At 38.5% G+C, this 72,089-nt stretch overlaps 3 protein-coding genes across 4 annotated transcripts in view; all 3 read left to right on the top strand.

Annotated features, from left to right (window-relative positions):
* Nucleotides 839-15,900, top strand: SRGN (serglycin). Of its 2 annotated transcripts, none has more exons than XM_005699128.3 (3): nt 839-1,006; nt 10,315-10,462; nt 15,011-15,900. In XM_005699128.3, exons 1-3 carry the CDS (start codon nt 934-936, stop codon nt 15,237-15,239), a joined length of 450 nt encoding a protein of 149 aa, XP_005699185.1. In that variant the 5' UTR covers nt 839-933; the 3' UTR covers nt 15,240-15,900. The 2 variants fall into 2 exon arrangements, with proteins under 2 accessions (XP_005699185.1, XP_005699186.1); XM_005699129.3 differs by having other exon boundaries at nt 845-1,006; nt 10,315-10,447.
* Nucleotides 35,202-62,653, top strand: VPS26A (VPS26, retromer complex component A). Its single transcript, XM_005699130.3, is given in 11 exon segments — nt 35,202-35,255; nt 35,257-35,295; nt 35,297-35,317; nt 40,625-40,774; nt 49,442-49,517; nt 50,621-50,777; nt 51,622-51,786; nt 53,538-53,644; nt 55,977-56,045; nt 58,360-58,502; nt 60,896-62,653. Coding segments are annotated over 11 exon segments (1,080 nt in total). The 5' UTR covers nt 35,202-35,216; the 3' UTR covers nt 61,010-62,653.
* SUPV3L1 (Suv3 like RNA helicase) overlaps nt 66,473-72,089 on the top strand; it is a 25,343-nt gene continuing 19,726 nt past the window's right edge. Inside the window, exons 1-4 of the mRNA XM_005699131.3 lie at nt 66,473-66,825; nt 69,371-69,448; nt 69,828-69,935; nt 71,043-71,157. Coding sequence (XP_005699188.1) covers nt 66,552-66,825; nt 69,371-69,448; nt 69,828-69,935; nt 71,043-71,157 — 575 coding nt within the window. The 5' untranslated portion in view covers nt 66,473-66,551. The remainder of the gene's footprint in view (nt 66,826-69,370; nt 69,449-69,827; nt 69,936-71,042; nt 71,158-72,089) is intronic.

Raw genomic sequence — 72,089 nt, 5'->3', positions numbered from 1 at the left:
CAGTCAGCATATGATCCCCAGGATACGGGGGAGATGCTATTCTTTTACTTTGTTTTGTGTTTTCTGAGGTCCAGCAGCCCACTGACAGGACAACCTCCCCTTGTTTCTGATTTCTGGCTTATTCAAAGCCAGAGCACCTGAAAGTCAAGTTGAAAATTTTTACCAGGAGGAAAAAAAAAACCACACCAGACTATAAATGGAATCAAATCATAGGAAATGCTCGGTGTGAAAGAGGAGAGGACAGCAAGATCATTTTCGTGTTTTACCCAGTTCTTCATAACCAAAAATCCTCACTAGATTCTTGAGGCAGAGCGAAAGGCTGGTGGTCCAGTGAGAGAAACTGAATCTGATAAAAAGAAACCAGTTATCTGAAATCCAACAACCCTTTCTTGTGGATTAGAACTCAGCTTTGAAGTTTCACTTGTTATGCTTGGCTCTGTGAGTTATGCTACTCCTGATGAAAAATAAAATCAAGAATATTTTACATTGAAGGGCCTCAGTGATGAAAAGGCAGCATCCAACTCCCTTATCTCATCAGCTGTGTGGTTGGCTAGCAAACTTGTGTTTAGATTGTTACCTGAAGAAAGAAAAAACAAAGTGTCCTGAATGCTGATTCTACTGTGTCAGTGGGAAACAATTTCTAACAGGCAAGTGGCAAACAACAAAACTTTTGAGAAAGCAGACCTGGGGAGAGTTCACTGCAGTTTCATAATGGTATGAATAGTTCTTTTGCTGCCTTTTTTCTTTTTTTTTTTCGAAATCTTTCTGGGGTTGATGTGGATCTCTTTCTATTTGTTCAGGAAACTGTGACGTGTGTTCTGGGCAGGGTTTGAGGTTTTGGAACCTTTTCTAAAAGGGACAGAGAGCACCCGGCTACACTTCCCTGTTGTGAGGTTGGTGCACGGCTGGTGGAGCTGAAGCAAATTGGTCACCATGCAGGTGCTCCTCCAGTGCACTAGGCTTGCTCTGGCTCTTGCCTTCATCCTGATTTCATCTTCAGTTCAAGGTAAGACCCACTAATCTTGTCACCTTATAATCTTCTTGTATGCCCCAGGGTCCACACAAATGATTATATTCAATCTAAGGTATAGAATATAGTATATTATGGGAAAGTAGGCCAAGAAAAAAAAAAAAAGAGAGAGAATTTGGGGTAGCTGAACTCTTTAGAGTGAAGTTGGTTAAGTTTGGTACCAAAAAAAAAAAAAAAAGTTAAACTCTGAGGCAGCTATGGCCTTGTAAGTTCTTAAAATGATTGAAATGTATTATTTTATTGTCAGGTGAAAATGGCTTACAAATTTCTAAAGCCTCAAGAAAGGAATAGAGAAAATGGTTTACCTCTAAGTGCCCACATCTATCCCAAGTTTTAATAATTAGTGATGTTATAATTATTTTGACACTGGGAAATGCTATTTTTAAAATCAGAGTAAATTTGCTTGTATTTTCTCTCCTTTTAAAAACCTGCTTCTTAGTGAAAATTCAATTATGTTTAGACACAGCTAATGAATACCCGCTCAGATTTTAAAGAAAGGCCAAAGAATTTTAGTAATTGTGTCATTGCTCAGAGAAACAGCATATTTGGAAAATTCTTGTTAGGTCTATCATTTAGGATTGTTTTAGTCAGAATGAAACAACTTAAAACCTTTAATGACTAAGAAAATGAAAATGATCAGTTTGTAAGAAAAACACAGTTTCTTCTCCTTTGGTAAATAAGGGATTATAGTCATGGCCTGATAAGTAGAAGGGAGAATTTATAGTAGAAAAACACTAAGTTCCTCCAAATCGTAAAGGAAATATTGAGTCATAGCGATGCACACATCTAGATACGTTTCTTCGAAGTGACTTCTAGTTGTCTTGTTTTTACTTCTGGTGGAAATGAAATTGTATACATAACCTCAGATACATTCATTATATATTGGAAATTTATAAAAATCACTTTCTTCTTGTTATTAAAGAAAAACCAGCGAATGATGTTGATGAAACCTTTCCATTAATCTATTTATTTTTTTAAAGGATAAAACATTGTTGATTGTAAGGAACAGGCTTTACTCCAATCTTTCAAGGAAAACCTTCAGCCAATGAAATAATTCCCTAATGTGTTCTGATAAGATCCAGGCAGTCAAGTCCATGTTTGTAGAACAGACCTGAGGGACCTGTTGGTGTTGGGTCTACTCTGACCAGAGCTCAGTGAATCTTTACATCTTCAAAATCTCCCAGAAATGTCACATTTCCCACTAAGATTCAATAGGGAAAACTAAAATTAAAACAAAAGTGTTCTTTATATAATAGGTATTTTCCAGAAAGTAGTGAAGAAACCGTTATAAAATTGTGTAAAGCACTAGTATTTATGTCATCACTGGGTACATTTTGCTCCGTGTTGGGAAGGGAACCAAAAATAAGAGAATGAATAGACTGAAACACTAGGGAGTTTCCAAAGGAGAAGTGCAGTTGGTATTGGAATTAAGGGTTTGTGCCCACATTTGAATAAGAAGGGAAATAGACGCCCACCCGCTGGCTCTGTGTGTGTGTGTGCACGCGCGTGTGTGACATCAACTCAAGGCTGCAAAGAGGTCTCTATTTCATAATATTCTATGTGATGCCAGATATGATTCTGTGGCACTCTTTCCCCACTTAAAAATAATTTTTTTCCTTAATCCATTGATTTAACTGAATGATCAATTCCACTAGGCTTTTGGCTTGCTTTTACTGAAACGAAACATCTCAGATTACTGTATAAATTTGCTAGGGCTGCCATAACAAAGTACCACAGGCTGGGTGGCTTAAACAACAGGAATTTATTTCCTTACAGTTCTGGAGACTAGAAGTCCAAGATCAAGGTGTTGGCTGGGTTAGTTTCATCCTGCAGCTTTTCTCCTCAGCTTGTAGATAGCCATCTTATCTCTGTCTCCACATGGTCCTTTGTGTGTTCCTGGTTTCCTCTTCTTATAAGGACAACAGCCATACTGGATTAGGGTTCATCCATGTAAACTCGTTATATCTCAACTATCTCTTTTAAGTCCCTATCTCCAAATACAGTCCTATTCTGAGGTACTAGGGGTCAGCACTTCAATACATTGAGTTGGAGTGACACAATTCAGCCCACATCAGTGACTATAAGTGAAGCTGAAATAAAAACATGCTATAAAAGCCTATCTACCAGTTGCAAAAGAGACGGAAGTTTGGCAAGATGTGGGAGACCCTGGAGAGGACAGATAGCTAATCAATTTAATGTAGAGCTTCAGGAGATTACTGATGAGGGCTGTGAATCTCAAATTCTTTTATTAACTCTCTTTTTCAAAGATGCCCATAAAGAAGGAAAATGGAAAATCCATCAGCAGGTGTAGCCGGGGGGTCATTGCCAGACCCTATGTCCACTCTACTCTGCCTCTGAGATCACAATAATAATATTGATTCCTCCAGTGTTCACTGCTGTTCAATTGTAAAGTGATTTAGCATCCACTCTCAGGTAAATGGTCATCACATTCCCTGTGAGGAGGAATTAATACCAATTTATAGAGAAGAAAACTGGATCTTACATTCATTATCTCATTTCCTCTTTACATCAACCTCTTTCAGAAAATGCATGAGACTTGCCCTAGGCCCATTACAACTAATTAATGGCAGAGCTGGTCACCTGATTTCAAGGTCAAATTAACTTTCTACTGTAATTTAGCTGTTTTCTAGGTGGAGTAGAGATTGTCTTTATTTAAAACAACCTTGCTTTGTCTACAGCTCTTATTACTAAAGCCTCTGAGTTGAGGGACAGAGAGGGAGAAATTGAAAGTAAACTTGGAACTTTTTATAGCTCGTCAAACCACACAAGGGTGAGGAATCTTGTGCAATTGATTGGCCAGTAGGAAGCAGCTCCAACTTAGATAGTGATGTCTATTTGGATGCCACTAAACAATGAATGAAAATGGTCTTTTTTCTCCCCTAACATGGCAATTTTAAAGTTTTTCTAAGAAACCCACAGCAAATCTCCATTAAGAATAGGAAATTAGTAAACTGTGATGACGTTGGGGAAATATTGATACTACAATTTAAAAAGATACAGAGAGAATTACTGGGGTAAGTTATTTGCCCAGTGTCAGAGGTTTGTTTTTATAAATGGTAATATTTATTCATAGAAAGGGTTTTGCTGAAGTAGAACTAGTAGACTGTGTATGTATGAAAGAGAGACAAAGACAGAGACACAGAGAGAAAGGACAGGAAGTGATTCTAAAAAAAAACATTCTTCTTCCTTGAATCCACTACAGAATTAACCAGGAGACCTGTAAGTGGGATCTCTTAGGAAGATCATTTTTCTGTCCATGGGCATGTTTCCTCTTATTTTTTTAATTATGGTAATCACAAGACACTTCTCTCAAGCAAAAGAGAATCAAGATACTCCCACACATTGCAGGGCTGGAACTGTTGAATTTTCACATCCTGCCAACACTCTTGAATAAGTATATCAGGAACTTTGTATCTGTAACCACATTCTTTATTTTAAAGCAGATTTAAGATCCCCAGTCTATGTTAATCATTTTGTAATGTATAATAATGGAAGATCACTATGTTATGCATCTGAAACAAATATAGTGTTATAGGTCAGTTATACTTAAGAAAGAAACCCACCTCATATTATTTTATTTATATAAAATGTCCAATTTGGTAAAAAAAACAGAGACATAAAGTAGATTGATTACTGGTTACTTTGGGATAAGAGTTGAATAGCTAAAGGACAGAGGATTTCTCTGTGATGATAAAATTGTTTTAAATTTGTGCACATACCTATAAACATGCTAAAAAACAAAAAACACTGAAATTTACACATTAGAAGAGTGAATTGTGTGCCGGGTTAAATATGTTAAATACCAATAAAACTTTTTTAAATTAAAATAAATGAAGTAAAATCATCAGTCTCAAGTTGTTGTTGTTTAGTCGCTAAGCTGTGTCTGATCCTTTGCGACCCCATGGACTGTAGTCTGCCAGGCTCCTCTGTCCATAGGATTTCCCAGGCAAGAATACTGGAGTGGGTAGTCATTTCCTTCTCCAGAGGATCTTTCTGACCCAGGGATCAAACCCATGTCTCCTGCATTGTAGAATTCTTTACTGCTGAACCACCAGGGAAGCCCCAATCTCAAATTAGATAAACATTTTTTTGGGGAAGATGGACTTCTACTTTTGATTTCTTATAAATTTTGGAACATCTTTATTGAGATAGAGTTCATATACCATACAATTCACCCATTTAAAGTGTACATCAATGGTTTTTTAGTGTATTCACAGATATGTGCAACCATCACCATAGTCAATTTTAGAACATTTTCATTACCCAAAAAAGGAAATCCCTCTTGGGGACTTCCCTGGCAGTCCAGCGGTTAAGACTCCACACTTCCAGCGCAGGGGACATGGGTTTGATCAAGGAACTAAGATCCCATGTGCTGATGTTGGAAAGAAATGTCTTGCCTTAAAGAGAATTTTCACATGCTCTCTCTCTCTCAAAAAGAGAAACTCGTTATAAATTTTGAAAGCTGAGATGCCAAACTCTAGAAAGAATTTGTATTTTAGTTTTCTAATTTATGAAAGTTGTGTTTTTTTATGCTAGTGAAAAGATACAATCTTTCACTTGGATTCTTCTTCATAAACTATTAGTTTTACTTTTCTGTTTAACTTCCTGTCTATGTAAGCACTTTCTCGGTTTGATACTCAGTCATCAATGGCAGTAGAGGAGAATGTCTAGACCTGCTCTATCCAAAACGGTGGCCAGCAGCCTCTTGTGGCTACTAAGCACTTGAAATGTGTGAAATGTGGCAAGTCCAAACAGACCTGGTGTAAGTGCAAAACGCACACCAGATTTAAAATCCTAGTGTGAAAAAAAGTGTAAAATATCCATTAATAACTTACATTGTTTATTGGATATATTGGTTTAAGTAAAATGTTTTAAAACTAAGGTCACATTTCTTTTTTTACTTTTTAAAATATGACTGTCCTAATATTGAAAATTTCATGCATGTTCGGATGGTTCCTCTTGTTTCTATTGGACTGCGCTCGTCAAGATGGCATAGGGTGTGAAGACATTGCCCTCTGCTGGAGGACATGTTGAATTTTCACCCGATTGCACATGATGAAGCTTCTAAGCAGCAATTCATTAGATGGCCAAGTTCTTCAAGAAAGAATCAGAGAGGGAGAAAGAGCTAAAATGTATTCAATACCTACTGCACACAAAGGCTTGTGATAGACGTGTCACATACTTCTATCTTGTTTAAACTGGAACTCTTTGAAAGTGAAAGCTGCTCATTCCTGTCCAACTTTTTGCGACCCCATAAACTATAGTCAGTCCATGGAATTCTCCAGGCCAGAATACTGGAGTGGGTAGCCTTTCCCTTCTCCAGGGGATCTTCCGAACCAGGAATCAAACTTGAGTCTCCTGCACTGCAGGTGGATTATTTACCAGCTGAGCTACCAGGGACTCTTTGGGAGACTATTATTCCTATTTTAAAGATGAGAAATTGAGAATTAGAAAGGTGCTCAGTGGTGGGACAGGAATTTAAATTTGGTTTATCTCTATCAGAGATAGGTCAATAGGTCATTGTCATCCTCTTCATCACAGAAACTAGCATTTAAAGAGCTCTGACAATGGCGCTAGGTACTATTCTAAGAACCTAATATTTGTATCTTATTATGAGATCTATTACTGTCCCCATTTTATGGATGAGGAAACTGAGGTCCAGGGAGGTTATAGTTATATAGTTAGTAAGGGTCAGCCATTTGATTTCATCTGGCAACCTTACCTTCAGCCTCTAAGCGATGACAAAGCTAACCCATTCTGGATGACTAGTGTCCCAGACCAGAAATTTGTAAGCTATATTCAGGAACTATGGGGAAGAGTATGACAGAGTAGTAGTTCTAAAAAAAAAGAAAAAAATGAAAGCAAGACAGAAAGAAGAAAAACAATGGGAGAACATTTACTTTCTACATTAGAGTTTTTGCTTTGTTTATATTTTAAAAGAATATTGTTTATTACAGTAATTTAGAAAACAAAGTGAGAAAAAAAAATCACCAGAGCCTACCACTATAGCTATTTCTGTGTATTTCCTCCCATCCCCCATATCTGTATATGTAGTTACATTAATAACTAATATGCATAGAATGGCATTCTGCTATTTTTAACTCATTTTTTAATATAAATTTTCCTATGATGCTATATAGTCTTTTCCATAGCTACTACTTTTTTTCCATTTGGTTAATATTCTCTCATAGTAATGCCTCAGAGTTAATCTCAGTGTTTTCTCTTGTTTTGATTAGTTATTTACTGTTTTCCTATTTTAAATAATACTAGGGTGAATAGCATCATGAATTATTTATATATTCCCCTTCATATATATGTATATCTTAATGAAACCTAACAAAGCTGTATTTATGAAATTAATCAGAAATATTAACTAGGACAAAGTTGAGTATAAATAGACATAATAGAGGTTCATAAGGAAAGAGAACATTTTGCAAAATTCTGTGGGTCTGCAGTCTTTTAGGAGCAAAGTCCTTGGCCATCCCATTGAGATATAAAGTGAATTTGACCTTGGTAGAGGCTCCACTTTTCAACCTCTGATAGCTGAGAAGGGAAACAACTTGTGCATATTCTCTGAGAAATAGTGATACCCAGAAGGAAAGAAAACTCTAAAATTTATAGTCTCTAGGGGTTTGGCTAATGAGATTAGGAATAATTTTTTTTCTTTGTTTGCTACATTTTTCAGTTTTAAGGAGTACCTAACTAATCTCTCCACTTTTAGGAGAGAGTACTATAAAAGGTAGAGAGCCCTGTAGACCCAGAGTTAAAGTCAGAAAACTTTTGACAAGTAGCTGTATGAGTCCATTTACATAAAATCTAGAAAATGCAAACTAATTTATAATCACAGAAAGCAGACTGATGATTGAAGGGGGCTTGAGGGAGTCAGGAGAAGGGAGGGAGAAGGGCAGGGTCACAGAGGGGCACAAGGAAACTCTGGGGGATGTTGGATATGTTCATACCCTTGATTGCGGTGATGGTTCCATGCTGTATCCACTTGTTGAAACATTAAATTGTACACTTTAAATATGCACAGCTTATTGAATGTCAAATCCACCTTAATAAAGCTATTAAAAATAAAAATAATTAATTTTGAAAGATAATGCATAGTATAACTCAAGAATCTAAAAGTTCAAAAGGATATGCAGTAAAAAGTCAGTGTTCTTCCTTCCACTCTCTTCTAGCCACCAGTTCTCTCCACCAAGAGGATCAGTTTGTTGTCTGTCTTTTCAGAGGTGTTCTGTGCATGTAAGCTTGTATGTAAATAAATTCCAAAAAACCACAACACACACAAATGGTAACACACAATGCATAGTGTTCTTTACTTTTTTTAACCTTGGAGGGAATGCCCTCGAAGTCCAGTAGTTAAGACTCCATGCTTTAATTACTGAGGACATGTTCAAATCTCTGTTCGGGGAACTAAATTCTTGCAAGTCACATAGCATGGCCCAAAAAAAAAAAAATATATATGTATACACACACACACACATATACATACATATACATATATGTACTATGTATACACACACACTTGGAGATTATTATATATCAGTACCCAGAGAATTGCCACATTTTTTTAATAGCTGCATAGTATTGTATGCTGCATCTTAATTCATTAACATCTGATTTTATAGTCTTTGGTACTGCAAAAAAATATTGCAGTGATTATCCACAACACTGTTCTTCATTTTATTTTGTTTTCTTAAATATATGTTATCAGTTGCATCTCAATCTGTACAGAACAATAATGTACTGGGCTTTAAAACTCTTGCAGGAAGGGGGACCCCTTCCATGGCCTGAGAGTGGATTCTTGTCTAACACTCAGAAATAAATTGTCCAAGAAGACACATGTACTGAGAAAGCAAGAGACTTTATTGGGACGGGACCCCCGGGCAGAGAGCAGCAGGGTAGGGCACCCAGGAGAACTGCTCTTCCATGGAATTTGCAGTCTCAGGTTTTTTGGTAATGGGGTTAGTTTTCAGGTTCTCTCTGGCTAGTTATTCTGACTCAGGGTCCTTCCTGGTAGCATGCACATCACTCAGCTAAGACGGATTCTGGTGAGGAGGATTCTGGGAGGTTTGTAGGACATATGGACTCTCATCTCCTCTTTCCTTTTGACCTTTCCTAAATGCTTCCAGGTGGTAGCTTGTTAGTCTGCATTCTTTACTAGGACCTCCTACTGTATGATAGATGACTCGAGCAAATGGTTATGATTGTGCTTGGCCAGGACAAGGGAGCTTTAGTCTGTGGTGCCCCTAACAAAATCTCCTTTTCTGCTTTTCAGGAGTTTTAGATGTGCTCCTTCATGTTAGGTGACGATTAGCTGTACTTGCGTGAATCAAATGTACTTGAGGTGGGGAGGAGATGATCCTTTGGCAGGGTAGTGAAATATTTCTCACCACCAGGGCTCCATCCTTGCTAAACTGAGGAATGAAATTTATTTTGTAAATTAATAAGCAATCTCCTATATAACCTCCTAACACAGGATATGGAGCCTTTTATGTAGAAATTAAAAGAGGCTGTGAAAGCCCATCTTTGGTGAACAGAAGAGCCTTGACTTTTGAAATCTCTGACTAGATGTTAGGCCAAAGAAAGAGGTTAAGTTTTTAATCTGCTTTTCATTCTCAAGAATACCACATGGCCCCAAAGAACTAGGATTCTGTAATATCTCAGGACTATTTAGTACATTTCTTAACCTTTCTGAACATAATTTGACTCATGTCTATCAGAAAAGGCAGACTTCGGGGTCAGATAGAAGGTTGGATTCTGGGTGCTTAGTACCTGTGCAGCCTCAGTTTTCCTTTGTATAAAATGGAAATAATAGTACAGAGACAGTAATAGTTAATATTATTAGGTGTTTATTTACTGTGTGCCTGGCACTATGTTAAGATCTTTACATGCATTTTCTCACTTAATTTTTGTGACCAGCTTATGAAAAAGAGACACTCTTAGTTCCTGAGTTTTCTGTTGGGTACTTGGGGAAGTGAAGGTTTCACAAGTCACCAGTAACAGAGGCAGCTAACTGCCAAAGCCTATTCTAACGTTAAACTCTAGGCTACTTTGCACAGGTGTAGTGTGAGAAGGATAAACTATGTATAAAGGGCTGGGAAACAGTGGGTGCTCCTGTTATATTAATGGTCATAAAACCTGTCCACACCTTACCTACCAAATTTAAAATCTATTTAACTAAAAATTTCTTAGGGGAAGAGTGATTAGAAGCTGTGTAAGAGATGCTTATTGATCATGAGGTTTCCTTGTTTGGGCAGGTTCTCCTGTGCAGAGAGCCAGATACCAGTGGGTACGCTGCAATCCTGACAGTAATTCTGGAAACTGCATTGAAGAAAAGGGAAGAGTGTTTGATATACTTCCAGATGAATCCAGCAGAATCCCACCTCTAAGGTCTGACAGTTTCTTGTAAGTGGACTTTCTTGATTTTACTTTTGTCAGCCTCTGTTGAGATCTTGGCATGGAGGCAGAAGGGTTGCCCAGAGTGTTTTCTTTAGGCTCTTGCTTCCACAGTTCACTTTTCACTGCATAGTGCAGGGTAAAACTGTAGTGTATTTACTGGTATATGAGATGCACAAGAATACATGACTCACACTTTCGCAAGGTCTTTTTCTGGTGGCAGAAACAAAAATTGAATACTTTCACCAATAGGTATTGAAAATAATTGAACATTATTTTATTAATGTAAATAGAGCACATTATATATTAAAATCCAGTAGGAGTCTATCACCTGAATGCATAAACAAAATGTGACATGTACATAAAGTGTAATATTATTTGACCATAAGAAAGAAGTACTGATAAATGCTGCCACATGGCTGAATCTGGAAAGCATTATGCAAAGTAAAGGAAACCAGACATAAAAAAGCCACATATTATATGATTCCATCTATATGAAGTGTACAAAAATAGGCAAAACCCACAGAAAATAATTTTTGAGGGGTAATAAAAATGTTCTGTTTAGACAGTAGTGATAAAAAAAAAAAAGAAATTAGGGGAAGGAACAATAAGTGGCTGTGACTCATAAAAAAGAAAGCCATACCTCTTCTTGATCAAATAAAACCTGCCTTATACTTGCCAAAAGGATCCGATAGGAATTCGTAAGTAACAAAAAATTGAATTGTATTAGAGCCCATTATTTTACTGAATATCAGTTACATGTGGCAAAGATATATTATGAAAAGGATTATCATAAAAGTTTTAATATTCAGGCTTAAATAGAAAATCACTCTCCTGGGACTTCCCTGGTGGCCCAGTAAAAATCCTCCTGCCAATGCAGGGGACATGGGTTCAATCCCTAGTCCAGGAACTGAGATCCCACATGCTGCAGAGCAACTAAGCCCGTCAGCCACAACTACTGAGCCCGTGTGCTCTAGAGCCTGTGCTTTGCAATAAGAGAAGCCACTGAAGTGAGAAGCCTGCACACTGCAACTAGAGAATAGCCCGAGAGAGTAGTTTTCTGCTCACTGCCACTAGAGAAAGCCCACTCACAGCAACAAAGACCCAGCACGGCCAATAAAGAAATCTTTTCTAAAAAATGAAGTGGATCAATGATGAAAATAGCCAAATCTGAGCATCTGAAGGTCTCCTAGTCTACCTGATGTATGATCTCTGTAGTTCTGAGAAGCAAAGAATAATTTAAAATAAGGCGTGCATGTGTGTAAAAGTAACAATGGATAACTGAGGACTTACAGGTGAGTGAGTGAGAACTGGCTGCAGGTGTGTGTGTATAAAAGGCTGATCAGTTCTGAGCAATGACGAAAAGGTTTTACTACAGACCTTTATAACTATAAAGATTTCTACACTTGATCTGAGCTCTAAATTAAAGAAAAAAATAATAAAAGAAAATCACCCTTCTGAAAGCCGCATAAGTCATTGTGCCCAAACCAGGTAAGCCTGTTATCACTTTGGGGATACTGGCAACCCCCTTCATCACTGAAATTATATCATCACCATCCTCAAAATACAACTCTGCAACGCTGTGCTTCTGTTTTAATTCTCCGGCACAGAGGTTGAACCTGATGTTACAACTTCCTCCATTATTTTAAGTCATGGATTTCAATACTAATTCATTTAATCTAAAATATTAGAGGAATAACCTAAATCCTCCAAAACAGCTATTTTATACTATTTCTTCCCTCCTCAAATCTCCATAATCTTCCATACTCTTTGACATAAATTGTAGCAATATTTTTTTGGATCTGTGTCTTATGGCAAAGGAAACAAAAGCAAAAGTAAGCAAATGGGACCTAACTAAACATAAAAGGTTTTGCACAGCAAAGGAAACCATTGACAAAACAAAAAGATGACCTACTGAAATGGAAGAAAATATTTACAAGCGATACGACTGATAAGGGGTTAATATCTAAAATATATAAAAACTCACATGACTCAACATCATAAAGCAAACGACCTGAAAAATGGGCAGAAGATCTGAATAGACATTTTCCCAAAGAAGAATGGGCAACATGAACATGAAAAGATGCTCAACATCACTAATCACCAGAGAAATGCAACTAAAACCCACGAAAAAATCACCTCACACCTGTCAGAATGGCTGTCATCGGAAAGACCACAATTAACAAATGTTGGTGAGGATGTAGGAAAACAGAACTCCTATACATTGTTAGTGGGAATATAAATTGGTGCAGTCACTGTAGAAAACTCAGAAAACTAGAAATGGAGTCACCATATAATCCTGCAATTGCATTCTTAGATATTTATCCAAAGGAAATGAAAACACTAATTTGAAAAGATATATGTACCCCAATGTTCACAGCAGCATTATTTATGATAGCCAAGATGCGGAAGCAACCTAAGTGCCCATCAACAAGATGAATGGATGAAGAAGATGTGATACACACACACACACACACACACACACACACACACGGACATACACATTGGAATACTACTCAGCCATAAAAATCCAAGAGATTTTTCCCATTTGTAACAACATGCATGGACTTGGAGGGTATTATGCTTAGTGAAATAAGCCAGAGAAAGACAAATACTGTATATTACTTATATGTGGAATCTAAAAAAATAAAACAAATTCATGAATATAACAAAAAAGAGGTACACAGATATAGAGCACAAACCAGTGGTTACCAATGGGGAGAGGAAAGTGGGGAGGGGCAAGATAGGGGCAAGGGATTAAGAGGTACAAAATACTATGAATAAAACAATCTACAAAGATGTATTACATACAACAGGGAATATGGTCAATGTTTTATAATAGCTATAAATAGAACATAACCTTTAAATAGTTTTTTAAAACATCTGTATAATCTTCCCTTTTCTCAGCCAGTAACTTTCCTTCCTGGTCTGAAACTCCTGTCACTATGGATGCACAGCCTCTCCTTCTGTGTCAATCAGATGCATTTCTTCTCCTTCCCCATCCCTGCTCTGTATTGGGTGGAGGGATGAGGGCTGATCCTTGTGATCTGCATTTCTCACACTCCTGGATCTGTGGCTGAGTTTGGCCAATGGGATGCCTGGAAGGGAGACTGCTCAGCATGGGTGGCAGGGAGAGAGAAGTATGTTTCTTCTCATTCCTGCCTTGGTGGCACCTCTGGCAAGGCTAATATCTCATACATGACTTCAGCTTCCACCAGTGCTCTTGGTCCCTGGGCTTAGGTAGTACCACTTCCTCTACTGTCCTTCTAGCCCAGGGAGAGAAGTGTTTTCTTGCTGTTGCTCATCTCTGGAGTTCCTCAATGTTCCCTATTTGGCTTTCCTTCTTTTCCATCTCATGTGTCAGCAATTCCCTGTCTTAAATATTTAGATTAAGTTTCGGGGTTGGACTCTAACTGTGGCAGCTTCCAAGGCCACCTTCCTTGTGCTGGGTATCTTATTTCATGCACCTTCTCCAGGACTTTAATTCTGCAGTCCACCCTCTGAAGCCAGCATTAGTCTGCAGACATTCTCTAGTATCACCTACTTTTAGGTAAAATCTCTTTGATTCTGCTTCCTCTCCAGCTGTTGTCCTTTTCTCTGCTTACTGTCACCCCTCTCCTCTCCTCAACCCCTTCTGGTTCTACCTTCTACTCAGAGTGCTTGGTGGAAGCACTTACTTTTTTTCTTTTTCTTTTTCTTTTATTTTTTGGCTGCTTGGCATGTGGGACCCAAGTTACCCGACCAGATATCAAACCTGAGCTCTCAGCAGTGAAACCACTGGACCACCAGGGAATTCCCAATTAAAGTTCTTTTTTATTTTCCTCCACACTGGCAAAAATTCTGAGGGAATTTAAAGCTTTGTAAACATTTAAACTGGGATTCCCTGGTGGCTCAGTCTGTAGAGAATCCACCTGCAGTGCAGGAGACCTGGGTTTGATCCCTAGGTTGGGAAGATCCCCTGAGGGAGGGCATGGCAACCCACTCCAGTATTCTTGCCTGGAGAATCCCCATGAACAGAGGAGCCTGGTGGACTACAGTCCACAGAGTCACAAGGAGTTGGACATGACTAAGCAACTGAGCACATACAAACTGAAATGCTAACATGTTGGTATATATAATTCTTGACTTGTTACAAAGAATTACCTAAGAGTGAGCTTTGTTGAAGTACTGTGACGTTATTAGAAGTTTTGTAGAAATTTTAAATTAGGAAAAATATCATCTATCTATTGAGTGGGAGAAAGTGTAGAAATGGGAACTTTTGTTTAAAAAAAAAAAAGAAATTCCAAATATAGGATTGCCATGTTAATGATAGCATTTTATATCCATCTGCAATGAGCAGATGTGGAACTGAAAAAGGCAATGAGTTAGTTACACTAAGTATATGCAAACATGTGGAAAGGCTGACTTATTTTTTTGTTTCAAAGCACTAAATAACTAGAAACTTTTAACTTCTAATTTACTACATTTACTTTCTTACCTTAAAAAATGTTTCATGATTATCTTTTTATGTCTCAAACTTTAATGGTTTTTTTCGCCCTTTTTTCTGTCTTACTTCAGACTGGAGAATTCCAAGAATTTGAATGAAGTCTTCCCTCTTTCTGAGGACGTCTCAGGATCAGGTTCTGGAGCAGGATCTGGAAATGGCTTCCTAAATGAAATAGAACAGGAATACCAACCAGTAGAAGAAAATGATGCTTTTTATTACAACTTTAGATCTAAGAAGGGAAATGTGCCCTCATACAACCAGGACTTGGGGCAGGACAGACCAGAAGATTTTACTATATAAAAGAGAGAGTTTCCCATCTTCACACCAGGCAATGTATTTAATTTGTAATTAAATACAATGTAATTAATTTGAGGACAAAAAGCTTTTTAGAAAATTTAAAACATCTGAAAAGGAAGTTTAAGTTTTATCATCTTTTTTTCTCATGGATTCTTAAAGCCTCCTTTATCTATCCTGCTGTCCTGGAAAATACCGGCATTTCTTATGTATCATATTCAACTATATCACTATGAAGTTAGCTAGACTCTCCATATCTATAAAATTGCTTTAAAGAATAAATTATACTGTTTTTAAAAAATTTAGTTTGAGAAACAAATTGAGAGGCACTATTTCATATCTAAGTCTTCATGAAGCTGACTCTGATTATGAAATCTAGACATGCCTCTTTTTTGTGACAAAACACAGATGCAACATACCATGAATGTATAGAGGAGGTATGTACCATGTTTTACAGTATGAAGTTAACTGTTCTAAAACCAGCATCAAATGTGTTTGCGAGCTAGTGGACATTGTTCGCTTAGAAGTGTGATTGCTGCCACATTTAGAAACTTAGTGCCTAAATTAAAGCACAGTTGTTCTCTCTGTACTTCATGCTGTGTTACCTTTCCTCCTGGATATCTATGTATTTGCAAACAGTCTATTAAAGCAGAAGTATTATCAAAGAGTTACGCTGTCTGGGCTCTCTTTTGTTCATGAAAGGATTATTTTTGTTTAAATGTTTCTAGATTCTCATCAAGTGTAAAGTTACTTTACAGTGAGACCAAATTTTATAGCTATAATCAAATCCTATCAACTAGCAGATGAAGAAAACAATCACTATACAGAAAGAGGGTTATTCTTGTCCAAACACTTCCTCTTCTTGAAGGCTATACTGTACCCATCCCTGTTCCCCCTAGTTTTGAAAAGTCTCTCATGGATCCTGCATTATCTAGATCCCCTCTTCAGAACTGATACCTTATTGAAATTAACCTCTGTGGAAGAGATGCACCTTGTCTAAGGCCACACTGCTTCCCACAGCAGCCTTCACCCAATGCCTGGTCCAGGTGGGCATATGGATACCAGATTCCTCCCCTGAACTTGGAACAACTTGGCAGGGAAATCACAGACTCAGAATTCCCTGAGGATTTGGCTGAGGCTTTGTTGGGACTGCTTTGTAGCTCAGTTTCTTCTTTAACTTAGTCTTGCTTCCTTGCATCCCCCCTGAGAGAGCTCCCTTAGAAACTTTGTGCACACTAGTTTTCATATCAATGTTTCTTCCATGGAGATTCCAACCTGCAAAAGTTGGTGCTAGGACGGGGAGAAAGCAGTTGCTAAAATGAGATTTTGGAGCTGGATCACCTACTGTCTTGGCTGTAAATGCAGAAAACACACAAGAGAGCATTGCAATTATTCAAACTTGCACTGATGATGAACTGGGATGGTGTACCAGTGGAAGGAAGTGAACCAGGGTGCAGTATATGAAACATCTGAGAATATGGAGAAGCAGTAATTATAAAGACGATGGCATTAGATAGCTCTTGCTGGAGGTAACTAATGAAAGATCAAGGATGATTAATTGAAGACTAACTGTGAAAACCAATAGGTCTCCTCAGCAGCATATTAAGAAACTCTCTTCTGCAGTGGGAGGGCTGGAAAAGTTGAGGCCCAGGCCCAGGGTACAATCAGAATAGCAGAGTTCAAGAATGTTAAGGTGCCAATCTAACCAAGTCTGTTATACAACATCAGGACCCTGATTTGGAAAGTACAGGACCTCAGATATGAGGACATCTGGGTATAAATGTATCTGGGTTGATACATTCAGAATTTGAACCCCTAAGCTTCTTCAAACCCTTTGGTTTTATAGAATAGGCTCACTCCTTGAAAATTAATGCTTTCCTCTGGCTTGAAGATGGTTAAGAGGCCTCTGCCCTTTAAGACCATACGCACTCTCCCTCAAGGTCTGCCCCACCCCCCTGCCTAGCCAACAGATCCATAACTAAAGTTACAATATAAACCAACAGGAGAGTGTTGGGCCTGGTACGGAGGAAAGGTGAAGGTTCGGCAGAACTTAGTTGTTATGCACCTCAGAAGCCAAGAGAGTGTCTATGAGACTTAACTCTATTGTTGATTGGTCGCTAAGTCATGTTCAACTATTTTGTGATCCCATAGACTATAGCCCATCAGGCTTCTCTGTCAGTGGGATTTCCCAGGCAAGAATACTGGAGTGGGTTGCCATTTCCTTCTCAAGGGATCTTCCCAGCCCAAGGATTGAACTGCATTGGCAGGCGAACTTTTTACCTCTGAGCAACTAGGGAAGCCCAACTTAACTCCAAGAGTGCTAGATCAAGGGATGGAGACAAATCATAGAGTTGGATAAGGAAATGTTCACCAATACAGAAGCGTTAGTGGAATCACTGACCAAAACTGCCCTACCCTGTTCAACCAACTCAGTAACCACTCGTACGAGTTACAGGTGGTTAACAACAGTTAACTGGTATGAGTTACAGGTGGTTAACAACAGAAGGTCCAAGCAAGGAACGTGGAACTGATAAGCTACCACCAACTGGAAGGATTTGGGAAAGGTCAAAAGGGAGAGGAAACACAAGTCAATATGTCTTACCAACCTCCCAGGATCTTTCTCACTAGAATCCATCTTGGCTGAGTAATGTGTGCCGCACCAGAAAGGACCCTGAGTCAGAATGATTGGCCAGAGACAACTCAGAAATTTACTCCATTACTATGAAACCTGAGAATGTGAGCCACATGGCAGAACAGTTCTAGGTTCCCTTATCCTGCTGTTCTCTGCCCAGGTGTCCCTTGCCAATAAAGTCTCTCACTTTGTCAGTATGTGTTCTCCTCAGACAATTCATTTCTGAGTGTTAGACAAGAGCCTACTCTCAGGCCCTGAAAGGGTCCCCTTTCTTGCAACAGGAGTACTCATCCGGGAAACAGGTGTTGTCATCCTGGTAAGAACCCTGGGAGAAAGTGTTGACATACTCTAGAATGGCCCTTAGAAGCCTGGAGAAAGTAAAAGCTTCTCTTAAGTAGAAATGCTAGAACTACTATGGCAGACAGTGGAAAAGGGGTCAAAAAGTTTAAGGAAGTGAGCGTGCTAGAATGGGCAGATTGTGTAAGCTCTAAAAACCTACCAAATGGCTTGGTTCTGCAGGAAAGTCAAAGCAATGAAGAATATGCTGGCAAGAGAGATAGCATCTCTGAACTATCAGTGGTAGCTCTCCCCTTACAGGGCAGAGTTGATGGTAGAATGTTGTTACAGAACTGGGCTCACTAATAGCAGTGGGAATGATGGGCATCCCAAAATAATAGAGGCCAGCTGAAGCCGTTCAGCCATCGGAAGCCAGATGGTATAATTACCATGTGAGCAAGGTCAGACTGGAAAGCAGGGAAGCCTGATGGGCAAAGTAATGGAGCGGCATCTTCAGAGGTAAGATAGTTGGTAACGGTCTGCACCCAATTCCATTGCAGTAGGGGTAGAGTAGTGGGGTAGTAGGGAGGAATTTCCCCACACCAACAAGCAAGTTTCTGACATCATCTAGGTTTCTTATAATTCAACTCAATTCTGACACTGTCTACCTGGAGTCAGCATCAGATTCCACAGGGTAAAGGCTCAGTCCCATAAGACTTCTCTTCACCTCAGATGCCTAGGTTGTTTCCTATGCCTCTGATTGGGTATAAATTGGAGCTTCCAATGGTCCCCTCCTCCGGTTCAGCTAATTTGCTAAAGCAACTTACAAAACTTGGAGAAACATTTTACTTACTTGATCACCAGTTTATTATAAAAGCATATAACTCAAGCTAGATGAAGAGATACCCAAGATGAGTTCCCAAATAAAGGAGCTTCTGTCCTTGTGGAGTTTAGGGCCTCGTGTTTTGCTGAAAGTTTTAACTTTCAGGTTTGAAGGATTCATTAACAAAAGAAATCACTCATTTTACAGAAATAAACAATTTTAATATTAAAAAAATTAACATCTTTTTAATTTTTTTAATTATTTTAATTGGAGGATAATTACAACATTGTGGTGGTTATTGCCATACATTGACATGAATCAGACACAGGTGCAAATTTCAATATTTAATAGTGAATTATCTAACTTATTTTCAACATATGATCATGAAAACCAAAGATAAACACAAACAGCAGAGGAGAGTAACAGTACATATATCACCAAATTGGGCCGACTAACATCCAGGTTGAAATAGCACTGGGAAGTCCTAAGTAAGAGCAATCTAGAGTCCCAGTTGGGAAAAGATCCTGGGCAATGGGCAAGACTACAAATTGAGTTTGGGGGTTCCTGTTTATAATTCAGGGCCACAAACTGATCAGTTTGAGAGCAAAAACGCAGCTCTGGTTTCACATTAATCTTTTTACAATGCTGTTTATCTGGTGAGTAATGAGACCCTGGGAGATGGGCCAGATCTTCAGGGGCTTCCCTATCTATCTATAGTGCCGCTTGGCTTATTGGTAAAAACTGGTGCGCTCACAAGCAAGCACATAGTCAGGCAGTGTCTAGGCAGGCCAGAAGCAAGATGAGAGGCTTGCTCTGCTTTCTTGTCTCTGAAGTCTGAACAAGACTTCCTCCATTTTAATTTCCCTAACACCTGGCACAGTGGCAAGCAGAAGGTTCTGGTTCCCCAATCTGAAGTTCTTTGAACCCTGTCCTTTAGGTTTTTTTGAAGCCTTCATTATACAGGTATGATTAATTAAATAAATCATGTTGTTGTTCGATTGCTAAGTCATACCCAGCTCTTTGTGACCCCGTGAAATGCAGCACACGAGGCTGCTCTGTCCTTCACAGACTCCCGGAGTTTGCTCAAACTCATGTCCATTGAGTCAGTGATGCCTTTCAGCTGTCTCAGCCTCTGCCAACCCCCTCTCCTTCTGCCCTCAAACTTTCCCAGCATCAGAGTCTTTTCCAATGAGTTGGCTCTGCGCATCAAGTGGCCAAGGTATTGAACTTCAGCATCGGCACCAGTCCTTCCAATGAATAATCAAGGTTAATTTCCTCTGGGATTGACTGGTTTGATTTCCATGCAGTCCAAAGGACTCACAAGAGCCTTTGCCAGCACCACAATTCAAAAGCATCAGTTCTTCAATACTCAGCCTTCTTTGTGGTCCAGCTCTCACATCCATACATGGAAAAACCAAAGCTCTGACTTTACCAACTTTTGTTGGCAAAGTGACGTCTCTGCTTTTTAATATGCTGTCTAGGTTTGTCATAGATTTTCTTCCAAGAAGCAAGTGTCTTTTAATTTCATGGCAATAGTCACCATCTGCAGTGATTTCAGAGCCCAAGAAAATAAATTGGTTACTGTTTCCACTTTTCCCTCATCTGTTTGCCATGAAGTGATGGGAATGGATGCCATTATCTTAGTTTTTTGAATGTTGAATTTTAAGCCAGATCTTTCACTCTCCTCTTTCACCTTCATCAAGAGGCTCTTTAGTTCCTCTTTGGTTTCTGCCATTAGAGTGGTATCATGTGCATATCTGAGGTTGTTGATATTTCTCCCAGCAATCTTGATTCCAGCTTGTGATTCATCCAGCCCAGCATGTCACATGATGTACTCTGCGTATAAGGTAATAAGCAGGGTGACAATATATAGCCTTGATGTACTCCTTTCCCAGTTTTGAACCAATCTGGTTTTCCCTGTCTGGTTCTAACTATTGCTTCTTGACCTGCATACAGGCTTCTCAGGAGGCAGGTAAGGTGGCCTGGTATTCCCATCTCTTTAAGAATTTTCTAGTTTGCTGTGATACACACAGTCAAAGGCTTTAGCATAGTAAAAGAAGCAGATGTTTTTCTGGAATTCTCTTGCTTTTTCTGTGATCTAATGGATGTTGGCAATTTGATCTCTGGTTCCTCTGCCTTTTCTAAATCCATCTTGTACATCTGGAAGTTCTCAGTTCACATACTGTTGAAGCCTAACTTGAAGGATTTTGAGATTACCTTGCTAGCATGTGAAATGAGTTCTATTGTGCAGTAGTTTGAACATTCTTGGCATTGCCTTTCTTTGGGACTGGAATGAAAACTGACCTTTTCCAGTCCTGTGACCACTGCTGAGTTTTCCAAATTTGCTGACATATTGAGTGTAGCACTTTAATAGGATCATCTTTTAGGATTTTAAATAGCTCAGCTGGAATTCCATCACCTCCACTAGCTTTGTTCATGGTAATGCTTCCTAAGGTCCACTTGACTTCACACTCCAGAATGTCTGGCTCTAGGTGAGTGACCACACCATCATAGTTATCTGGGTCATTAAGACCTTTGTTGTATCTGTGCATTTCTGCCACCTCTTCTTAATCTCTTCTGCTACTGTTAGGTCTTTGCCATTTCTGTCCTTTATTGTGCCCATCTTTGTATGAAATACTCCCTTGGTATCTCCAATTTTCTTGCAAAAAATTGTATTTCCCTTCATATTGCTTTCCTCTACTTCTTTGCATTGTTCATTTAAGAATGCCTTCTTATCTCTACTTGCTATTCTCTGGAATTCTGCATTCAGTTGGTTATATCTCTCTCTTTCTCCTTTGCCTTTAGCTTCTCTTCTTTTCTCAGTTACTTGTAAGGCCTCCTCAGACAGTCACTTTGTCTTCTTGCATTTCTTTTTTGGGGGATGATTTTGGTCACTGCCTCCTGTACAATATTATGAACCTCCATCCATAGTTCTTAAGGCACTTTCTCTATCAGATCTAATCTTTCAAATCTATTGGTTACCTCCACTGTATAATCATAAAGGATTTGATTTAGGTCATACCTGAATGGTCTAGTGGTTTCCCCTACTTTATTCAATTTAAGCCTGAATTTTACAATAAAGAGCTCATGATCTGAGCCACAGTCAACTCCAGGTCTTGTTTTTGCTGACTATATAGAGCTTCTCCATCTTCGGCTGCAAAAAATGTAACAATCTGATTTCAGCATTGACCATCTGGTGATGTCCATGTGTAGAATCATCTCTTGTGTTGTTGAAAGAAGGTGTTTGCTATGACCAGTGTGTTCTCTTGGCAAAACTCTCTTAGCCTTTGCCCTACTTCATTTTGTACCTCAAGGCCAAACTTGCCTGTTACTCCAGGTATCTCTTGACTTCCTACTTTTGCATTCCAATACCCTGTGATGAAAAGGAAATCTTTATTCTTTGATGCTAGTTCTAGAAGGTCTTGTTGGTCTTCATGGAATCATTCAACTTTAGTTTCTTCAGCATTAGTGGTTGGGGCACAGACTTGGATTACTGTGATGTTGAATGGTCTGTCTTGGAAATGAACTGAGATTACTCTCGGTTTTGAGATTGCACCCAAGTACTGCATTTCCAACTCTTTTGTTGACTATGAGGGTTACTCTATTTCTTCTAAGGGATTTTTTCCCATAGTAGTAGATACAGTGGTCATCTTAATTAAATTCACCCATTCTTGTCCACTTTAGTTCACTGATTCCTAAAACGTTGGTGTTCATTCTTGCCATCTCCTGCTTGATGACTGGTAATTGAACTTAATCTCCAGCCCCTCTCCCATCTCCCTTTCCTGGAGGTCAGGAGGTAGAACACACAGAAGTCACTTGCATTTCTATATACTAACAATGAAAAATCAGAAAGAGAAATTAAGGAATCAATCCCATTCACCATTGCAACAAAAAGAATTCAATATCTAGCAATAAACTTACCTAAGGAGACAAAAGAACTGTACACAGAAAATTTTTAACACACTAATGAAAGAAATCAAAGATGACATAAACAGATGGAGAGAGATTCCATGTTCTTGGGTAGGAAGAATCCATACTGTGAAAATGACTATACTACCATATGAAATCTACAGATTCAATGTGATCCCTATCAAATTACCAATGGCATTTTCCACAAAATTAGAACACAGTTCATATGGAAACACAAAAGACCCCAAATAGCCAAAGCAGTCTTGAGAAAGAAGAATGGAACTGGAGGAATCAACCTTCCTGACTTCAGATTATACTGCAAAGCTACAGTCATCAAGACAGTATGGTACTGGCACAAAAACAGAAATAGAGACCAATGGAACAAGATAGAAAGCCAAGAAATAAACCCATGCACCTATGAATACCTTCTTTTTCACAAAGGAGGCAAGAACATACAATGGAGCAAAGACAGCCTCTTCAATAAATGGTGCTGGGAAAACTGGACAGCTACATGTAAAAGAATGAAATTAGAACACTTCCTAACACCACACACAAAGATAAACTCAAAATGGATTAAAAACGTAAATGTAAGACCAGAAACTATAAAACTCTTGGAGGAAAACATAGGCAGAACACTCGATGACATAAATCAAAGCAAGATCCTCTACGATCCACCTCTTAGGAAACAAAAGAAAAGTAAACAAGTGGGACCTGATTAAACTTAAAAGCTTTTGCACAGCAAAGGGAATTATAAGCAAGGTGAAAAGATAACCCTCAGAATGGGAGAAAAAAATAGCAAATGAAACAACTGACAAAGGATTAATTTCCAAAATATACAAACAGCTCATACAACTCAATGCCAGAAAAACAATCCAATCAAAAAGTGGGGAAAAGACCTAAATAGACATTTCTCCAAAGAAGACATACAGATGGCTAACATGTGAAAAGATGCTCAACATTATTCATTATTAGAGAAATGCAAATCAAAACTACAATGAGATATCACCTCACGGCAGTCAGAATGACCATCATCAAAAAGTCTACAAATAATAAATGCTGGAGAGGGTGTGGAGAAAAGGAAACATTCTTGCATTGTTGGAGAATGTAAATTGATACAGCCACTATGGAAGACAGTATGGAGATTCCTTTAAAAACTAGGAATAAAATCAGCATATGACCCATTAATCCCACTCCTAGGCATATACCCTGAGCAAACCAAAATTGAAAAAGACACATGTATCCCATTGTTCATTGCAGTACTATTTATAATAGCTGGAACATGGAAGCAACCTAGATGTCCACTGACAGATGAATGGATAAAGAAGTTGTGGTACATATACACAATGGAATATTACTCAGCAATAAAAAGGAAGGCATTTGAGGCAGTTCTGATGAGGTGGATGAACCTAGAACCCATTATACAGACTGAAGTGAGTCAGGAAAAGAAAGATAAATATTGTATTCTAACACATATATACAGAATCTAGAAAAATGGTACTGAAGAATTTATTTACAGGGCAGCAGTGGAGAAACAGACATAAAGAATAGACTTATGGACATGGGGAGAGGGGAGGAGAGGGTGAGATGCATGGAAAGAGTAACATGGAAACTTAATTACTATATGTAAAATAGATGGCCAACAGGAATTTGCTGTGTGGCTCAGGAAACTCAAACAGGGGCTCTGTATCAATCTAGAGGGGTGGGATGGGGCAGGAGGTGTGAGGGAGGTTCAAAAGGGTGGGGATATATGTATACCTATGGCTGATTCATGTTGAGGTTTGACAGAAAACAACAAAATTCTGTAAAGCAATTATCCTTCAATAAAAAAATAAATTAATAATAATTTTAAAAAAGGATGGCAGCTGCTCTGCAGTGTCCATCAGGAGTAGTGCTGAAAACAGCTGTGAGGGGAAACCCTCCCAATGAATAGAGCTTCAAGTGGTATACCTGGTTATTTACCCTGTATAGAAAGAGAAGTAGTCCAAGGTTACAATACATACAGTTTCACAAGTAGTGGTAAATATTTTGGTAAGTTTGTAAGGGGACTAGCGACTTAGCAACTGAACGACGACAACAACAAGGGGCCTAAAATAGAAAAGATTGGACGATTGAGGACTAAGAATTCTGCAACAGCACATGAATGGGTCAGTGAGAGAAGATGCAAAGTGTGAAAAGCTTTGTGTCAAATGTCAATCAGAAAACATCCAGTACAGAAGAGGCACTAAACAATTAGGTAAATAAAATGACTTGGGTGGGTATCAGTCTCTGTAATGGGCTACCGTAATGATAGCACAGTGAACTGATGGAGAAGTAGCCATAATGGCAGAGAGGCAGGCTATGCATAGGTTCCCACTGACCAGGGCAAATTTAGCTACTGATGTTGCCAAATGTCCCATATGCTAGCAACAGAGCTCACTGCTGTGTTGCTGATATGGAGCTATTATTCAAGGAGACTCTGGTGGCAGGTTGACTCCTTAGACCCCTTCCATTCCGGATATGCCAGAGATTTGTTTTAATAGGAATAGATATGTATTCTAGGTATGTATTTGTTTTTGCTACTCTTGGGGCCTTCAGAGCATCAATATCTAAGGGCTTACAGAATGTTTGATCCACTAACAGATTTCATGTATAACATTGTATCAGACCAAAGGACCTATTCTACAGCAAAGAGATTTATCAGTGGCACATGAAAATAGGATCCACTGGTTCTAGATGCCACCAACATGGTAGAATGATGGAAGGACCTACTGAAGGCACAGCTGAGGTACCACCTTGGATATCACATACTGAGTTTTGCACACCAACTGCCAGGATGCAATATACATGCTAAATCAATAACATTTATGTTATCCTTAATATGCAGAGAATATATGGCTCTAGGAACCAAGGAGTGGAAGTAACTTAACATCAAGCCTACTTGGGAATCTGTGCTACCGATTCTTGCAACTGTGTTTTGCAGATCTAGATGTTATAATATATTTGGGAAAATGTTTCTACCAGTTGACAGACATAGTAAGAATCCTATTGAACTTTAAGCTATGACTGTCATCACTCAGGTACTTTAAGGTCTTTTCGCCAAGGGTTCAACAGTTAATATGAAGTAATCATCTAGGTGGGGGCAATGGACCTGATCATCAAGAGGAGAGAGGGCTGCTGCTACACAACAGGGACACGGAGGACTATCTTTGAAAGCCACTGAAATCTACTCAGGCTTCTCTTAGTACTTCCTTATCCAGTTTTGATGGTAAATGGACAAATTTAGCAGTCAGGCCTGAGAAATGTATGGTAACCAGCGGCTCATATCCTCATGGTTAAAGGTATCTGTCAATCCTCCAACTAAGCCATCTAGACCACTAGTGATGTAAGTAGCTAAGGATAAGAAAAACCTACACTGATAACAAAGGAGGAATTTGATGAGTATCAATTGTATCTTGCTACCAGCTGCAGCAGAAGGAGCTGCAGTTTATTCCATCGAACCTCCCCTCATAAGTTTTCCCCAAGAAAAGAACTCTCCAGAGTCCTTAAGAAGCTGCTTCCAGAACTGATATGAAGCAAGCAGATCTGAGAGGCACAAGGGTGGACTGTGCTGTACTGTGTTGCCGATTCCCCCTTGAGAATCAGAGGACTTATTCCTCCAGCCACAGAGAAGGCTGGCTGATAGTCATACTCTCTTCCTAGGACAAAGACTCCTGTATGTGGCAGTATAAAGTTTCAGACTTCATGCTCCCCTTGGGGCAACTCTGAAGGGACAGCTACTTTTTATGGTGTCATACGAAGCTTTGTTGTGATTCCATTGCAGCTCAGTTTATGCCTGTCTAAACTTGCTTCCTTCCAATTATCCACAGGCATTGATCCTAAGGACAATCCCTGATAAACTTCTTCTGTGGGTTTGCTTTCCATAGGATCCAACTCATAGGAATTATCTTTATAGCGTTTTACTTCTGATGACAGTTGTTAAGTTATACCTTGAATTTTCCATGAATAAATCTGTGATTTATTTAACAGGAATTTAGAGAGTTTTATGCCCAATAGGATGTTACTGTCATGAGATCTATTTTTGGGCTCCCTCAAAACACAGCAGGAAAAATAAGGCATGTTTTAAAAAATACACATACTATTTTTGCATTTTCTAGTTAAGTACAAGGTTTTACACATTTGGAAAGGATAATCTAGGCTGATTTTTATTAAAAAGTGACCTTTTTTTTTGGAGAAAGATCTTAAACTTGCCACAAAGAAAATGTAGAATATGTCTATGTTTAGGCAAGTAATTAGATTAATAAAAGAAGTATAAACTTTAGAATTTCAAAGTCCTGGCTTAAGTACCAATTTCACCCTTTACTTCACTCTTTTAAGGCAAGTTAGTTAATTTTGCTAGTTTGTCTAGGGAGGGCAACTGTGTGGCCTCTGAAATCAGATCACCTGGGCTCAAAGCTGTCACTAAGTTACAACAGATGAGTTAACTCAACCTCTGTGTACCTCAGTTTTCTTCTCTTTAAAATGAAGATGATGATAGTGACTACGTTATGGGTTTGTTGAAATTAAATAATGTATGTAAAATGCTTAGAACAATGTCATTGAGTGATCAATAAATGTACAAGCTGTTATTATGATCTGTACTACAGGTTAACAACATTTGCCCATAGGCTTGTGGTGAAGATTAAATGAGGCAATGTATGAGATTTGATTAGCTCAAAGCCCCTAAAAATTATAATCATGAATATGTGTTACAGCTACTTCCTAAGATTATTTTAAAGATTCCTGGCATAGCCAGGCATTGTGCTAGGCACTGAAGATACAAAGGGAAACAAAGACACACCAGACAGCTTTTGTCCTTTTTTTGTGGCTGTACCTTCAAGGCTTGTGGGATTTTAGTTCTCCTGAACCCCAGCCCTCAGGGATGAGAGCTCACAGTCCTAACCAGTGGACTACCAGGGAATTTCCAAGACAGACTTTGACCTTGAGCCTAGAGTCTTAACAGGGATCAAGTGAGACCGAACAGATGTTAGTCTTGCCTGGCACAAAAGAAGGTAGATAGATAGAAGTAACTATTCTCAGGCACATAGGGGAAATAGTATATAACCCATGTTCTTTCTCATTCTTACTCTTTTACCTTCTTTTTTAATCAGTCATTTGCCGTAATTATAGAGTATGAGGGAAGGGAAAGGGTTGGGCTTTTTCCAGTTTGAACTTTCTGTACCCCTCTAATCAGTCACTTTTTCTCATATGCAATCAACAAAAATGTTCTAAGGACCAAGATACTAGGAATAAACAGTTAAGGTTACTCACAATGTAGTGGGGGAAACAAATAACTGTAATACATTACATTATGCTTTTTTCCCCCAATTTTTAACATTTATAAACAAAATGCTAAGGTAGCAAAGAGAAGGGAATGATTGATTTTGCTAGGCTTTGTGTCTCTATTCCCTCAACATGTAGTCTGTTTTATCACTCAAGTCATTGCTTAAAATATTATATAATTGATCTTTCATAATTCTGTTTTCTTCTTAGGTTTATACTAACCCAGGGTTTCTCAGCCTTGGCATTATTGACATTTTGGACACAATATTTCTTTGTTGTAGGGGCTTGTCCTGAGCATTGTTAAGATGTTTAGCAGCATTTCTGATCTTAGTAGCACTCTCCCAGACTTGACAATTAAAAATGTCTCCAAACATTGCCAAATATCCATTGAGGAGCATTATCCTCTCCTCTTGAGACTCCCCTGGTGGCTTAGATGGTAAAGCGTCTGCCTACAATGCGGGAGATGTGGGTTCAATCCCTGGGTTGGAAAGATCTCCTGGAGAAGGAAATAGCAACCCAGTTCAGTACTCTTGCCTGGAAAATCCCATGGACAGAGGATCCTGGCAGGCTATAGTCCATGGAGTTGCAGAGTCGGACACGACTGAGTGACTTCACTTTCTTTCTTTCTTTCTTGAGAATCACGGCACTAAATCAATGATTATTTGTGGACTAAAGTCTTATTAGTTATCTTCTCACCTTATAATGAAATAGTATGATTTATCATTGGTCCATAGGAATCAGAAACTTTACTATCATGATCATTCAGCTACTTGATATATCATCTTATACAACAGAAATTAATCAGTGATTTATGAAAAAATCTGCAATTTTAGATGTTTATATGTTAATTACTGGATGCTTTGTTTCTTTATCTCCACAAGGACAACAAGCTATTAAAATGGGATTATCAGAGACTAAAAAGAGTTCTTGGAAATAAAAAATATAACATCTATTACTTATCTATTGCTGTGTGATAAATTGCCTCACAACTCAGTGGCTTAAAACAACAATAAACATGTATTATTTCAAACAGAGTTGCCATTGTTGTTGTTCGGTCACTAAATCACGTCTGACTCTTTGCAACCCCATGGACTGTGACACATCAGACTCTTCTGTCCTCCACTACCTCCTAGTTTGTTCAAATTCATTTTCATTGAGTCCGTGATGCTATCTAACCATCTTGGTGAGATTGTCTTTCTGGCTTTGGAAAATAGGAAAGAAAAAGTAAGAAAATGACAAAATCAATTAGGAAGCCCAATATGATGAATACAAGATTCAGGAAAAGAGGAGAGAAAAGAGAAGGGAGGAAACTAACAAAGAATTTAACAAGACTGCAAGTTGTAAAGTCAACATGGAATATCTTTCTGTCTCTTATACACACACACACACACACACAAGCATGGAAAAACTGGAAAATGAAAAATTTAAATTCAATTTATAATATTATAAAAATATTAATGCTTAGGGATAAATTTAACAAAACATGTACAAGATCTCTACACTGAAAATTACAAAGCTCTGCTAAGAAAAAGTAAAGACCTTCCTAAATAGAGAAATATACCATGTTCACGGATTGCAAAGCTCAATATTGTTAAGAAGTCAATTTCCCTCAAATAAAGCTAAGTGTGAAAGTTGCTCAGTAGTGTCCAACTCTTTGCCACCCCATGGACTGTACCTGCTAGGGTCCTCTGTCCATGGAATTCTTCAGGCCATAATACTGGACTGGGTAGCCATTCCCTTCTCTAGGGGATCTTCCCAACCCAGGGATCGAATCCAGGTCTCCCACATTGCAGGTGGATTCTTTACCATCTGAACCACCAGGGAAGCTCAAATAGAGCTAAAGGTTTAGTCAATCCCAACAAAAATCACAGCAGCCTTAAGAAAAATAAAAGTGAATTAACAATTGAAAAAGTTATATAGATGGGATTCCCTAGTGGTTCAGACAGCAAAGAATCTGCCTACAATGCAGGAGACCCAGGTTCAATCCTTGGGTCAGGGAGATCCCCTGGAGAAGGGAATGGCTAACCACTTCAGCATTCTTGCCTGGAGAATTCCATGGACAGAGGAGCCTTGGTGGGCTACAGTCCATAGGATCACAAAAAGTCAGACTCAACTGAGCAACTAACACACACACACAGAACTTAGGACAACCAAAACGTTCTTGAAAAAGAACTAATTTGGAGTAACTACCCTTCCTTACCTTTCCAGGCTTACTATAAATCTATAGTAATCATGGCAATGTGGTACTGCAGAAAGACAAATAGATCAATAAAACAGAAATAAAATCCAGAAATAAATCCATAATCACATACTCAAAAATTTGGTGGGGGGGGGGATGCTGGAGGCATATGGTGAGATCTTAGTTCCCTGACTAGGGATTGAACCCATGCCCCTTGCATTGGAAGCACCAACGGATTGCCAAGGAAGTCCCTGTAGTCAACAGATTTTTAACAAAGGCACCAAAGCAGTTTATGGGGAAAGGAAATTATTTTCAACAGGTGGTGCTGGAACCATGCAGACAAAAATAAGCTCTAAAATCTTACCTCGCATTATCTGCAAAGTTTAATTAAAAATGGATCACATAGCTAAGTGGAAAAGCCAAAATTCTCATGTCATCCAAAGACATTATTAGGAAAATAAATAGTAAAGCTATAGATTGGGAGAAAATATTTGCAATTGATATATCTAATATGGGACTTGTATCCAAAATATTTAATAACGTATAACTTGATGTCTTTTTAAGCCAATGCCAAAGAATGTTCACATTACCAGACAATTGCACTCATTTCACATGCTAGGAAGGTAATGCTCAAAATCCTTTAAGTTAGGCTTCAACAGTATGTTAACCAAGAATTTCTAGAAAAGGCAGAAGAACCAGAGAACAAATTGCAAACATTCTCTGGATCATAGAAAAAGCAACAGAATTCCAGAAAAACATCTACTTCTGCTTCATTGACTACATGAAAGTCTTTGACTGTGTGGATCACAACAAACTGGACAATCTTCAAGAGATGGGAATACCAGACCTGTCTCCTGAGAAACCTGTATGCAGGTCAAGAAGCAACAGCTAGAACTGGACATGAACAATGGACAGGTTCCAAATCAGGAAAGGAGTATGTCAAGGCTGTATATTGTCACCCTGCTTATTTAACTTATATGCAGAGTACATCATGCAAAATGCCAGGCTGGATGAAGCACAAGCTGGAATCAAGATTGCTGGGAGATATATCAACAATCTCAGATATGCAGATGATACTGTTCTAACGGCAGAAAATGAGGAGGAACTGAGAGCCTCTTGATGCAAGTGAAAGAGGAGAGTGAAAGAGCTGGCTTAAAACTTCAACATTCAAAAAACTAAGATCATGGCATCTGGTCCCATCACTTCATGGCAAATAGAAGGGGAAAAAAATGGAAACAGTGACAGACTTTATTTTCTTGGGTTCCCAAATCATTGAAAGTGGTGACTAAAGCCATGAAATTAAAAGATGATTGCTCCCTGCAAGAAAAGCTATGATAAAACTAGACAGCATATTAAAAAGCAGAGACATCACTTTGCAGATGGAGGTTCATATAGTCAAAGCTATGGTTTTTCCAGTAGTCATGTATGGATGTGAGAGCTGGACCATAAAGAAGGCTGAGCACTAAAGAATTGATTCTTTCTAACTGTGGCACTAGAGAGGACTCCTGAGAGTCCTTTGGACAGCAAGGAGATCAAACCAGTCAATTCTAAAGGAAATCAATCCTGAATATTCATTGGAAGGACTGATGCTGAAGCTGAAGCTCCAATACTTTGGCCACTGGAGGCGCAGAACTGACTCACTGGAAAAGATCCTGATGCTGGGAAAAATGAGGGCAGGAGGAGAAGGGGTTGACAGAGGATGAGATTGTTGGATGGCATCACTGACTCAACGGACATGACTTTGAGCAAATTCCAGGAGATACTGAATGACAGGGAAGCCTATAGTCCATAGGGTCACAAAGATTCAGACATTACTGAGCAACTGAACAACAACAAAGCCTATTTAATGGCAATTTCCCTTTCTCCTCCCTTCAGTCTCTGGTAACTGCTATCCTACTTTCTATTTCTACAAATTTCACTACTTTAGGTATCTCATAAAGAATTATACAGTATTTGTCTTCTTGTGACTGACTTATTTCACTTAGCATAATGACTTCATCTATGTTGTAGCATATGACAGAATTTTCTTCCTTTTAAAGACTGATTAACATTAATCTGACCATGAACCTTTGGGTTGCTTCTATCTCTTGGCTATTATGAATGAACAGGAATGTTAATATATGTTATGCACTTGTATGCAAATACCCTACTCTCAGTTCTTTTGGATATACATCCAGAACTGGTATTGCTAAATCATATGGTAGTTCCATTCGCACTTTTTCGAAGAACCACCTACTGTTTTCCATAAGGGCTGAACCATTTTGCAATCTCACCAATAGTGCACAAGGATTCTCATTTCTTTACATCCCCATCTATATTTGTTCTTTTCTTTTTTTAATAGTAGCCATCCAAACGGCTGTGAGGCAGTATTTTGTGGTTCTGATGTGCATTTCTTTGATGATTAGTGATGTTGAGTATCTTTTTATATGCCCGTTGAACATTAGTGTATCATCTTTGGGAAATGTTTTGTCAAGTCCTTTGCCCATTGTTAAATCAGTTTATTTGATTTTTTGGCTACTGAGTTGTAGGAGTTCTTCATATATTCTGGATGTCTTATCACACATATGATTGGCAAAAATTTTTTCCATCCATAGGCTGCTTTTTCACTCTGCTATGTCATTTGATACACAAAAGTTTTTTTTTTTTTTTTGACCATGCTGTATGGCATGCAGGGTCTTCGTTCCCCTACCAGGGATCAAACCCATGCCCCGTGCAGTGGAAGGGCAGTATCCTAACCACTGGACCACCAGGGATGTCCCACATAAAAGTTATTAAGTTGATGTAGCCCCATTTGTCTGTATTTGCTTTTGTTGCCCAAGCTTTTTGTGTCATAAACAAGAAATCATTCATTGCCAAGTCCAAGGTCCTGAAGATTTTCCCCTATGTTTTCTCCTAAAAGTTTTACAGTTTTAGGTCTTAGGTTTAGGTCCTTAATCCATTTTGAATTAATTTATATATATGATATAATGGTTCAAGTTCATTCTTTTGAATGTGGATACCCAATTTTCCTGACACCATTTGTTGAACAGACTGTCCTTTCCCCACTGAGTCATCACTGCACCTTTGTCAAAGATCATTTGACTAGATACCTGAGGACTTTTAAAAAATATAGTTTTCAGAGCAGGTTTAGATTCACAGCAAGTACAGAATTCTCATGTATCCCTTGCTGCTCCTCAACCCACATGCTAAATATGCTTTTAGCTTCCTGATGTAAACTTAGATTATGAAACTTTCTTTTCAAATATATGCATGTAAAGGTACAGATCTTCCTCTAAACACTACTCTCACTGCATCCCATAAATTCTCCTAGGTCGTATTTTCATTATCTTCCAGTTCAAACCATTTAAAAATTCCCATTGTTCTTTGACTTAGAGGTTTAGAATTACATTGCTTACCTTCCAAATATGTGTGGATTTTCTGGCTTTTTGTTATTTCTAGTTTAATTCTGTTGTGGTTAGAGACCATATTCTAATTTCTAGCCTCTTAAATATGAGACTTGTTTAATGACCCTGCGTCACAAACTTGATGGGGTTTTGTTATGATGGGAAAACCGGTGGGTTTAGACTTTTTTTTTTCCCCTCCTGCTTTGGTTTTGTATAGATAGAGTGCGCTGTTGTAGCGCAACACTAAGTTCTGATATCTTAAAACAGTATTCCACTCAGGGGTATGTCCTCAAAATTTACACTACAAGGATTAGGACGCGGTTCAAGAAAGGAGTACCTTAAGGCTGTATATTGTCACCCTACTGCAGTCCATGGGGTCGCAGAGTCGGACACGACTAAGCGACTTAAGACCGTACTTTCGAGCAGCAGCATCGGACTGTTTAGGAACGCTTTCTACGCTTCACGGAATGGCAGGGCGGTACAACTCTTCTGAGTCTGCTACAGCTCGAGATTGATACTTCACCAGCCATCTGTGTCTCTCTCGAAGCAACGGATGTACTCTTTTTCGGGGGTGGGGATTGTCAGAGGTGACAAAGCTAGTAAGTCCTCAAAACTCAGAAGCTCTCTGAGGGAGAAGATATAAGTTAGGCAAAGCTCGAGAATGGTGGCAGGATGCCTCTTCCCGGAATTTAGGGAGCAAGTCTCTTGAGAGGTCTAACGAAACAGGGCCTCGCGTAACAGCTACCCTTCAACTCCGCGGCCCCATAAACCATCCGCAGGGATACCCTCCCACAAGAACCTTTTCTTTCTACCTTCTTTCCCAGCAGCTCAAATTTCCACCAAGAAGAGGAACTGGGTGTGGCAAAAAAAAGTCAGTCAGGGAACCGCCTGTCACATGACAAGAGGGCGCGGAGGACCTGGGGAGCCTCGGTCCGCCCTGGCCCCGCCCCCTTGACGCCGTCGCAGTGACCCCGCCCCTCCGCCGTGGGGTGGAGCACGAGGCCCCTCCTCCAAACGGCCTCCCCTCGGAGGGCCAGTCTGGCCAGTAGGGCGGGGCGGGAGGCTCAGAGGGGCCCTCCTCTAGGGGAGGGCAGGAAAGGAAAGGACGGGTCACGTGCGGCCGGCGGCCTGAGGTCACGTGACGGGCGCCTGGGAGGAGGGAACTGGGGCTAGGAGTTCTCCTGAGGGAAGAGGCGTGAAGTGGGGGGGACGCGGCGGCGGCAGCGCTGACAATGGTGAGTGCACGGCGGCCCGCGCGCTCGCCCGCAGCCTTTGTCCCGGAGCGCGCGGCCGGACGGCCAACTGCGGGCCCAATGTCGCGGGGACGGCTCTTGGGAGCGGCAGGAGAGGGTAGGCGGGCAGGGCGGGGAGCCGGGTTAGGCCTGTCTGGCCGCCGCGGGGCTAGGGAAGAGCGGGCTGCGCCGCTTCTTCCCGGTCTCGGCAAGGCCCGAGTACCTGCGGGTGACGAGGCGTTCTCCTGGCTATGTCGGAGCCTCTGCCAGCGTTCTTCGATCGGCTATGGGGGGCCGTGGCTGGTTACTCGGATCCCGCCTCTGCGGACCCGCCACCGCCTCCCCTTCCAAGGTAGCCAGACCTTCTGCTCCTGGGCAGCCTCGCTTCCTTTCAGATGGGGTGACCCAAGAGTCCCCCAGTTCCGGACTCGGTGGACTTGGTCGCGCTCTTCTAGTGTTGATCAGGAGCTTGGTAAACTCCTTGAGTCTTTTTTTTTTCTTTTTAAACTAGCATATGGTGATAACCTGCGATTTCCTGATCCCAGGTTAGCCTTAACGTTGACACTTGTAGAATGAGCGAGAAAAAGAAAAGGACGTTGGAGGGAAGGACGTTTTTAAGTCAAAGGCGGTAGTTTCGTGCCCACTGGTTTAGACGTTGGCTCTCATTTCCTTCACCAAGCCATTTTGGAAACTTATCTCTTTGGGATGTTGAAATGGCCTAGGGAGCAGAGGAGGGAGGGAAGTCAGTACTTGCACCACGATTAGTGGGAAGCACAAGCGTGAGCACGGTGGCGTTCAGCTTTGTGTGTGTTAGCGATTTCCTCTCGATTGGATCTCATTTGACTCATTTTATGGTAGTATTCATTTACTTGGTTCACTTAGCATGCATATGTTGAGCGCCTACTGTGTATTTTCCTTTAATAGTACCTGGTTTCCCAGAGCTCACCCAGTTCCGTAATCTGCTTGAGACTTGGCTTCAAGACTAAGCTAGGTTTATTTTTTGAAAAAGTTACATTTGATGAATACATTTTAAAGTCAGGAATCGAGTTGTTTTAATTAAAAAAGAAAAGGAGCACAGAAATGTTCATTCTTAAACTTCGAGCCCTTTTCTCTTTTTTTCATCAGCTATACTTAGGCGCTCCCAGGGGCTCTGAGCAAGACTGAATCAGCCCTTGCTCTCTTGTAGCTTGTAGGCAAGAAGGAGATAAACATTTGTGTGATTATTTGTTTAACGTGGAAACAAATAAAACAGCTGTGATAAGAAGGAAGTATTGGGGGGGTGACCTTACTAGTCAGGAGGTTAGAGATGGCTTCTTTAATTGAATATAATTTGCAAAGAAAACGTAAAAGGCCTTCCTATTTTTTGCTTGCATTTAAAATTACTACTTTTAATGCATTATTTTCAAGAACAGTTTTTATTTTCAAGTTACTCGTGAAACAAATACAATTGTAAAGCTTGGAAACACTGAAATAGGCACAAGTGTAATAATATATGTATGAAAATTTGCTGTTTCATTGCTCCTGAATGCACTGTTAATAAATTTTGAGAGCTTCTCTTCTGCCTCACCTTGAGTTGCTTTTCTTTACATTCAGAGGATGTAGTGAAATTTCTTCAGTGAGGGCTATAAAATTCGTCTTTTAACATCCACTTGTAATTTTGCTAGATAGTAATGCTCAATGTTGGGTTACAAATTATTTGAAAAATCTTAAAGTTTTTGATGTGAAGTTTAGGATACGATTAGAAAACTGTGAAAATAATTGTTCTAATATTTAATTAGTCATATATAGTGCCCTGTAGTTATTTAAAGGCTACCTAAGAGTTTTGATTTATGTAATTTCTAGTATTGCTCCTGAAAATCCCATATTTTGAATACATACTTGAAGGTGTCTTTTCTAAAAGATCTTGGCAGTCTTTCTCTTAAGATTTCAGAAGTGCCTCTTGTCATTTCAGCAGAAGTGTAAGTTAATATATCCTAACCTTCTTTACAGCTTTTATTCCTTTGCCTTGTAGTCTTCACCATTCTGACAATTCTGTATTTTTCCCTCTTTATATAAATCAGAAGTATTATCATTTGACTGTGAATAATTTTTAAAAGATTTAAATTTTGTAACTTTTTGTTTGAAATGATAGGATGTGCAAGAAGATGCACATCTTGAAATAAAAACTTTATTTGCTTAATTTTTGGCCACACAAGGTGACTTGTGGGATCTTAGATCCCTGACCAGGGATGGATCAAACCTGTGCCCTTGGCAGTGAAAGCGCTGAATCCTAACCACTATTTATGAAATACTTCATGCATGCAGAAAATGATTGAGGACAACAGATAGTTTTTACATATTTTTAATGCCTAACAATTTTTAAGTTTTACATATGGTGTCAAAACAAGACTTATTGTTTACAATTACTAATTGTCGTTAGTTAATTGTGAAGTTTATGTACTTTTAAGTCTGTTTTTTACCATTTTAATTAGTGGCAACTGTATATTTCAGTATTGATCTTTTAATATCAACTTTCAAATCCCAATTCAGTTGTATATGTTAAGCGTTATGTATGTGGGAAAAAGTAACCATAATATTTTGTTTCATTTGTAAAACAGTTCTTATAGTTTTCAAATCTCATTTTTCCTGGAACTAACTCTAGGAAGTATTAAGGAGGAATAAAAAAAATTTTTTTGTTTCCCTGCTTTGGTTTTATGATTCAAATTTTGAGACTGACATCTATTCTTTCATAATTGTTTTTCTCATGGCAGCTCCCCAGTACCTGCCCCCTTTGCTGGATCAGTGCTTTGCAGGTAGTTGATGATTAGTAAATATCAGCTGACTGATTTTGACCTGCTATACATTCTCATATTTGTAGCTCTTAGGAGAATGTATACCATTTTGAGCAAGTTGTGAGTTTAAAACTTGGGGTATGAAAGCTAACTAGGAAGGGACAAAACATCTTGTCAAAAGGAAAATTTGCTCTTTATATATTTGGAGTATGAGTACTAATCTGGTAATTCATTGAGTTGCTTTCTTGAAATTATAATCCTTTTGTTAATAAAGGATTAATAAAAACGAAGAAGCAGGAATTTTCCTTGTGGTCCAGTGGTTGGGACTCTGTGTTTTCACTGCCAAGGGCCCAGGTTTGATAACCAGGGTCCCACAAACAGTGTGCTGTAGCCAAAAAAAAAAAAAAAAAAACCCACAAAAAAACCCCCAAAAAACAAAGAAGCAAGCTCAGAATTTAGGAAAACAGTCTCCGTCCATCATATTAGTGGTATCACCCTGTGATCTGCATAGCCTTAGCAGGATTGTTAGCTTGTTTGCCATTATCCTTCCTCCTGAGCACAGAACTGAGCCTTAACTCAAGCTCCTTGCTCTAGACTTCACTACTGCATCAATGCCAACTGCCTGGGGGAGGGCTGGTCTTACCAAACATGCTAAGTTTTAGCTCATTTCTTTTATGTATCCATTTATTTTTTATTAACAGGACAGTATGTGTTTTACTCAAAATTAACAATCAACAAGTATTTGAATGCCTTCTATTAAATGCCACATGCTGCCCCTGGCCACTGAGTCTTCAGTGTTGAGCAAAGGATAAGGTCTCTGTCCTCATGAAGTTTATAGTTCAGTTGGGGAGTCAGATACTCAGTAAGTACACAGATTATAATAAATGGGCTTCCCTGGTGGCTCAGATGGTAAAGAGTTTGCCTGCAATGCAGGAGACCTGGGTTCAATCCCTGGGTTGGGAAGATCCCATGGAGAGGGAAATGGCAACCCACTCCGGTACGCTTGCCTGGAAATTTTCATGGACAGAGAAACCTGGTGGGCTACAGCCCATGGGGTTGCAGAGTTGGACATGACTGAGTGACTAACATTTTTATAATAAATGATGAAGTAAACTTACATGGTGTTGCACTTCCCAGATTTGGAGAATTCAGTTTTGATTAGGAAGTTAGGGAAGGCCTCTTTATGGAGGTGAGTCACAGTGAAAGGATGACTTTGTTAGGATAACTTGGTCTAGGACAAGAAGGAGACTGGGCGTATTTGAGAACTTGCATCATTTGAGTCTGGTGTGGCTGGAGGGATGAATAGAGCAAGATATGTATAGGCCATGTTATGGAATACATTGTATATGTGTATGTTTAAAATAGCATTTCATTAAAGTAAGTGTTAACTATAGACAAGTGCACAAATAAGTGTACAGCCTGATGAACTTTCACAAAGTCAATATACCTATGTGTTAAGCACTCAGATAAAACCAAAAAGAACATTAATAGTACCCCAGTGCTTTCTTCCAACTACTTCCTGACTTCTAATACCACTATAATGTGCATCATGTTTTTTATTTTTTAATAAACGGAATATGTCTGGTCTCTTTCACTCAACGTGTATGTGAGATTCATCTTTGTTGTAATTCATTCCATTGCCCACTGTATGAATATAGATAAAAGTGTGTGTGTCCATTTTCTCATTGATAAATATTTAGATTATTTCCTAAGTGGGCCTGTTGTGAACAATGATGTTATGAACATTCTTATAATGGTCTCCTGGTTTATATGTGTAAGTTTCTGTTTAGGATAGATACCTAGGGGTATAATTGCTGGATCATTGATATATATATATATATATATATATATATATATATGTATATGTATGTATCTTTAGCTTTACCAGATAATGCCAACTATTTTCTAAAGTAGTTGTTCCAATTTATACTGCTACCAGCATATTGAAGGATATGATTGGGTTTATTTATTTATTTATTCTGTTGCACTGCACAGCATTCCAAATCTTAGTTCCCCAACCAAGGATCGAACCTGTGCCGGTGCAATGGAAGCGTGACATCCTAACCACTGGGCCTCCAAAGAAGTCCCCAGATTTATGTTTTTAAGAGAAAACTCTGTAAATTTTAAAAAAGACTAGAAAACTAGCTTTTATAGCAGGCAAAAAATAATCCACAACTATATGTGACATTGGAATAGCCAATGGATTCTGTATTATTTCCAGCTAATGTGTTTCGCCGTTCATAAGCAATTGATCTTTGTCTCTTTTACTTCTGTCATATTCAGGATTTACAGAACAAGGCTTATACACTTTGTTTAGAAAAATTAACATTTAATTAGTCTCCTCTATTAGAGCCAGTTTTTATTTTCAAGGGTTTACACAATGTAACATATCCTGTTCAGACTTACATAGCAGTAGGTTTTCCATAAGTAGTATGTTGTAATAATTCATGAGTAATTGGGATTGTATGAGTTTCATTATAGCAATATAATGAAAGAACCTCAAAGATGTATAACTAAAGGTAACTTTTTTCAAATCCAGATGTTAAGATTAATTTTTTAGATTTTTGATAGATGTTAGAATTTGATTATTTATAGTGGTTACTTGTGGAAATGATTGAAATTATAGTGTTTCAATTTATTTAGTTTTGGGGGGACTGTTTATTTTATTGTGGTAGAAAACAAATTTATCTGCAATAAATTTTTAAGGGTACAGTGCAGCATTAGCTATATGCATATTGTATGATATTTATTTAGTTTTGATGCAGTATTTGGTATGAATTCTTACTTCATCCTGAATTCATAGGTTAACTTTAGGTTATAGGTACAAGTTTGAATTTTAAACTGTAGTGACTGACAAAACAATTGTGAGAATTTTTCTTTTATTTTAGAGTTTTCTTGGAGGATTTTTCGGTCCCATTTGTGAGATCGACGTTGTCCTTAATGATGGGGAAACCAGGAAAATGGCGGAAATGAAAACTGAAGATGGCAAAGTAGAAAAGCACTATCTTTTCTATGATGGAGAATCTGTTTCAGGAAAGGTAAATATTTTGTTTGGAGAATTATCTAGTTGTAGAATATTAGAATTAGTCGTGAAAGTGGCTTGTGCTGTATCTAAATTTGAATGATTTTATTAGAGATGGAAAATGTTTTTCAGAAGGTCAGCTGAAAGCTTTGATCCAACAGAACACTTGCAGGAAAGATTCTTATACTGAAATGGTTATGGGCAGAGTCTAAATTAAACTGTGTGCAGAATTTTGTGTTTGTGACCATGTGAATCTGTTTAACATACGACAGTTGCTACAGTGGGGCTGTGATCCACTCAAGTTTGTTTCTCCTTTAATTGAGTTATGGAGACTGGGGATAATTCTCTAGTTCAGTTTAGTCGCTCAGTCGTGTCCGACTCTTTGCGACCCCATGAACTGCAGCACACCAGGCCTCCCTGTCCATCACCAACTCCCGGAGTTCACTCAAACTCATGTCCATCGAGTCAGTGATGCCATCCAGCCATCTCATCCTCTGTCTCCTTCTCCTCCTGCCCCCAATCCCTCCCAGCATCAGAGTCTTTTCCAGTGAGTCAACTCTTTGCATGAGGTGGCCAAAGTATTGGAGTTTCAGCTTCAGCATCAGTCCTTCCAATGAACCCCCAGGACTGATCTCCTTTAGGATGGACTTGTTGGATCTCCTTGCAGTCCAAGGGACTCTCAAGAGTCTTCTCCAACACCACAGTTCAAAAGCATCAATTCTTTGGCTCTCAGCTTTCTTCACAGTCCACTCTCACATCCATATATGACCACTGGAAAAACCGTAGCCTTGACTAGACAGACAATTCCTAAAAGTTTTTTTCTCATTCTTTATAGGTTATCAGTCTGTACTACTTTTGTTGTGTCTATTGATCTCATTTCTTGATACTCTGTAGAGGATTTAAGCACATTTAGAATGTGTCCATGCTTGCTCAGATACATTTGTGATACCTTCTGTGGTTTAACTTTATCCCCCTTTTCCTTACCAAGGATTATTTTAATACCTTATGGAATATGATTACTACTCATTAATTTGTGATACTGAAGAATGGTAATATCCTAGATAAAATCAAATCATAAAATGTTTGAAAAAATTTTTCTAAATATAAAAGATAAAAAATATTAAGAATTTTTCTCTCCTGCTTGTTAAGGTAATACATATACATTGTAAACAGTTTGGGAAATAAAATAGTTATCTATAGTCCCATCATATGGAAATAACTCACTATTAAAATTTGAATGTGTTTCTTCCTAGTCTGTCTGTATTAGTTAATGTTTATGTATATGTAATATATTAAGCATACCTTTTCCCTACTGTTGGATATTTAACTAGTTTCTGTTTTTCAAATTGCTTGTAGTATATCCCCATATGTTTAGTAATACAGACATTTTATACATAAGTTTTTCTTCAGATTTCTGTAGGATAAGATTATTTCCTTTAGAATGAATTCCTAGGAGTGGCTGGACATGAATATTTGACATGAATATTTGAAGGGTATTGATACATGTTAACCTGGAAAATTTGCATGAAATCTCATGTTCACTTAATACCTTGTTTCACTCAGGGTAGAGCTGAATATGATCTCTTTTTAACCTTTGCTATTTCTGTAGGCAAAAATGATACTATTCTTTGATAGCATTCTTTGGTTACTAGATAGGTTGAACTTAGGTTTACCAGCCGTTTTACTGCATCGTCTATTCTGGTCCTTTGCCACTTACTGGTGTCTTAGTGTTATATCTGAAATAAATGTTTTTCTTTTCTGCTTTACTCTTCCTTTAAAATGATGGGGAGAAAGAGAAGAAATCTGAAAGAGAGTGACAAAATCATTAAAAGGATGGAACACATCAAAAAAGTAAAGGAAATAGTGCTTGATCTATGGAAAAGATGAGTTGTTAATATGGTGGGATTAGAAGAGGTAGAAGGAAATGGCAACCCAGTCCAGTACTCTTGCCTGGAAAATTCCATGGATGGAGGAGCCTGGTGGGCTACAGTCCATGGGGTCACAAAGAGTCGGACACGACTGAGTGACTTCACTTTGAGTAGAAGGGGTAGAGATACCAATCTAGTTTTTTTAGGGAGAGACTGAACCTCAGATTTTCAAAATTTATAGACATAACACCACCAAAAACAAGTCTTACCACACTAGTCTAGGCTTTGCAAAATGTCTGAATATAGTTAAAAGATCATTTGGCTGGGGTTGGAAGATCTAGCCTTGGACTTTACCACTGTCTTGATAGGTAGCTCTGGGCAGTCATTTAACTTTGTAGATCTCACCTGTAAGTTGAGATTGGACTAAATCATTGGTTTCCAAACTTTGTTATGCATTGTAGGAAGAATACTTCATGTATTAGAAAAAAAATCTTAGAGACTGGAAGACCTGACATCCTGCCTAGAGCAAGAATATTCCTGACATGTGAGCTGTCTATGTATACCTTTTTTTCCAGGTTTTTTCCAAGAGTAGTTTTAGATTTACATAAAATTGCGAGGGAGGTATAGAGATTTCCCATTATCGACATCAGCCCCTAGAATGGTACATTTTTGATCAAGGATGAACTTACATTGACACATTATATAGTCACCCAAAGTTTGTTATCTAAGGGTTCACTTGTGGTGATGTATATTCTATGGGTTTGGACAAATGTATAATATGTAATAATAATAATAATATACTCTACAAATGTTGTGTTTACTTTTTGGTAGTGCTTTTTGTATCCTATTTAAGACATCTTTGCCTACCTTATGGGCATGAAGATATTCTCCTGTTCCTCCTATAATTTTAAGTAGTTTCATATTTCACATTTAGATTCTCTGTTTTTTGAAATTGATTTTGTCTTTATGACATAAGAGTCAAGGCTACTTATTATTTTTTTCCCCATATGGATATCTAATTGACCCAGGACATTTATTGAAAAAGCCATCCTTTCCACCACTGCATTGTAGCGTCACCTTTGTCAGTAACCAGAGGTTGTATGAGTCTGTTTCAGCCTCTCTGTTCTATTCCATTGTTTTATTTGTGATATATACTTTCTTTTATATTTAAACAATATAGCTTTATTGAGTTATAATTCACATATCATAAATTTACCCTACTGAGTATATACAGTCAAGAGATTTTCACTACTTGTGCAGAGTTGTGCAGCTGTCATCACTAGCTAATTCCATAATGTTTTCATCACTGAGAAGAAACACCATAACATTAGCAGTCATTCACTTGGCGCCATATGCTAAATGTTTGTGTCCTCATAAGATTTGTGTGTTAAACCCTAATCCTTAGTATGATGTACTTGTAGGTGGGGTGGGGCTGAGCGGAGGGGGAGGGGGAGAGTTTTTGGGAAATGATTAGGTCATAAGGGCTGTGCCCTCATGAATGGGATTAATGTCCTCAGAGAAATCTTGTGTGCACCTTCTGACATGTGAGGACATAGTGAAAAGGTAGCCATCTGTGAACCAGAAAGCAAACTCTCCCAGACACCAAATCTGCTGGTGCTTTGATCTTGAACTTCACAGCTTCCAGAACTGTAAGCAGTAAATTTATGTTGTTTTTAAGCCACCTAGTCTGTTGTTTTTTGTTACAGCAGCCTGAGTGAACTAAGACACCTAGCATCCACTAATCTACAGATGTACTTTCTTTCTCTATGGATTTGGCCTATTCTGGACATTTCATATAAATAGAATCATACAACATGTGGCCTTTGTGTTTGGCTCCTTTCACTTAGCATGATGTCTTCAAGGTTTATTACTTTTAAGAAAATTTTTGGTCAAAAATATAATAAAATTTGCTATTTTAACCATTTGTAATGTATATAATTCAGTAGCATTAATCACATTCACAGTGTTGTGCAATCATCACCACTATTTTGAAATTTTTTCATCATCCCGAACAGAAACTTTGTACTCATTAAACAATAGCTGTCCTTTTCCCTTTTCTCCCGGTCCATGGCTACCTCTAGTCTACTATTTTTCCCTGTAAATTTGCCTATTCTGGGCTTCTTCTATTTCATATAAGTGGTTATACAAGATCTGTCTTTTTGTGTCTGCCTCATTTCATGTAGCATGATGTTTTCAAAATTCTTTCATGTTGTAGCATTTATCAAAGCACGATTCTTTTTTATGGCTGAATGATGTTTTAGTAGCCCACCAAGCTCCTCCATCCATGGGATTCTCCAGGCAAGAATACTGGAGTGGGTTGCCATTTCCTTCTCCAGGGGATCTTCCCAACCCAGGTATTGAACCCAGGTCTCCCGCATTGCGGGCAGACACTTTAACCTCTGAGCCACCAGGGAATTAAATATAATAGAATAAAATGTAATGAAATAAAAACTCTATTAAATGAAATAGAATAAAAGAGCCACTAAAATGCAAAGCTCTGGGGGAATTTAACCTTCTCACTCAGGACAGAAGATTCTCCTGGTAAACCAGCAGGCTGGAGAGGGTTTCACAGAACTGAACAGAGAGCTTGAAGGGGCGTCTGCCGTTCTGACCGCAGACCGCTATTGGTCTTTAAGGAACACGTTCAGCTTCTTATTGCTGGCTGGTCTGACTGGACCTCTCATGGGAATGGGCTGTGATAAAGGAGGTGAGGTGGGGAGAGCTCTGCCTCCTGTAGAACTAACACCCAAAAAAGTTGTCCTTTTCATTATAGGGGACTGGAATGCAAAAGTAGGAAGTCAAGAAACACCTGGAGTAACAGGCAAATTTGGCCTTCGGATGCGGAATGAAGCAGGGCAAAGATAATAGAGTTTTGCCAAGAAAATGCACTGGTCATAGCAAACACCCTCTTCCAACAACACAAGAGAAGACTCTACACATGGACGTCACCAGATGGTCAACACCAAAATCAGATTGATTATATTCTTTGCAGCCAAAGATGGAGAAGCTCTATACAGTCAGCAAAAACAAGACCGGGAGCTGACTGTGGCTCAGATCATGAACTCCTTATTGCCAAATTCAGACTGAAATTGAAGAAAGTAGGGAAAACCACTAGAACATTTAGGTATGACCTAAATCAAATCCCTTATGATTATACAGTGGAAGTGAGAAATAGATTTAAGGGCCTAGATCTGGATAGATAGAGTGCCTGATGAACTATGGAATGAGGTTCGTGACATTGTACAGGAGACAGGGATCAAGACCATCCCCATGGAAAAGAAATGCAAAAAAGCAAAATGGCTATCTGGGGAGGCCTTACAAATAGCTGTGAAAAGAGAAGCAAAAAGCAAAGGAGAAAAGGAAAGATACAAGCATCTGAATGCAGAGTTCCAAAGAATAGCAAGAAGAGAGAAGAAAGCCTTCAGCGATCAGTGCGAAGAAATAGAGGAAGAGAACAGAATGGGAAAGACTAGAGATCTCTTCAAGAAAATTAGAGATACCAAGGGAACATTTCATGCAAAGATGGGCTTGATAAAGGACAGAAATGGTATGGACCTAACAGAAGCAGAAGACATTAAGAAGAGGTGGCAAGAATACACAGAAGAACTGTACAAAAAAGATCTTCACGACCTGGATAATCATGATGGTGTGATCACTCATCTAGAGCCAGACATCCTGGAATGTGAAGTCAAGTGGGCCTTAGGAAGCATCACTACCAACAAAGCTAGTGGAGGTGATGGAATTCCAGTTGAGCTATTTCAAATCCTAAAAGATGATGCTGTGAAAGTGCTGCACTCAATATGGCAGCAAATTTGGAAAACTCAGCAGTGGCCACAGGACTGGAAGAGGTCAGTTTTCATTCCAATCCCAAAGAAAGGCAATGCCAAAGAATGCTCAAACTACCGAACAATTGCACTCATCTCACACGCTAGTAAAGTAATGCTCAAAATTCTCCAAGCCAGGCTTCAACAGTATGTGAACCGTGAACTTCCAGATGCTCAAGCTGGTTTTAGAAAAGGCGGAGGAACCAGAGATCAAATTGCCAACATCTGCTGGATCACCGAAAAAGCAAGAGAGTTCCAGAAAAACATCTATTTCTTCTTTATTGACTATGCCAAAGCCTTTGACTATGTGGATCACAATAAACTGTGGAAAATTCTGAGAGAGATGGCAATACCAGACCACCTGACCTGTGTCTTGAGAAATCTGTATGCAGGTCAGGAAGCAACAGTTAGAACTGGCTGTGTAACAACAGACTGGTTCCAACTAGGAAAAGGAGTGCGTCAAGGCTGTATATTGTCACCCTGCTTATTTAACTTATATGCAGAGTACATGATGAGAAACACTGGACTGGAAGAAACACAAGCTGGAATCAAGATTGCTGGGAGAAATATCAATCACCTCAGATATGCAGATGACACCACCCTTATGGCGGAAAGTGAAGAGGAACTAAAAAGCCTCTTGATGAAAGTGAAAGAGGAGAGTGAAAAAGTTGGTTTAACGCTCAACATTCAGAAAACGAAGATCATGGCATGCGGTTCCATCACTTCATGGGAAATAGATGGGGAAACAGTGGAAACAATGTCAGGCTTTATTTTTTGGGGCTCCAAAATCACTGCAGATGGTGACTGCAGCCATGAAATTAAAAGATGCTTACTGCTTGGAAGAAAAGTTATGACCAACCTAGACAGCATATTCAAAAGCAGAGACATTATTTTGCCGACTAAGGTCCGTCTAGTCAAGGCTATGGTTTTTCCAGTGGTCATGTATGGATGTGAGAGTTGGACTGTGAAGAAGGCTGAGCGCCGAAGAATTGATGCTTTTGAACGGTGGTGTTGGAGAAGACTCTTGAGAGTCCCTTGGACTGCGAGGAGATCCAACCAGTCCATTCTGAAGGAGATCAGCCCTGGGATTTCTTTGGAAGGAATGATGCTAAAGCTGAAACTCCAGTACTTTTGGCTACCTCATGCGACGAGTTGACTCATTGGAAAAGACTCTGATGCTGGGAGGGATTGGGGGCAGGAGGAGAAGGGGACGGCAGAGGATGAGATGGCTGGATGGCATCACGGACTCGACGGACGTGAGTCTGAGTGAACTCCGGTAGTTGGTGATGGACAGGCAGGCCTGGCGTGCTGCAATTCATGGGGTCGCAAAGAGTCGGACACGACTGAGCGACTGAACTAACTGACTGACTGTCTAGTATTGGATGTACATTTCTTCATCCTTTAGTTGAGGACATTTCAGTTAAGTATACTTGGGTTTCTATTTATTGATCATTAAGAATATTTCTGTACATTTGTGTATACGTTTTTGTGTGACTGTGTTTTCTTTTCTCTGGAGTGTAGACTTAGGAATGGAATTGCTGGGTTATGTGTTAACCTTTAGGGGAACTTCCAGACTTTTCCAGAGCAGCTGTGCCGTTTTATATTCTCTCTAGCAATGTATGAGAGAGTTCCAGTTTCTTCACCTTCTTGGCAATGTTTATTACTGTCTGATTATTTTTTTGTGGGTGAAAAGTGGTCATGTGGTTTTGCTTTGCATTCCCTTTAATGATGAATAATATTGAGCATCTTTTCATGTGCTTATTGCTGTCTGTATATCATCTATTCTTTCCCCATTGAACTGTCTTGGGACTCCTGTAGCATATACTTAATTGCTGTTTGTCAAAAAAAAAAAAAAAAAAAAAAAGCTGCAAAGAAGGAAACAAAATTACCCATATAATTTTTCTTTTCTGTACTTTAAAAAATATAATTGGCATTATACTTGTATACAATTTGACCATGCTTCCTACATGTAACACATCATGCACATCTTCCCACATCATTAAAAATTCATTGACCTTATTATTTTTATACTTTAATTATACTCCATCATGTGATATACTCCAATGTATTTACTTCTTTTTCTGACATATTAATTTTGGAAGGTGAATAACTTAACTCACCCTGGTTATAGATGTAGAAGATATAGAAGCATGAATATTTTAATTACATAGTTTATAAACAGAAGTACTTGAACTTCATTTTGTTGGTTCTTGATTTCTATTGAGAAGCATTGTTTGAAAGAACAGCTTTTAAGAGTCACATTACCAGTATTTTCTACAGTAAAGAACAAACCTGGGAGTATTTTTTTTTTGTATTTTAGCTAATCCTTAAATGGTTGAAATTTGTTTCTAATATCTGTGTACTTTATATTTTGTCAAATTAAAATGTGTAATGTTAAGGTTTCCATTTAGCAGATACAAATTTAGGGATTTTAGATTATATACTTAATTTCAAAAGTATGTAAAATATATCATACTCAAAATTTAAATCTTTAGACATTCTATTTTTAGGATGAGTAGCAGACTCAGGGCAGTAACTGTTGCTTTTAATATCAAAAATTATAACAACATATGGTTGGTTGTAAAAAGCTGAAAGTGATCTTTTAGGTCAGTTTTTAGAATTATTAATAACCTTTATATTAAAATGCTATTATAGAATTGTTTAACTATTTGACCAGAAAACGTATTTGAATAGTTGAAAGTTTTCCCTTTTATTGATTCTTTGTAGTTCTCCAGCTCTATAGAAACATTCCTTCCTAACAAAGCAGATGCTTTAAATGTACATATAAGTAATAAGTTCATTAGTGATTGTATAGGAGTAAGTTTTATCTTCTCTGGAGCTATAAGATCATCATAATCTAGGTATGTGGTGGTTTCTCAGACTTCAGAAATGAACACCTGAAGTATTTATATATTATATTCATCTGGAAGGAATCTAATAGTAGGCCCACAAAGGATTGTTAACATCTCTTAAAATTTCGTGTTTTGGCAGGTGAATGTAGCCTTTAAGCAACCTGGAAAGAGGCTAGAGCACCAAGGAATTAGAATTGAATTTGTAGGTCAAATTGGTGAGTTTTAAAATAGTACTACTTTTTTTTGTTGTTAACTGAGTTTGAAGAGAGTTTGATATGGCAGTTAAATAATTGAATTAGAGTTTTGCTTTATGGAAAGAAGGAATTGATTTTGTATAATAAAAGGATTTATTTTATAAACATTAAATAATCGTGTTTCTTTTAATTATATTAAATGATATTTGACTCATGCTGCCTTTACTTGTGATGAAATCTGATTACTAAAAGTGAAAGGAGTTACGTAAGCTAGCAGCCTTGAAAAATAATTCAAGTAAACTAGTTGACTCCCTGAAATTTCCATCTGCCTAGGTTTTTCACCAGCTTTATTCACAATTAGCGGTGTCACCTTCATCCTTCACTTGATAATTACTCATGCCATTGTCTTCCTAACTTAGTTTATACCTGTAGCCAGACTCACCTGTCAACAGAAAATTCCATGTGAAAAGGAAAGTTGCAATTTCTTCTTGACTTAGATCAACTTGTGTATGTTTCCATACATATATTTCTTGCCTTAGCCGGAGTTAAACTATATAAATCTTCGGGTACTGCAGATGCAGAAAGAGAAAAGAAAATAGATCCTAGCTTTCTAAGTTTTACTGTCTATTTTGAAAGTGTCAAAATTGGAATGGGTAGATGTTAGTTTAGGTATCTATTTTGGATGGGATTATACTTAAGGGGCAAATTATGGTAATTAACTGATAGTTGATTTTAGTCTTTTACATAGTATAGTTTTATCAGGGTAATATATTTGCCTAACTAAAGCAAAACAACAAAGCATTTTTTGTCTTGAAGGGAGGAAGTTCAAATAATTGCTGGAAATGTAGCAATTTAAACAGCTTCTTATTGGGCAAACCCTAACTACACTAAAGGATTGAATTCTTTCATAACAGAAATTTTCATTTTGCTATGCCACCTGAATTTTTTTATGCCCATGTGGAGCAAAATAGGATAATGGAATTCAGATCATAGCTCTGGTATTTAAAGTGAAGGCAAACCCAAGTAATTCTTTTGATAAAAATTACTTGCTCTGGAAGTAGAAGTTTGGGTTTTGATGAGATGGATATCAAACATAATTGGTCTTTCTTTTTAAAATTTCTTAGAGCTTTTCAATGACAAGAGTAATACTCACGAATTTGTAAACCTAGTGAAAGAGCTAGCCTTACCTGGAGAACTGACTCAGAGCAGAAGTTATGATTTTGAATTTATGCAAGTTGAAAAGCCATATGAATCTTACATCGGTGCCAATGTCCGCTTAAGGTATGAATTGATTTTGTCTACAGTTTATGATACACAAACCAGAAGGTAATGACTACTGTTGAATGTCCTAAACTTCTAATTATAATTTTGGACTGGAAGACTTAAGATTTTGAAAATTCTGTCAAATATATATGTGTATATATATATATTTTTTTTCTGGCTAATGCAGATCTGATGTAATAAGATCCTTCTATCAGATTTGTGTGTATGTGTGCACACACACGTGTGCGTTCAGTCATGTGCAACTCTTCGTGACCCCATGAACTATAGCCTGCTGGCTCCTCTGTCCATGGAACTTTCTAGGCAAGAATACCAGAGTGGGTTGCCATTTCCTACTCTAAGGGATCCTCCTGACCCAGGGATCGAACCTGCATCTCTTGGGTCTCCTGCATTGGCAGGCGGATTCTTTACCACTGTGCCACCTGGGAAGCCCTCTAAAGGATTCAGAGGATCCCATTATAAGAAGTTTTAGTCATATACTTCCCTTGTATGTACCTCAGTTTCTTAGATACTTCATTTGTCTTGTAAATGGAATTACCCTCTAAATCCATTAGTTTCTCAATGAGTCTCATTTAGTCTATGGTTAAGAAGTGATGTAGGAAATGAAAGAAAAAAAGAATCGATCTAGAGAGATCTAAAAAGTATGTCCACTATTCTTAAAATTGAACTTTGTATTTTTTCCATGGTGAAGGCATTTATTTAAAAATGAAAACTTCTTCATGAAGTAAATGGAGTAAATTGATCCCTAAGGAATGTCAGGAAGGAGAAAACTGAAGTTTGCTTATTTGAAACACTGAGGTATCTCACAGGAGGTTTAACTTGTCCTCTCCATTAACTTTTGTAGGTATTTTCTTAAGGTGACAATAGTAAGAAGACTGACAGACTTGGTAAAGGAATATGATCTTATTGTTCACCAGCTTGCTACCTATCCTGATGTCAACAACTCTATTAAGATGGAAGTGGGCATTGAAGATTGTCTACACATTGAATTTGAGTATAATAAATCAAAGTAAGTACCTTTTACAAACAGATGAATGGTCAGGGAAAATTAAGAAATAAACCTTTTATGTCTTTGTAAATTGGTCAAAGGATAGAATCAACATTAATCTGATGTTAAGAGACCATCAGAATCTCCGAACTGAAAGAAACTTTAGAAGGATTTGGTTTTGTTTTAGTAGGAATTTGACTTGGTGCAGATGTCTTTCATATTCTGTGCCTGGTAAGACTCTGCTTGGCCATTTTTTAATAGAAGATCTCACCATCTCAGAAGGCAGCTAATCCTGTAAATCTGTGAAAGTCTATCTTACTGTCTTGGCATCGTTTCAGCTAGTCTTCTCTTTAAAATAAGCAAAAATACTCTTTTTTCTGACTACATGAACAATACCTTTTTATTATTAAAAAAATTGACAATGTAGAAAAGTCAAGGGAAATAAAAATACCACATATTTTCACCTTTATCACTCAACCACTATTAATATCCTTTTGTATAGCTTTCCATGGGAGGGGGTATATGCATTTATATATGTTGTGTTTTTTCAGAAATGGGCTCTTTAAACTTTATTTATTAATGTCTTTTTAAACTTTCACCAAAGTATATATCTAAAAATATTAATATTTTCTTAACATGTTCACATATCTAGTCAGTATTCATTTCCTTAAATGATTTATAAAAGTTTGTTTATGTCAGTATCCAAACAAGATTTGTTCAAATCCAGTGGATCCAAACTCACTTAACAAACACACTAATCAAAAAACATTTGGTTTTTGATACTTAAATCTGTTTTATGTTTTCCCTTTTATTTATTTTTTCATTAAAGTTTGTTTGTTGAAGAAATGAATGTTCATTATTTTATCCTCTTCCTGTGCACTCTTCTGGTATATGAATTTTTAAAAAATATACCTATTGTTGACTGTGCTGGCTCTTTGTTGCTGCGGGCGGGGTCTCCTCTCTAGTTGAGGTGTGTGGGCTTCTCTTGTTGTGGAGCACGGGCTTTATGGTGAGCATGCTTCAGTAGTTGGGACTCACAGGCTTAGTTGCCCCATAGCATGTGAGATGTTCCCAGACCAGGGATCAAACCTGTGTCCTATGGATTGCAAGGCAAATTATTAACCACTGGGAAGCCCTACATGATTTTTATTGCTTGTCATGTCCCAGTTTATATCACTGAAATTGTGATACACATGTGTTCAGAGTCTTAAATTATATTGTTGATAAAATTATTAGTTTAGGACCTAAAACTTGTCACTGGAAGTCTCCCTTCAGAGAGACATAATTGCATTAGTCAACTCTTGGGATATTATCTTGAGATTCAAACCTAGAGAAGGTCTCTTTGTGACCGGGTGATTTTTTTAACTGCACTATTCTAGCACTTGGAGTAATACACTAAACACCTGTATAAAGTTTTTAATGTTCGGAACATCTTCATATGCCAAACATTTTCAGGCATAAAAATCTCAATTTTCCTCGCTTAAGTTCTTTAGAAATGAAGTTGACCTCTAAATAGGTGACTGACAATTACTCTGGCTAATTTTTCCCCCTGAGGTTTATTGATGATGAAGTAAAAGTTTTTTTTCCTAATTTTTATAGTAAAATGATGAATACTCTTTTGAAAAAAAGGAACATTAAATACATGAATAGTCAGAATGGTATTCTTAAATAGTAATTATCCTACAGATATCTAATAAACCTTTTCAGTACATATTTCACTCTTTGTTTTGTAAATTGATATTTAGTAAGTGACAAATATTCTTTCCCTAAAGGTATCATTTAAAGGATGTGATTGTTGGAAAAATTTACTTCTTATTAGTAAGAATAAAAATCCAACATATGGAGTTACAACTGATTAAAAAAGAGATCACAGGAATTGGTAAGTTAAAGGGTTCCTGAATTGAAGTTCATTTTAGTTGAAATTTTAAAATCTTAAAATACTGTTTAAACTTAAATATCCACCTTGGATACTAACTTTGATACTTAATATTGCTGGCAGTGAGTTACTCATTTATGTTTTTAAAAATTAGTTTTTGAGTAGATAATTCACATGGTTCAAAAATAAAATGTGAATGATTATACAGTAAAGTGTCCTATTTATGTATCCCAGCTACTCATAGGTGATACAAGTTTTAAAGTCATTTAAACATTTATTCATACACATGCAAGTGCCTCTTTATTACACCCTTCCTTTTAGTCAAGTGGTTATGTACAGTGCATACGTTAGAGACACTTCACTTAATAATATCATTTCACATGTGTTGGCTTATATGCAAAATAAAATCTTAGAAGTGGAATTGCTGTTTCCAAGGATATATTCATTTGTAATTTTGATTAATATTATCAGTTTGTCCTCTTTATGGACTGTACCAATTTGTATTACTACCAGCAATGAATGTAGGAAGGTGCCTTTTTTTCCATGTGTTCTCATAAGCACAATGTTATAAAACTGTAGCTGATCTCGTGGGAGCGGGGAAAAGGTTCCCCATTGTAGTTTTGATTCATTTTTCTCATTCGAGTGAGGATGAGTATCTTTTCACGTGTATAAAAGCCATTTGTATTTCTTTCCTATAAACTGCCTATCCATATCCTTTGCCCCATCTCTATTGGATTATTAGTCTTTTCCTTTTGAAGTATAGAAACTCTTTATATATTAGAGAAATCAACCCCATTTTCTGTATTAAGAGCAGCAAAATTTCCCATTTGTCTTGCTTGTGGTAGTTTTTACCATGTAGAAGTTCTTGACGTTTGTGTAAGTCACATTGTCAGTTTTTCCTTTTATGGATTCTGGGTTTTGTACCACAGTGAGAAAGGCCTTTTTTACATTGAGGTTCTAAAAATAATCTTCTGTGCCTGATTCTACTGAAATAATACATGGTAGTTTAGGAATTTTGTTTAAAGTTTTAATTCATTTGGAATTTGGCCTGATGTAAGCAAGAAACAGCTATGAATCCAGCTTTACTTTTCTCCAGATAGCCGACGAGTTACCCCAAATCATTTATTGGTTCATAACTGCTTTTTTTTTCATAACTGCTTTTTAATTTTCCTTTTTTTTGGGTGCACTATGGGGCTTCTGAGATCTCAGTTCCTTGACCAGGGATCAAACCCATGCCCCCTGTGGTGCAAGCGCAAAGTGTTAACCACTGGATCGCCAAGGAATTGCCTATTTTTTCCCCTAGTTTTAATTAGTATATAGATTTAATTTCTTCCCTCTAATTTTCCTGGTTTTCTGCTAAAAAGAATTTTAGGCACCACTTTTTAAGAATTTATAATTGATAGTCATAAACATCTGTAATTTCTTAGTCTCCATTTTTTACCTGCTAAAGTGATTTAAAGATATTAAAACCAAACTTCAGTTTCCCATTTGTTGTTTAAAAAAGTTATTTAAACATTTTTTTCTAGTTATAAAAATTATGTTTGGGTGTTCTAGAAAATTTTCAATAAGAAATAATTTGTACTCATAATCCAGAACAGATCTTAGTCTTTGCATGTTATATACTTTACAACATTGGGACCATTACTGTGTGTTTTGGTATACTTTTAAACTTGTATCATTGACTCTTCAAAAGAACTGTATGTCAATTAAGCATTCACTTTGATATTTTATCTCTGTTAAAGTTAACAAGAAAAGACATTTTGGGTGTTACAGAGAAAGCTAGCATGTCAGTGCTCTGCTGTGCCTTCCTAGTTTCTGTTTCAGCAGATACTAGGAATGATGGAAGGAAGTCTGTGGAGACTTCCTTAGTATTTCTGAGCTGTATACAGTTGACCTGTGAAGAACATGAGCTTTGAAATGCATGGGTCCACTTACAGTGGATTTTGTTTAGTAGTAGATTTTATGCTGCTTCGTGGTCTGCAGTTGGTTGAATCTGCATAGGAAGGAACTGTGGATGCTGTGGACAGGGAGCAGTGGAGGATACAGAGCAGGGACTGTAAATTACATGCAGGTTTTCATGCGTGTACAGCGAAGCACTTCAGCCCCTGCAGTTTTTCAGGCGTCTACTGAATTACCTTTGAGGAGAAGGGAGTGAGACCTCAGTTGGGTGGCAAATAAGTGTGGATCAAGAAATAGAAAAGAATGATCAACATTTTCACAAAAGGGGGAAAGTCAGTTAGGACTAAAATAATGTCAGAAAATAGGAAGAAGGTATAAGCCTGGAAATTATATTTTAGCAATATTTAAATTAATATCATTTACATTATTGCCCTAGGACCCAGTACCACAACAGAAACAGAAACAATTGCCAAATATGAAATAATGGATGGTGCACCAGTTAAAGGTAATAAACTTTTCTTTTACTTCTTTTGTGTTATAGGTAGTGCAGATAGCAGTGTTCATGGCAGTTTAGCTTGAAAGTATTTATTCACTGTGAATATGTGAATTCTTAAAATGATTTTTACAATGATTTTTAAGATCATCTTTGTATAAATACTGAGGAGACTGTAGTAGTACTTTCTGGTTTGAAATAAGGTTTAATTTTTTACTCAGCTTAAATTTAGAATTTAGGAAAGACATTGATGTATATCTGTTCCCTAGTTCTGAATTTATAATATTTTGTCTTCTGTTACAAGAGTTTCTCTCTGTAAATCTTTTTTTACTCATGCTGAACATAAGGTACAGTATAGCTGAGCATTCATTCTGTGGGATTTTGGAATTCTATATAGCCTCCAAGAAAATAAGCAGCTCCCTTACTAAATAATTTTCAGTATCTAAGATAATGAAGCCAGTATTTATCATTTTAAATTTATGTCTTTGGCTTTTCTTACTCTGTTAGTAATTACTTCAAAAAGCAGTTAACCATTTATTGAGTGCCAACTATTGATGAGGCATTGTATTCTCAGGTGCTTAAAGTTCCCTCCCATATACACTTTGAGTTAGGTAGCGGTAGCCCTTATTTTATCCCTGAAACTGAGATGTAGAGGTTAAAAACTTGTTAGGGTAGGCAGAACTACCTCTACCCACTTAGATTTTCAGCTAGAATTGTTTAACAAAATTAAGAGAAAAACAGTTTATTAACGCATGCAGTGCACATCACGCAGGAGCATGAAAGTGAAGTTGCTCAGTTGCTCAGGAGTAGGCTACCAGGCTCCTCTGTCCATGGGATTTTCCAGGCAAGGGTACTGGAGTGGGTTGCCATTGTCTTCTCCTCATGCAGGAGAAACCTCAACAAAAAAGTAACTCAAAGCAGTGACTTAGCATTTCAGCTTATATAGCATCTTCAAAAGAACAGTAAATTTGGAGAGAAACAACTGGGCAAAGGAAAGCAGCTTAGGCTTCCAAGGACTATGGGAAGGTAAATATGAGGGAGGAAGCTAGCAGAGTAGGCTTGTTTGCAGATTCCTCTGGTGCCATCCCTGGGCTAAAGAGAGAGTGTCTCCAATAAAATAATTTATATCCTGCCTTTAGGCAGAATAGGGGAATTCTTTTTTGCTTTCACTGCTGCTTAATTGCCTTCAGCTCAGAAATAATTTTAATGTCAAAGAGGCACATTTTTTGGTGACATATTCTGGTTTCCTTCAAGAGCTAATCATTGCAGAGTTGGCGTTTGAGCCTGGGCCTTTCTGACTTCGAAACTCATGCCTGTGTACTTGTGTGTTATGCAACATTACTTAGTAAAATTCCAGCAGCCACAAATTTTTATGTAAAAGAAACCAGTTGTATATCCGCCCCCCCCCCGTTACAGCTTAATTTTATTTGGTAAACAAAGGATAGTATACCCCCCAAGGCATGAGGGTGGGCTGACCCCTGAAGGAGTGGCACCAACCCATCTGGTTCCCTCTTTTTGTACTTTTTGTCTCCTCCCTCCAGCCTGCCCTATATAAATTAGGGCTAGCACTCATCATTGATCAGGAACAGGGCATGTTTGTTTCACCTGAGGTTTCTCCTTTGTTCCCTTTCCATGCCCTCGGTTGTATATCCTTTAAGGAAATAGATACACATAAGAAAAGTATTACATAAAAAGAATTCAAAACAGAATAGGCCAATAATTACTCTTAGGAAAAGAGAAGCTATCAAGTCACCAAAAATAGTAATCTTATTAGTAATAAGTATTCAAGAATTTATACACATGATGAGAAATGGCAAAATTCATGAAAGCTTGAAAGTAACAAAAGCTCTAGAGTAGAACTTAACTGCTGGCACTGTTTGAAGCTTTTACACATATTAGTCCATATAGTCCTTACAGATTCTTTATAAGATGGATATACTTGACTGGAGTTAGAATTCGAATCCAGGCATTTGACTTTAGAGCTGGTGGTTCTCAGCCAGGTGCACTTTTACTCCCTCCTCCCCATGGGAAGTTTGGCAATGTCTAGAGACGTATTTGGTTGTCATATTTGGGGACTGTTAACTGGCATCTTATGGGCAGAGACCAGGAATGCCCTGAACTTGCTACAGTGTATATGACCTTACCCACAACATAGAATTATTAGGCCTAAAATGTCAGTAGTGTCAACACTGAGAAACTCTGGTCTAAAGTTTTGTTATGCTCGGGGGAACTGAAGCGTTAGTGTCTTTATAATACTTAGTTTTAGGTGTTATGTAACTGTATTTGGTCATCCTTTAGAACTAAATAGAAATTGCTTTTCTTTCAGGTGAATCAATTCCAATAAGACTATTTTTAGCAGGATATGACCCAACTCCAACAATGAGAGATGTGAACAAAAAATTTTCAGTAAGGTACTTTTTGAATCTAGTCCTTGTTGATGAAGAAGACAGAAGGTACTTCAAGCAGCAGGTATGGTGCCACCTACATGGTATTTTGTTCTGTGGTGGTTCTAAAAACACCTGGAAAGCACTCACTTTTCTAAGCTTTATTGTACTGAGCAAGTGGGGGTTTCTAAGTAAGTGAAAACACTGAAAGTGTGACACAGAAGTAAGGCAGGAATGGATCTCTGTTGTGATCAGTCTCCTTCCAGTCATTCTGCAGGACTCCAGGATGGGCTATGATTTGGCAGGGCTTCTATTTTTTTTTCTCTTAAAACTTTTGTTTTTTATAAAAACATACCTGCTATTTGTTTTTTTTAAAAATCAGGCAAAAAACAATGAAATAAAGGTCAACAAAAATTCCACCACCATTGTGATAGTTTCCCAGACAAATTTGTATATTTGTTTTTAGATCATATTATGCATATTGATCTTTAATTTGCTTTTTCATTCAATAGTGTCTTGAATAGATTTCCTTTATCAACAAATAAAGATTTCCTTTCATTTTTCATGACTGCATCCACTTGATGAATTTCAGTTTTCCATTTTTCCCTAATTAAACAATCCTCTTATAAATGTCTTTGAGATGACCCAAATCTATTACTTTTTAAAATATCTTTATCATAAAACTTGTTCTCATTTGAAAATCAGTTAAAAGCTTTCAGTGAATTTTGAGTAAAGCCTGTAATTAGAATGGTCTTCTCTGTTCTTTATCAGAGTAATAAATATTTGAATGTCAGTTGAGTGTTCAAAGCTAAATTGGAAATTATTCTGGGGGGGAAAAAAGAAAGCATTCTGTCCTGAGGACTGTGAAGAATATAAAAGCCACCTTTTTAAACAGAGTTTTTCCTTACAATTCTCACATTGCATATTTGTGGAAAAAGAAAAATTATATAAGTAACAGAAAACTTAAATAATGGTTTGACAGCAATTTGGAAGAGAGAAAACTTATTTTGCTAATGTTGCCATAATGCTATATAGTTAAACATGTGATTTATAACTTCAAATTAGATTATGTGAAATTTACAATTTTCAAATCAATTACATATTATGACCCTATTGAGTAGTATATGCCTGCCATGGTCATTCATTTAGATGTTTAAATTCTGCTATGTTGGTTAAAAAACAAACAGCCTGCCATGACTTCATGAAGCAAGTAATTTGAAGAATTTAGAAGATGGACCTCCCTGGTGGCTCAGTGATAAAGAATCTGCCTGCTGATGCAGTGTTTGGTCCCTGGTCTGGGAAGATCCCACATGCCAAGGAGCAGCTAAGCCTGTGTGCCACAACTATCGAGCCTGCTGTGCTCTAGAGCCCACGTGCCGCAACTACTGAAGCCCACATGCCCTATAGCCTGTGCTTCACACCAATAGAAGTCACCACAATGAGAAGCCTGTATACAGCAACTAGAAAGGGCCCTCCTCCTAGCTTAGTTGGTAAAGAATCTGCCTGCAATGCAGGAGACTGAGGTTCGATCCCTGGGTCAGGAAGATCCCCTGGAGAAGGAAATGGCAACCCACTCCAGTATTCTTGTCTGGAGGAAATCCCATGGGCAGAGAGTGGAGCCTGGCGGGCTACAGTCCATTGGGTCACAAGAGTCGGACACGACTTAGCGGCTACACCACCACCACCTGCTCACTGAAACTTGAGAAAAAGGCTGCAGAGCAACAAAGACCAAGCACAGCCAAAAATAAATTCAAATTATTATTTTTAAAAAAGAGTTCAGAAGAGCTCTCAGGGTGGATTGGTTAGGGTAAGACAGGCAGAGGAATCGAAATTTGAAGAATATAAAGGGGAGGATGGAGGGAAAGTTTAATTTGAAGTGCGTCTAAAGGCAGAGAGTAACCCAGTTCGCTGGCTGGGTACTGGGACCTTGGTGGGGAAGAGTGATGTTAGCAAATTGGATAAAGGTTGTGGAGGGCCTTGAACACTGGGCTGGAGATTTATCCTGGAGGAACTGAGAGCTACTGAAGAGTCATCCAGCAATGTTTTAGACGAGTCTGGCAATGATGGATAGGACGGGTTAAAAAAGGGTTTCAGGCAAGGGAGGGAGAGCCATCTATTAGGAAGCTGAAATATTTAGTGACAAGGGCTTGAATTTGGATAAGGACAGGGGAAACAAACTAAACGACAGATTTTAGGAATTCTTTAAAGCAGTAGTAGCTAGACCTTTGTGTCAGTTTGGATTCATGGTGGGTAGTGTACATAGGTGTTGGTTGGGGGAGCAGAGTTGGCAGAAGGGGAGGCCCATTATTAGAATTGAAAGAAAGTAGGTCCATCAGGAAAAGAGGAGAGCTTTTGTAGGGAAGAAGTTAGTTTTGTTATGGTTAAAATTGAAGTGTATTATTTCTGTGGTGAAAATTTAAGGCATAATACAAGAATATTAATTTGAGGATATTAATTTGTTATGCATTTGTTTTCTAGGAGATCATTTTGTGGAGAAAAGCTCCTGAAAAACTGAGGAAACAGAGAACAAACTTTCACCAGCGATTTGAATCACCAGAATCACAGGCATCTGCTGAGCAGCCTGAAATGTGAACTGAATGGGAGAAAAAAAAGAAGAAAAAACCTCCTATATCCGTTGAGATTTAGGTTTGGCAGGTTAAAGATGGTTGCAGCGTGTAGGGCAGGGAAAAGGCCAAAACTCCATTTATGATAGTCTTCCTTTATCTTACAGTGCTGAATTTATTTTACGACATAACTGTTCTTCATGTATATACATTTAAAAAAGTGCTTTCTTTGAAACACTGGAACTTTCTTAAACTGCCGTTTTTTTTTTTTATTTGTTTTTTTAACTGCACACTTTGATTTGATCATAAGCACTCAGATATACATCAGCATAAACATTATATTTTCATGTGAGTAGGTTGATATTTGTACTTGTGCTTTTTTTCTGCATAATGTTGATTATAAATTCTTTTCTTCTTTCTTATGCTAATGATTACCTCTTACTCTCTCTACATGCAAAAAAATTTGTGTTCAAATAAAATTAGAAAACCTGAGTGGCCCTTACAGCCTGCAAAGATTTAAAACACGGCATCTCAATATTTTTGAAAACTACGTTTATGTTTTTCTATATGTGTTTGAGAAATGCATATGAGTGTTTCACTGTAGGTGCCTCTGAGTCTACCATTCCATGGCTTCCTGAATTTCGTTCTCTTTGAAATCTTCTGTGGCATATTAAATTTTCCCCCAAGGGATAATGTAGCATGTCATTGCAGCATTTTGGGGGCGGGGACCATATTAAGGAACCATTTTGCTACTGCTATCCAGCAGGTACCACTGTTATGTTTTCTGCAGTGTGGAGTGGATTTTATGTTGGCAGTTAGGGATTTGTTAAAACTATATGATTGTTCCATAATACTTTGAAAAAAGTTTTTTTTTTGATTTAAGGAATCTTTTTAGCACATGTACGCAAATATAAACTTTGTTGCAAATATTCTCTTTTCCAGAGAAAATTGGAGGATGAGGGCACTCAGAACTGGTGAAGCATGTAGTTACCCAGATCTGGACAATTTCACATTTGTTAAATCAGAACCTTGACTAGTTCAAACTCAGATTTAAACTTCTTTGTCCATTATGTTTAAATTTTTTTAACATTAAACTCAAGCATTGTTGAAAGCCTCTAAAAAAGAAGGTTGCAGTCATCTGTTTTTATGCTATGCATGGGGTCTGATCTCAGATACACTAAATACGGGGCATAGGAACTAAAACCTGATGTATGAAACTACTTTCACTTATGGTTCATTGGTTTTTGTACCAATATTTTTTTATACACTTCAGTGCAAGTCTTGTCAGTTAACCTTACTTTATGAGTAAACTAAGTAACCCAAATTACATTTCTTTAAGCCTATTTTACTACTGTGGCTCTTTGAAAAATGGTTAGTAACCAACTTCTTAACTGGCAAAAAGTTCCAGTGCTGCAGCACTGGTTATAAATGTGGATATCTGTGAATGATAATGTTTTCCTTCATGTAAGTGCCTGTTCAGAGTTTCAGAATTTTAAAATGCCAAATATTTTCATGGTCACTTGCATGTAGTAATCTGGAAAATATTCAAAGAAAAATTGAAAACCAGTTGTATTTAACCAGTCTCAAATTGTGCAACCATGATGTATAATAAAGAATTTGAAACAGATATTAAGCTTGCTATTTGAATGATTAAAATATTTATATTCTGAAATCTCTTCTCATTGTCATATTTATCTTTGAGGACAAAATTGCTCACTAGTTTAAGAAGCTGTAATTGTGATAATTAGAAGTTTTTACAAATATCAATTTCAAATATCTATATAATTACTTTTAACTAGGTGGCTTAAAACACTGTCATAAATAGGATGCTTATTCGGCTTAAATGAGACTTCATGCATAACCAGTTTGAAAAATAAAAATTTGAACAGTATTTGGTGAACTGTAAAAAAGTTAACCAGTTAATTAGAAATGAACTGAAAAAAAATTGTGTCTATTAGAGCACAATATCTAATGCAGTAGTTCTCAACCTGGGCTGCATGGTCAAATCACTTTAAGGAGTTTTAAAAAATAGTCATGCCAGATCCTATCCAGGCCAATAAAATCAGAATTTCAGGGGCTTGGACACCAGTGTTTAAAAACTACCCAGGATTGAAAACAACCACTGTTCAAACCATTTAGTTATTTCTCTCTGGTGAAGTTTTCATTGTTCTGAATTGCTAGGGAGGAAAAACTTCTCTTTGCTTTCTTTTGTGTTTGAGAGCCTACTATTAAACTGGTAGATTAGCAAAAGAAAAGGATTCTAATTGAGTTAGAGGACGTTCACAAAAATGTGATTTACAGGGGTGGTTAGAATTTGAGGGTGGTTTACCGTCTTGCTAGGGGAATGGGGGTGAAGGACACTTACAACTGACTTGGTAGGGGAAGTAGTGGGGAGAAAAGAGCACTAATGGGAAAACGGATGGCTTTAGGAAAGATAAAGGGTCCTTAAGAGAACAGGTGGTAGGTAGCATTCTGTAACCAAAGTCCGTTTAGGTGTTAATGCCAGTTTCTCACGGTGATGAGTTAATCCTTCCAGTTTGCTCTCTGTGAGGGGACTTACGGCAGGCTCTGCATTTAGGCAGACAGGATTTCAGGAACTCAAATGCATTCTATTAAAAAAGTTTATGCCACAGTGGTGTATTCTGGATCCCTTCAATATGGATCAAGAAGCTGGAATATTCTGAGTACCCTGTGAGTCAGCAAAGTCTTTAATTCCTTTTATATTCAGCTGAATCTGAACATACATAATGGCCCTCTCTGGGAAGTTTATACCCACCTGAATTGAAATGTAACACATTTTACAGTTTCAGATTAGATAAAAACAGAGTGAGGAAAATATGCACCCTTAAACAACATTGTTTTTTAGGCTTGAGGTTGTCTGTGAGCGTAATCACTCCCCTGGTCAAAATCTTTTAGTGACTCAATTGCAGGAAAAGTCCTAATTCTCTATTACGAAACACCTTCAGCTCCAGTTATGCCAGACTCCTTGGAGAATACATTCCCTGTTGCCAGCCAGCCCTTCAGTTAAGACTCTCCAGGCCATTTTTGTCTTGATACCATCTGCATCTCTTAAGTCAAAGTGTTACATGTCCCTTTGTTATGTTGACAAGTCACGCCAGGCACATCTCCAAGACTTTACCCCGCTTTTAGAAGACTTTTAATTGTATGGACTTAGTATAGCTCTTGGGGGTTCAGCCCATTTTGTTTTGCTATACTTTGTGCTTATCTCATAATACACATTAAAATATCTGAGAAAATGGATTATGCTTATTTTCCTAAAGAGTGATTATAAAATTAAGTGGCCTTTAGAAAAAAAAATTGTCTACATGTAGTAACATTATGGTAAGAACTGTTGATACAACGTATAATTATTGGAATAAAGGAAATAGACTGGATTCTAGGAGTCATATCAGGTCCTGGAGAGAGCAAGACAGCAGAGCAGGACCATGTGGACACTACAGCTCTACAAATGCATTTGATAGTTGGCTCCCTTCCTAAGATAGGGGAACAGCCAGATAAGCTCTGAGACCCCTTCCATGATGAACAATTTGGTATCTAAATCATGATAACCTTACATTAGAAAAATGCCAGAAATGTCAAAGTACAGAATTTGTAGGGAGATGTGAGGGGGAGAAATCTAGAATGCATTTTGTGAAACCTCATAAACCAGGTTTTGTTAACAGCAAAGGCAAAGAAGAGAGAACTTGTTTTATTCCCTACCACAAGAGTTATCTTTATTTCTCCCACTTCCTTTCCCTGTCCCACATTTATGTTTTCACACACACATTCAGCATTTTCCTGAGTGTTTCCTTAGTGCTATTTTATTGGCCCCGGCCCTACCCTGAAGGAACTATAACCCAGAGCTGCTGCTAAGTCACTTCAGTCATGTCCGACACTGTGTGACCCCATAGATGGCAGCCCACCAGGCTCCCCCATCCCTGGGATTCTCCAGGCAAGAACACTGGAGTGGGTTGCCATTTCCTTCTCCAATGCATGAAAGTGAAAAGGGAAAGTGAAGTCAGTCCTGTCAGACTTTCAGCAACCCCATGGACTGCAGCCCACCAGGCTCCTCCATCCATGGGATTTTCCAGGCAAGAGTACTGGAGTTGGGGTGCCATTGCCTTCTCCGATAACCCAGAGCACTGGTTTTCAAAGTGTGGTCCCCAAATCATCAGGAGAAGTATCACCTGAAAACATAAATTCCAATCTTGGGCATTACCCCAAACATTCTGAATCAGAAACTCCAGAAGTAGGACCCTAACAATTTTAACAAAATTCCCAGATGACTCTTACACACCCTAAAGCTTGAGAAGTACTACTCAAGAGACACAATTATGACACAATTTTAGTGCTGTGACAGCAGTTGCACCTGGCACCCTATGATGTATGGACTTGAGAAATGATGACATAACTAACAACTGGCCTGTAGTTTTGACATGAATCATCCTTTGACCTCTCATTAGCTTTTATATATTATATAATAATTACCTTATATATTATATAATCATAATTAGCTTATATATTATATAATAAATATTTGCATTAGTTAATGTTAACCCTTCATATGACCAGAGCCAGATCAGAAACTCTTTGAGGCCAAGAGGCTGTCTACCTGAATCCCTGATGTTTAAAAAGTATGTGAATCAAAGGCACATAATGTTGTTACTGAAATCCGACTTGACACACACTATTACAGGTCACATGACATATTCCTTCAAGTTGCAAGACCTTGATGTTTTAAGTATAATACAGAGATATGGAAAATCCAAGGGCCTACCTTGAATTTTATGTTTCAACTTCATATGAAACAGTATCCAACTAATGCAAAAGAAACAACTTTGGCCTGGGTACCAGGACATATTTTTGCTACACGGTTGTAACACAGCAGCGTATGATGTACACACACTGCTCCTATTAAAGTATAAGAATTTACACGCATGTCATACAAAGGGTTTACCTAAGAACCTAGAATTCCTTAGCAACTCAGAATTTCTACGGTCCTGAGGGTAGATCAAGATATGTTCTCTAATGCTACTCTATCCGGAAACTAAAGTTAATTATCCAAGGAACTTAAGGAAAATGCTCTGCAGAGTTTCCAACCGGCAAGGAACGCTGGCGCTACATCCCAGGTACCCGCATCTCCACCAGTGACACCCACACAGCTCACAGCTCTGCCCACGTGCTTTGAACACTTAGCCGTTCAGGGCCAGCTTGCTAACATCACGTGACACACTTCACAGGCCCCCGCCTCTCATTTGTGACATCCCCAAAGGTGCCTGATTATTTTCTTTAAAGAAAGCTGTCGCCAATCTCCTATAAAAGAGAACAAGGACTTACAGGAACGTATCTTTTCTGATTTTCACTTCGAAGTTTTTACTCCCCTTTATGAGCAATTTTCCGGCTCTGCTTTTTCCTTATTGATCGGGCCTCTTCTTGGGCAGCTCCCCTGCTCTGGGTCTTTGAGGGCTTCGGCACTGGCGGTTTGCGTCACTGTCGGTGGCCGCGCGTCACTGTCCGCCGCCGCGTCCCCAGGCTGCTCCAGCCCGCCTCCTCTGGAGCCTGCAGTCTCGATGTCCTTACCCCGGTGTGCCCTGTTGTGGGCTCGGCTCCCCGCGGGGCGCCAGGCTGGCCACGGGGCAGCCGTCTGCTCTGCCCTTCGCGCCCACACCGGGCCCTTTCCTAGGGCTCTGGGGCGCGTTCCTGCTATTGCCTGCGCCTCTTCCTCTGCCTCCGGAGGCTCCAAAGCTCCAAACACGTCCTTATTCGTGCCGCTGACTGTGAAACCTCAGGGTCCTAGCTCAGATGGCGATGTCGGGGCTGAGCTAACCCGCCCTCTGGACAAGAGTAAGTGTAGGAGCTGGAGAGGGCGGCGAGGGTGGTTGGTACAGGGCGAGACGCTTCTCCGAGGCAGCTGCTTTTGCATCCCCTGGAGACCCAGGTCCCTTCGAACTTTGTCGCTGTACCTGTCAGTGCCTGCCTCCCTTGCTGGTCTTGAGCCCCTCAAGGTTTGGGATTGTGTCTGATTGATCCTTTGATGTGCTGCCCTTAAACTGGCCTTCTCCCTTTCACTGTACCCGTGGTAATGGTCTAAGTCCCCTTGTGATGGGACGATTCATCTTTTTTGAGCCGTTGGGTGCACGACTGACTTTCTAGTATAGTCTTTCTCCCCCGGCTCTACCTCCCCACCCCCCCACCCCCCCCCCCCCCCCCCCCCCCCCCCCCCACCCCCCCCCCCCCACCCCCGCCCCCGCCACCGCTGCTTATAACTGTTGCTCCCAGAAGGGACAAGGGAGTTGGGTGGTGAAAAGCCAGAGGAAGACTTCTTTCAGAACTTTTTGTCATTGACTGGGTACCTACGCAAACCAGACACTGTTAGGCTGTATGGTGGTTGCCAAGAGGAACCAGACTCAGATCCAGATCTCTTCCGCTCCAGAAACTTACAGCCTTGTGGGAGGAAGGACCAATGGATGACCAACTATACTACAAGGTAGAACACGATAAGGGTGAGCTTACCAAAGGTGGAAGGTACCCTGATCATCCAGGGCTCCAGAGAGAAAGCTCTCGCTTAGCATCAGCAAATGGCAATAGCTAATCCTGTGGCTCCCCTGCAAAAAATTGCTTAATGCTTTTCCATTGTCCCCAGTTAGAAAGGGTCCTTACTCCCTGCCTGATCTGGCCTGGGTAACTCTTGGAGAAGGTTTGTTGCACACCACTCTCCTTCAGCCAGATTGATGAAATAGGCACTTGTGCTCCAGGGCTTTTTACATAATGCTACTCCTGCTGCCTAGAATCTCTGTGGTTCCTTCTTTTTCGAAAAAATAACATTGGCTAACACTGAGTGTTAGAGACAGGTACTGTTTTAAACATGTGACCTATTTAATCTTCCTAAAAACGCTTATGAAGTACAGTTTTTATGCTCGACAAATCTTATTGAATGCCTACTATGTGCTAATTTCCAAGCACTCTTCTAGTCACGCAGTAGGTGCCTATGTATGTGTGTGTGTGTGTTTATATATATGAAAGTTATATATAGTAATATATATATGTATAAAATATACACATTTTTCTGGTTGATTGTAACACACATATATGAGTATATATATATCGTATATATACACATATATAGGTAAATGTATATATCATTTTTTTTCTGGTTGATCATAATACAGTTCGGCAAGTAAGGGAAGACTGACTACAAGTAGAAAATGTTGCACATTTGTGATAGTCATATATTGCTTAACTGACTGGAACAATTTACAGTTTACCTACCTTTTGTCCACTTCCCAAATGCTAAAATATAAATAATATTTTCTCTGCCTGTATCTCTGGATTGTGAAAATCATGATAACGTGTTTGGCAAAGCACTTTGAAAAGTGTGAAGGGATGAATAAGTGTAAACTAGTATCACTTGTACTAAATGTTTGCTATTTAAAAAATGGGATTACCCTACAGTAGAATCTGATGTGTGGAAGCTGGGAAAACTGTTTCCCTAGGAGGCCAGATAGTCTACCCCAACTATATAACATAGGTTGATGTGAGGATTTAACAAAATAAGTCTTTTTAGGTTACTGTATAAATAAATGTTCTAAACCTCTCTTTTTTTTAGGTTGTTAATGCAATCTCAGCTTAATTAATTTAAAATATTTTCACCTGTAAAATTAGTGATTGATAGTAGCATTTGAGCAGGCATCTAATTCAATCTCCTTTGCAGCATAGTAATTTCTCTGCTGTCACCCTTGAAATACAGTCATCTAAGCCTTACTTGAGCACTTTCAGTGACACAGAGCTGGTACTTTTGTCAGGCAACCCCTTTTCTTATTCTAATTATTAGGAAGTTCTTGTATAAATTCCACTGAAATCTATTTCCCTCACTTCCCACTGACTTTAGTTATGCCACCTAGAATGAAGTACATGTTAATTTGTTCTCCCTAGAAATCATCTTCAAGCTAAAGGTTATCCGAGGCTCCTTTAGTCATTCACATAAAAGCATGATGATCTGGCCCTTGCAGTATTGCTTATCTTTCAGCTAAAAGATACCTTTTAGCTGCTCACTATTAGATGTGCAGAATGGTTGTGAGTAAACCAAACAGAACATGGGTATCTAACAGTGGTCCGGTGGAGGATAGGGTGATGCCAGTCCTATGGCACCTTGCTTAGTCTTCTGCAGTATGATGGGAATATTGATTGCATTGTTTGACTGTATACTTTTTCTTGACACTATTAAACCATAAAAAGTTTGTGATCAACTAACCCACCTTCAAGTTCTTGCAACACTCAGTAGACCACTGCCTTGAGTGTTAGGACTTCAAATTTCTTTTGCTCTGGGGGTATTTCTCTATCTAGAAGACAAATGTTAAACGTATGTTCAATTTTGTTATCTTTCTTCCAGATGAAGTAAAGAAGATCTTAGACAAGTTTTACAAGAGGAAAGAAATTCAGAAACTGAGTGCTGATTATGGACTTGATGGTAAGGCCAATACCATTTCCATTAGAGATACCTTATTGCTGCTTAGATTACAGCTTTTTCATTATTGTGTGGGACCTTGTGTGGCCTGAACATAAGTTCATAGTTGTAATATAGAGAATGTCCCTGTCTTTCGCCTCTGTCCAGGTAAAGGTGAGCCAGACACATGGCAAAGGAGCTGTGTGTTCAGCTTTCCTTCATGTTGTACTAGAATTTCAGTTTTAGCCCAGATCATAACAAACCAGGTGTACTACAAGAAAGGAAAAAGACACTTTGATGAGTTAGGTGTGATGTGTGTATGTACTTTTTAAAAGGAGAAAATGAAAATAAAATGAAAACTAAGTCCTACCGGTTTTGATTTTTGATTTTGTGTTTCCCACAGCTCGTCTCTTCCACCAAGCTTTCATAAGCTTTCGAAATTATATCATGCAGTCTCATTCTCTGGATGTGGACATTCACATTATTTTGAATGATATTTGCTTCAGTGCAGGCAAGTATTTAGAGACTTTTTAAAATCCTTTCAACATACTTGCTATTTCTTTTGTTTTTTTTTTTTTTCTGTAGTTAGCTTATTTGCTTTAGAATAAGCCCTGTTAACATCCTCTGTAAATAATTCAGTGCTGTCATAGGAGGCCTTCTAGGTCTTTTTGCTTTATAGTAGGCCTGGGTTGGTTATTAAGTCACCCATGTGCCTTAGGCTGGAGGAAGACTGGGACCGCAACCTGTCAGCATCTGCTCTTCACTAGTATAGGCCTCGGTAGAATGAGCTCTCACACAAGGTAGAATTAATACAATACAGATTCCATCTGTTTTTGCCACTGACTTCTTTCTCCTTCATACTTTGACAGACCGCTTGCTGTAAAAGAAAAAAAAAAAGGAGAAATAATCATTATTTTATTCCTATGGGCAGTTTGACTTTGGTTATGTTTTTCTGTATTTGACTGTTAGACCATTGCCCTGGGCCAGGCAGTGAGGTAGAACCGGGACACAAAGCAGAATGGAACTCAGCCCACCCTCATCAAAGCCATAAGGTGTGGTGACTTCTTGCTGAGAAGTCAATTCACTTTCACATTTTGTTTCTCAGTGGTATCTATAGTTTAAAAAATACCTGCATCTGGGTCCCGTATTTTGCTTTGGTAGCCATGGAGCCTTCTTGCTAATGTATATTCCCAGGTGTTTTGTTTTGTTTTGTTTTTTGCTGTCCATGATCCCACCTTCCCAACCAGGAATAGATCCCAGGGCACTGGCAGTGTGAGCACTGGGTCCGAAGCACTGGACTCTCAGGGAGGTACCCCCAGGTTCTTTGTTTTTAATCTAACTTTCATCAGTGCTGATCTTTACCTGGTGCACTGAAGAAGTGGAACATGGTTGCTGACAGCCACAGTTTGCTGCTTTCCTAGAAAATACAAGTGAAATAAGGAAGAAAACATAAGGCAAAGCAGGATCTCAGGAAAGGATAGCATTCCTGTTCTAGGGTTTACCTTTTTTTTCCTGACAATGTCCCCTTAACTTAGCTCACTAAGAATAAAGCTTTCATTAAGTTCAGTTGTGAATAACATTTAGATTGCACAGATTAATGCAGTGTTTTATTTTCCAGCTCATGTGGATGACTTATTTCCATTTTTCTTGAGACACGCAAAACAAATATTTCCTGTGTTGGAATGTAAGGATGACCTACGAAAAATCAGTGACCTAAGAATACCACCTAACTGGTTAGTTTCTTTATTGTGGGTTTGAAATTTTCAGTTTCTGATCTTGGGAGATTAGTGGTTACTATATATATGTTTTATTGTATACTAGATTTTAAATCAAGTAGTCTAGATTGTTTTCTCTAGAAAAATACACAATTAGTTTTGGCAGGCAGTTAGCTGGTATCTCCTCCTAAATCCGAATCAATCTTGGTTAAAGGTTTTATTAGGGCAGATCTAAAGTAGGTCTTTAGGTTGTCCTTACAATTCAAGTGTGACCTTTCTGGTGTCTCAACTGAATATGCTGTTAATAAGTTCTCTCCACTACCACTGTGCCTGGAACTCTAACATCTCCTAGCACTTTGCCATTTCTTTGAGACTTTCTACTTAAACTCTTAGCAAGCTGTCCTCTGCTAGGCCCTGCATGTGTTCAGCCCAGCTGTTGGTCAGGGACCCAAGGAACCCCCACACAGACTTATAAGGCTCCCTCTCTATTGCACCTTTCTTCTCTTCCACACTCAGGCCTTCAGATTCCAGCTGCTTCAGCAGCTTTAATCTTGATCTCTACTGCTAAGCTCGGTGGGACTATTTTAACTTGCTTGGGTTCCACCTCCCTGTGCCGTCTTGGGGTCCGTAGGGCTCATCTCAAGTGTTTCTTTCTTTGGGAGCTTATAGTCCTGCACTGCCTCTTGCCCATGTCCCCAGGGAGCTGCTATATATATTTTGTCCAGTTTTGTAGTTATCATAATAGGTCAAGTCCAGTACCATTCATCATGGCCAGAAGCAGAAGATTCAGTCATTTTATTGTGTATGCTAAAATTCAGAAGCCTGGGAATATTTACTTCTAGGGCATATATAGAGAATATGAAAATAATGTGAACATGTCTCTGGAGCTGATAGCAGTTTAAATTTATTTTAAGTAACTCTTGGGGAAAAGGAATTTGTACAATGGCAAG

The sequence above is a fragment of the Capra hircus genome, chromosome 28 (genome assembly GCF_001704415.2).
Source record: "Capra hircus breed San Clemente chromosome 28, ASM170441v1, whole genome shotgun sequence".
NCBI classification, from domain to species: Eukaryota; Metazoa; Chordata; class Mammalia; order Artiodactyla; family Bovidae; genus Capra; species Capra hircus.
The sequence above is the reverse complement of the archived record's forward strand: the minus strand, read 5'-3'. Positions and strand labels throughout refer to the sequence as shown.

Excerpts from the sequence above, each read along its gene's own strand:
- SRGN (XM_005699128.3), top strand. The coding sequence starts at position 934 with ATGCAGGTGCTCCTCCAGTGCACTAGGCTTGCTCTGGCTCTTGCCTTC. Across the intron at positions 1,007-10,314 it reads GATTTCATCTTCAGTTCAAG|GTTCTCCTGTGCAGAGAGCC; the intron begins GTAAGACCCACT and ends TTGTTTGGGCAG. Across the intron at positions 10,463-15,010 it reads CTAAGGTCTGACAGTTTCTT|ACTGGAGAATTCCAAGAATT; the intron begins GTAAGTGGACTT and ends GTCTTACTTCAG.